The sequence below is a fragment of the Triticum urartu genome, chromosome 4A, assembly GCF_056163025.1.
Source record: "Triticum urartu cultivar PI428250 chromosome 4A, HENAU_Tu73, whole genome shotgun sequence".
NCBI lineage: Eukaryota > Viridiplantae > Streptophyta > Magnoliopsida > Poales > Poaceae > Triticum > Triticum urartu.
The window spans coordinates 597768836-597821855 of record NC_141876.1 but is presented as its reverse complement, the minus strand read 5'-3'; the positions used below and the strand labels follow the sequence as shown (position 1 = coordinate 597821855).

Sequence of the window (53020 nt, the reverse complement as noted above, 5' to 3'; positions counted from 1 at the left end):
CACCACTTCTCCTTCGAGGAGACCACGGCCACCATCCACCTGAGCCTGGAGAACAAGAACGACTTCGACCTCGGGCTCAACCTGCTCCAGTACGAGATGTGGCTCGGCGACGACAGCGTGGTGGAGGCGGAGCTCACCGACTCCACCAGGATCGAGAAGCAGGGGATCACCAAGATGCAGATCCCCTTCACCTTCAGGCCCAAGGACCTGGGATCTGCCGTCTGGGACATGATCAGGGGCAGGGGCACCGGCTACAGCATCAAGGGCAAGATCGATGTCGACACCCCCTTTGGCAACATGAAGCTGCCCATCGACAAAGTCGGCGGAACCACTCGCCTCAAGAAGGACGACGACGATGACGATGTACGTATGTCATTTCATTTCGTAGCATCTGCTGCTCTGTTTTCATTGTTTCCTCTGCATCTTGCTCATCATCAGACCAGCTGGACCAGGCTAGTCCTGTTTTGACTAGGATAATTGACAATGGAAGAAATTGATATGGTGTTGAGCTATTAGTAGGAATGCAATAGCTGAATTACAGCCCTCTCAAATTTTTTTCGATATTTGGTTCGACGCTAAAAATAGCACACAACCCAACAGAAAGAGAAGAATTGCCCTCTGTAATTCAGCATTTGCTGCTCTGTGTTGATTGTTGCCTCTGCATCTTGCTTATTGCTGTGCAACCATCATACTAGCTAGACCAGATTTGTCTTGTTTTGACTAGGATAATTCACAGTGGAAGAAATTGATATGGTGTTGAGCTATTATTAGGAGTGCAATAGCTGAATTATCGACAAAGTCCGATTTTTTGTCTGATATATATTGGTTCGATGCTAAAAATAGTACACAAGAAAAGATTGATGTATATCATATCATTTGCTGTTGATTACTGAATTTACATCTGATTGTGCAACCATCACCTACTAGCAAAGCTAGCTAGAGCAGTTTGATCTTGTTTTGACCAGGATAATTGACAATAGAAGAAACAACTTTGATATGATGTTGAGCTGTAGGCGTGCAAAAGCTGAATTATAGCCCTGTTCTGAATTTTTCTGATGGAGGTTCGACGCTAAAAATAGTGCAGAGTCATTTTTGTTGTTGCATTGCTGCATTGAAGCTCTGTACACTCAGTCATTGCTTCTCAGCTTGTTTTGTTCGCTTTATGCTCTGGTTCAGTCGAAACTCGCTAATAGAAATACTTGTGTTTATTTCTTGTGATGAAATTCTGCGTTGTCAGTGGCAGGATACAGCCCATGATCATGGATACCACCTTTCAAAATCTTGTGACATCTTTTGCTGATTAACTTAGAAATCATAATTTTGCCATATCAGATCTGAGCTAAAAACCACGACACCTGTTTAACATCCGGGCGTTTACTATGTATATCCAACTTATTGGATGTAAAGAAGATAGCTGAATTTTGATAAATTGACCTTGAGCCTTGCTAATATCTTCATTTGAACTAACCTTACAGGAGTGAAGTGCTGTTACTGAACATACAAGATAGTCAAGCAGGGAGCCAGGGAGGATCCAGCTGAACTCTTTACTCTAGCTTATGGTATCTTTGTTGATGGCATCATCCGAACATCGTCAGCGTTTTTATGTTTCGGTGCTCAGTGTTCTTTGCGGGAACTCATCCAGTGTGTATTCTTTCTGTGTTAACTTTGTCAAGTGGAAACAGACCTGAAAATAAATTCCATCGCCCCTTTCTTGTTTGTGGGGTATGATGTTAGCCTTCTTCATCCAAAATATTGTGTCCATGCCTGCTCTTTTTCCGCACCCAGTCAGCGAAGATTAATCTCATACACATCAATGGATACAGATATAGTATTTTCAATCATAAAGACACTAGAGCTGTTCAGCAAATACAAATTATATTTTTGAATATAAACACATATTTTTTTCGTCAGCCCCGCACCAAATTCAGCTACTTTACATTTCTGTACAGCTCCTGGCTCTCTTCACTGTAGGATTATGATCAAACAAACAAAGAGAAAAAATAGTCAGACAGCTAAAGAACCTACATTTTGTGGTTTCCCACTGTACAAACTGCTTGCCTGCGATAAGCAGATTTTCCTTCCCATGACATCAGCCAGCGTGCTTACTCACCACCCCTCTCACGACCATCATCGTAGTCGCACAGTCGGCACCTCTGACCTATGGATCAAACTTCAGTTGACGTGCTCCTCCCATGTACAAAAATATACACTTCTCTTCAACGCCCTTCTCTTGCCAACCGATGTACAGCATCTCAGATGCGATTTGTGTCGATCGGTCGACATTTGGCGGTCACTTCTTTTTCCGTTCTTGTTCTTCGAGCTGATTCCGAAGATTTTTTAAGCCTTGCACTACTTTAGGTTTCAGCTTGTGCTGAAAAATCTTTCCTTGCAATGATGTTGACCTGCCAAATAGGAAGCCCAAAAAGATTGGGTTCAAGTTGCTACTAATTAGCAGCTATTTTGAGTTCTTAACAGAATATGGTACACGGCCGTTTCTAAGTGGTTTCGCCTGGATGCTCAAACTGAATAAGAAAGACTCTGAACCTGATTTCCTTCAGCTCTTCGTCAAGCTCCAGTTCTGATTCTTTTATCTGCAGAACCATATGACAGACAATTTGTTGTCAGGTGATCTGCGCAGGGAAAATGGAACTCCCCTGTTAGATAATTGCATCGGCATAAAAGAAAAAAAATGGAGTAGCATATATTTACAATATCTGTCTTTATACTAGGACAGATGCAATCATGCAAATGCCCCAAGTTTGACCTTTTAATATCATATTTACCTCACATGGATTTAAGAACAAAACATAGCTACCATGGCTATGTCAAGACATTTGGTAGAAGATAAGGATGAAGTGGCAACAGCAAAATGGATATAAGATATCCAAGTCAACATAGTTCTTCGAGCAAGGGATGCCATGGAAGCAAATTAGTAACAACTAACAACTAACCTCTTTAACCAGTCTTTTAGAGCTCCAAATAAGAGCACCCTACAAAACATAAAACAAGAACATGCGTTAGATCATCAAGAGTAATATCTGATGAAAAACTCCAAGCAATATCCTTGTCTACACATAAAGCTTCAACTGCTTCCGAGTACATCTAGTTCAGGTTGATAACACTCCTACAAATGACCACACCTGTTATTTTGTCAATACATCAATTATTCTCAGTTGCACTTTTTTTAGGCGATCTCTTTGGAAGGGAATGATCTGTTTTCCGGAAGAGCTATGCTACCCAGCGAATTTTCTAGTGTTTCCAGTGAAGCAATGCAGCAGAACATAGCAAGAAAGGTACAATATCTAAGTCCACATGCTGGTACATGAATGTTTGATGGAAGAAGTCCCAACAGAACAAGGTAATCATGAGGCAAAAACATACTTCACCATGTGATAATTGTTGCTCCAGTACATCCGACGTTACAACCCAGACCTTTGGACATCCATCTGCCACCAAAGCTTCAACCTAAGTTAGTAGAAAGAATCAGTGTAAGAAACCTCTTTGTAAAACTACACATATAACAAATATTTGGAATGATGGCACTCCATGCCCATTTGATTAAAAGATCACTTATTGGTGCTATGCATGTAAGTTTAGTAGTAGGATCAAAATTTCCAAAAAATGCCCATAACATGAAAATATGGTGGGGGAGAACCTAGAGTGCGGCAATTTCAGATTAGCATAAATCGTACTATAATCATTCTAGTGATTTTCCTATGTTAAATGGAGATTTGAACAGTTGGGCATGAATAAACAGCTAGTAAATATGCCTAGGACATTCCTGCTGGTTGAAACCGACTCAACTATTTTTACGAACAGCTTTAGACTTTTAGTGACACAATCCTCATGGAAAAACATGGATTTTTGCCTATTAAACTTGAATATATGCATGGACTTTTCACTGGCGTGAATTCATGGAACTGATCCACAAAGAACTCTGGGGCATTCTTCCTCAGTTCCATCTAATGGAAAACTTCATAATTTGATTTACCTCCTTCTCAATCCAACAATCAGCAGATAAGTCAGCAGAATATACCACATCAACCCTGTTCAAGCAAAATTAGTTCGTTAAGGTTCCCCTAAAGACCAACTAAAAAGGATGGTTGAAACATTCAACTTACATTTATTCTATGACGGAAATGTCTAGCATAAAGCGTCAATTTAGACATGTGGAAATGGTCTAACACAGCAATACCTTACCCTTTATAAGTTTCAGTGTGTGTTGATTGCCCAGACAATGCAGCATCAAATACCACTACAACTTTTATCTCTGCAAGCATCATAGCGATGAATGATATAAGATAGCTGATGTAAAAGAAAACCATATGGCCCTCGAGAAGAAATTATCCATTGCAGTTACGGTCTTAGAGAGTAACAGTAGATTGCACTCCATACTTGGATAGATACACATAGTTACAAGTCGTAATTAATTTTCTCTAACTACAAACCAGAGAATAAGCAGTACAACAGCCTATCAGTTTCTAACAGCAAAATAGACAGTATAGTTGAGACATGTGACCTTTCTTTTTGTTTGAAGAAGAATCATAGCTGAACCATACATAATGGTTTAATCTTGTAGTACAAACCTCGTACTGCACTGAATGATACCAGCTCATCAATGAGCATCTGCCTCGCAATTCCTTGATTCCCGTTCAAGAAATCACTCTTAAGCTTTCCCCAGTAGCCACATACATTGTAGCCATCCACAAGAATAACCGGGGAGGCGATCTCCAAGTTGCCGTCATTTGTGCTAGATAAAACGAGAGCACAAATTCAGCAGACTCATCGAATCACCTACCTGCTAGACATGAAAGGAAAGACAAGCCTAACCAGGTAAGAGTGGCAGAAGGGTCCTCGTAGAAGTCGGTGTCATCAGGAAGCACCTCCTTCATTATTTTCTTTTTGCGGAACCTGGTGGCAGGCTGAGGCCCGGTTGTTTGCTTCCTTTCGTAATCCTGAAAACCAGGGTAAGATTGTTGTAACAACTGGTGTGCATTTATCCGATGAATGGGCAGGACAGGACGCTGTTACAAGATTCAGACATATCTGAACACAGTGGCACTAGATGCATCCGATGATCCGACCCCATCAGTATCTGTTCCCATGTCTAAACTGGTTGTCAAAATTTGTAACGATGGGACCAGATAGGAGACTATACTGAAATAATGCTGCTGTCCTTTCTTTTCTCTCTCGTCTCGTCTGAACCGAAACTGAATGCAGGAAGGCCTGTGCAGTAACAGTACCTTCCAGAATTTCACGATCCTCAGGTTCTGCTTGACGTTGGATGTAATCCTCGGAGGCCGCCGGTCGACCTGCAAACAATGAACCAAGTGCGTGAGGAGGACACTCCCAGCGGCACATACCCTGATCACTGGCCTTCCAGATTCAAGACAAGAACTCCCCATTTCTAACTAAGAACAGCATCAGAACTTAGTTAGTAATGTCCGTTTTTTCAGTCCCCTTTCAACATTTTTGCTCATCAACGGAAAATAAGAGCAGTGAGAAGATTGATCTATCTTTGATGCTGCGCCGGACTTCAGAAACTGACTCGTCTTCTAGGTGGATTGATTGCAGCGGGAGGGGGTGGGGACTGAGCTGACCTTGTTGGCGCCGGAGGAGGAGGCGGCGCCCCCTTTGGTGGCCTTCCCCCTGCCCTTGTCCTTGGCCATCACCACCACGATGGAGGTCGCCGAGTAGGCGGCCGAGCCCACCATCTCTCCTCCTCCGCCGCCGCCGCCGCCGCTCCTGACGTGTGGTGGAGGCCGCGCCGAGGAGAGGTGGGTCACTGGGAAGGAGAAGAGGGGAACGGGTGGTCGCCTGGTCAGCGTGGCGTCGCTGTGGCTTGCGAGCCATTCATGCCCTCCTGTGCCTCGAGATTCGCGCCATCCTCGTTACAGAAACATATATACTTGCGTTTTGGTCACAATATCTCTCTCTTATTTTTAAGTCTAAATTTGGACGTTGATTAACCAGCAGAGTAATAAGAATAATGTACCGCAAACATATCACAGGATTCACACCCAAAAGTGAAAAACACATTTCTTTTTACAAGACCCGAATCCAGGGCTCGACCCTAAAGACTTCCTACGATGTTTGGCTAGCATTTAACCATACGAAATGTGTTTTAAAATATGAATTGAAAAAAAAAATTGATTGTCAATCTCGTAACACACATCTGACTGAAAACTACTCCCTCCGTCCCAAAATACTTGTCATCAAAATGGACAAAAAAGGATGTATCTAGAACTAAAATACGTCTAGATACATCTCCTTTTATCTATTTTGATGACAAGTATTTCCGGACGGAGGGAGTAGTTTCGTAAGGAAAAAAAAACCCAGTTAAACCTAGCCGCCACCGGCGCTAAGATTTCTTGTGCCTTCCGTCGGCGTCGTTGTCGGTCTGCCTCGTCCTATGTGGCCTTAGGGCCATGGAGGGAGGGCCTCGTTTTCTGATATATATATTTTTAGTTTTTTTAGGGTTTGTGTCCTATTCAGAGAGGCGAGACGACAACGACTCTTTGAAGATGGAATGAGGTTCTCCCCGTCTAACCCTCGTTCCAGCGGTACTTCTAGCATCGTTGGAGGGCGTGTGGAGATTTGTCTCCGGTGGATCTCGTGGGATTCGGTAGGCGTTTGTCTTTGATGGATCCATACGGATCAGGTCTTTGTTCGTTAGTGGTCGTGTGTGTACAAGTTAGATCCTTCTGATCTACGCTTCTCTTCATCGATGACGATTGTTGTATTGGTGCGCGGTCCTCTAGGGCCTTAGCACGACGACTTCCTCAACTGTCTACTAAAACAACGTTTGCCTGGCTCTAGTGAGGGAGGGGCGATGACGGCGGCGCGCCTTCGGCTCTCTTAAGTGCTTGTAGTCATCGCTAAGTGATCTACGAACCTGGATGTAATTTTTACTTCTGTTTTTCTTTGTACTACCTTGACAGTTGATGAATAAATTAGAAGTTTTTTCCGCAAAAAAATTAAAATAATAATCAATAGATATTTTACTGTTGAACAGTCAAGATATACTCTATATTTATGAACATGCTATGTTTCATAGAAAGAGTTTTCCTTATTGCAAACCACACATTAGTAGTTTGACACATCATTATCTTTTTGAGATGGACACTATGCATTCGGTGCGAATAGAAACTCTATTATTTTGTGTGTCATTTTTCGGCGAAAAAGCATGATTGAAAGGTTGCTTTCACACAAACCAGAGTTGTATCTTTTTTGTAAGACTTATTATACTCGTTCCTACTCCCTTCATTCTAAAATAGATGACTCAATTTTGTATTAACTTTAGATGACAAAACCCTTTGATCGGTCCTATGTGCCCCTCTTCAGTTCACACGAATACAAAGAGGAGGAGATAGCAAATATAGGGCATGCCGCACTGAATCCCACTAGAACTGAAAAAAGAAGGCTGTGCAATAGCTAGATTGCGTTTGGTTCCTCCAGTGAACAAGATAAGTGAAAGGTTTAAACGATGAAGGACAACATTATTTACAAAATGCATGATAAAGTAAAGCATCTTTTTTAAAAAAAGAGTTAAAGTATGGTTTCCAATCCTGGTGGCGTGGATTCCTCTTGAACCACGGATGCCCTAAAGTTGATTTCGCACGGCCAGACGACGAATCGTACACGTGTACTTGCACGAAATTCTTATCATCCTATATATGGATTTACAAAAGAAAAAAAGTGATGCGTGTGTGCGTGTGCGTGGACGACGTTGACTTTTCCTGCGTGTGATAGCTCTGCCCAATTCTGTAGGCACATCGGCCGCCACGTAGCCATTTTCATTACACTAATACTTCCTCTGTTTCAAAATAGACAACCCTACTTTATATTGAAGTTAGTACAAAGTTGGGTCATCTTTTTTGAAACGGAGGGAGTAGCATTTTCATTCTTCGTCGGCTGCATACATGCCTACAATCATTTGCATAGTGGGAGTTTAATTTGTTCGAGTCAAACCGTAGTTTATATATAATGTGGCTAACCGTTTATGCCTTTTTATCGGTTGAGGGCGGTCCCGAGATGATCGTCCCAGCTCAGCAAAGCGGGGAGCTGCCGGATTTATCCCCGGATAGCAATGGCTTCAGATTGTGCCTTTGGTTTTGGGAATCTTTTCCTTCTTCTTTTCTTTTGTTAGTGGGATATTGCTAGGCATACCACCATCACACCGAGGTATGTACATGTCCACGTCTCGAGACATTCCCATCCTGGCCGGCCATTTCTCGTCGTGCTGAAAGGTATGCGATGGATTGGTGGAATGTGTATTGTAGATGAAATGTTTCTTGCAGTGTTTTTGTTGGGTAAATGCATGTACAAGAGTGGACCGGTGCGCGGCAAATTTACCTCTCTCTATTTTTCGCCCCCCCCCCCCCCACCCCTCCCTACCCAGTTCCCTTCCTCTCTTTTCATGTTGCCGGAATGCGTATGTTTTCACCCGACTTAGTGATTGGCGCCTCTGCTTGCTCCATCGCCGCCCTTCCCCTGCCGCTAATTCAACGCTTGGCTGGGCAGATCGGGTCGGGCGCATGCGGCGGTGGCCTCCGGTCATGACCTGGCTAGGGTGGTCGCCTCGTTGCATGGCAGCGGATACCGGGGCGGCGGCCCCGGGCGATGGCAGCCGGTGAGGCCCAGGTCGTCCTCGTCTGCACAGCATGGAGCTACCCATGTCGAAGGCGGAGCTGCTCCGGCGGCTTCATTCCCGGTTCCCGTGCGGTACAGAGATGGTGAAGAGCGTGCTTGGGATTCATCCTAACGGCTCTTCCGGCATTTGACGCGGTGGGATGGCAGCCCTCCCTCCATGCTCCAGTGGTGGCTCCCTTCGGCAGTGGCCAGAGCGTCAGGCTACACCGCGGTGGCAGTGTGGCTGTGGATAATCGTCGGATTTGGGCGGCCAGATGCGGGGTTTTGAAGGTGGTCTTGTAGATGCACAATTGTCGGTTGGAGTCTCGTGCGGCAGATCCGGGTGAAGATCTTGTCTTCGGCAGCTGGGAAAAGCCTGTGATGGACGATGCAATGGCGTTGTTTCCTTCTTGAAGGCATCATCGAGGTGAAGCTCCCAGCTCCTCCCGCTACATCTGTGGGAAACCCAAGATCAGTCGATCTGATGACGGCATCACCCTTATGTTGTTCCCTCCTTGGGGCCACCATTCTTGGAGGTGTGCATGGCTTGAGGGACCAGTGGACAGTTTCATCGGTGGAGCGGCTTTTCATGTGACGCATCGACGACGTGAAGTCTCGGTGGCGTGGTGCGGCATGGTCTCGGCGACTGATGTGTGATGATGGACACGCGTAGGGAGGAGGCATTGTCTGGTGCCGTGGAGGCGTCGACGGCAGGCAAGGTCGATGGATCAGTACCTGCTCTGAAGATGGATATGTGGAAGACGTTAGCGGTGATTTCTGAGAGTGCGCCAGACCGGTGTGTGCCCCAGACCTGGTATGAGGCTTGGTTAGGGTCTCCGGCTTTAGATGTTAGGCTTAAGTGAGAGGTTTGGATATTCGGCTCAGATAATCTGCATCCCTTCATCAAGTGTATAAGAGTACTACAACTGTTGTCAAGATGATGACTTGAGACATATTGATCTATTATTTTGTAAGGTCTTTGCGAATAATTAAAAAGAATCGTTGTATGCATCACCCAGATGTAGAGGGGTCATCCTTCTTTTAAAAAAAAAGATCTCAACGAATCATTGGGTCTGTTACTCAGCATGGCAAACCGTTACGAACCAACCTGTAGTTGGATGGTTAGAGGGACAGTGGTATCCCCAGCCCATCAGGGTTCAAGTTCTGGTGCTCGCATTATTTCTGGATTTATTTAAGGATTTTCGGCGATGTATTTTTAGTGGGAGTAGATGTTCGCGTCGGCGACAAAGTGCCAACGGTGACTTCGTAAATTTTAAGATGATATACCGGCTCAATCTTCCGAAGGTGCTCATAGGGTAGGATGTGCGTGTATGCACGTATGTATGAGCGTTTGCGTATGTAATGTGTTCAAAAGAAGAAAAAACATGGCAAACCGTTTGCTCCATAGGCTTCTCGAAAAGTGTGATCGATCGTGTACCTATTTCCTAGATAACTTAGAGATAGTTTTTTTTTTTTGCGAAATGAGAGCTAGTTATTTCTTGGTCAAGATATTCATAGCCCTTGGGCGGAGTTCTGTCCATCCCTTTGTATTTCACGACTCTCTGTCATAAGATGAGTAACAGTTGTTAGCGTGGGTTTTTATAATAGTCATTCTTGAGCCATCTGGGAAAGAGTTACTAGCAAGAAAAGTGGTTTGGTCATCGTTAATGAAAAAGCAGAAGCGCAATTACATGGAGCGCTTCACGGTGAGCACATTGACATGTGACTCACTTGAAATAAATTCGGTGTGGTATATACTCGTAATATGTAACAAGAACAATAATAATTACTGGTCGCAATTCACAAATTGCACTTTTTTCTACTCCCTCTATCACAGTTTAAAGGACGTATCTTCAAAACCAGAATTTTTCATAATTAGAGGGAAATAGGGCGCATGTCATTATTTAGCCTATTAACTGCATCGTTTTGGGAGGAATTAGCTCCTTTCATTTGCCTTCCTGGTGCGCATGCATGGTGCGAACTGAAATTACTCCACCAATGCATGCGATGGTTTCCTTCTTTTATTGGACGGAGAGGTTACTATGTGTTTGTTTGGCGATTAATTAGGCACATATCCTTAACTACCGCAGCTCCAACGTATCGGTTATTCCTATCAATCGCTAGCAACCTTTAGCCCAAAGATGTGAGGTACGCCCTTTAAACTGTGATGGAGGGAGTATCAAGATTGAAGATTGATACGCTAGCTCGTAGGCCACCGGAGAGGAGCCAAGAAGACAAAGTCACATCACGTAGCGCGTGGACGCAGCATTTGTTTCCGTAGCCGCACTCTGTCTGTCCTTCCGGAATAAAAATCAAGTCCCTCCCCCGGCCCTCCTTCCCAGAGCAGACCACCGCGAGCAAGCAGCCAAAGCAGAGCAAGAAGCCGCAGCCAGCCAGCCAGTCTCCTCCTCGGGCGGGAGGGAAGAGAGAGAGGGAGACAGCGACCGGGCGAGAGGCGGCGGAGGCTCCGAGGAGCAAGCGGCCGGCAGCGTTGGCCCGGGAAAGGGACGGGGCCGGAGGAGGTTGGCTGATCGGTTGGAGGGAGGGAGGGGATGGCGGCGCGGGCGCGGCGGGCGGCGGCGTGGGAGCAGGGCGGCGACGAGTACGACTACCTGTTCAAGGTGGTGCTGATCGGCGACTCCGGCGTGGGCAAGTCCAACCTCCTCTCCCGCTTCACCAAGAACACCTTCTCCCTCGACTCCAAGTCCACCATCGGCGTCGAGTTCGCCACCCGCACCACACAGGTCCGGCTCCCCTTCCCCTCATCTATTCTGCTCTCCTCCACCTTGCTTCCTTAAATTCGTCGAATCGTTGGATGCTTTCCATCGATCGATTGATTCCTTGCAGCACTAGTGCAAGTTCTGCTCACGTTGGCCGGTAAAAATTTGGAAGCTATTTGTGCCCTGTTTCTAGCGGTTCAGGCTCTCGTTTGGCTGCAGTTTATCCTATCAGCACAAAAAAGAGTGCATCTAGTTACTATTTGAACAAATTCGGATGATGGAAACATAGAAATTTTCTAAATTTCAGCTTGTTTGGCTCAATTAATCCAAAAGGAATATGAAGTGGATGCGTGTGTTCAACAGAGTATGATGATGCTTTCAAACGGTTGGGTGAGATGCTATGCAGAAGCAGAGCCAAATTCAGTTTCTACCCTGATTCAAATTCGATACCTGAATTTCCTTTCGAATAGGAGTAAGTAACAGGGTGTTCTTTTTTTTGTCAAAGTACTAGTAGTTGACTATCTTATCTCTGTATCATTAGTGCGAGTTTCTTTTTGTCAATGACCATGTCAGTCTTGCTGCCCGCTGCTTCCATATGCCATCCGCACCTTCAGAGTCTATAACTGAATCTGGACAATGGCTGTTTTAAAGTACCATTTCTGTTTCCAGTCACCACCTTCATCATCACCGGGATTTGATTGGTACCAAAATTCATAACATGAGATTAGGACAGGTGGATGTTAGTTAGGCAATGATGTGATTTGATTGCACTTCCTACATTCCTGACCACCCAATCAATGACTTCTCATCCGGTTGACAGTTGCACCTTCCTTCTAAAGATTAGTATGTTGATGTCAGTTAGCCAGCATCAACATTATTATCCGGTTTGCCCAAAAATATTGTCCGATGATCCACACATCTGAAATTAATCACATTGCTGCAACACTTGCGTCGTTCAGGTGGAAGGGAAGACGATAAAGGCGCAGATATGGGACACGGCGGGGCAGGAGCGGTACCGGGCGATCACGAGCGCCTACTACCGGGGCGCCGTGGGGGCGCTGCTGGTCTACGACGTCACCAAGGCCGCCACCTTCGACAACGTCAAGCGGTGGCTCAAGGAGCTCCGCGACCACGCCGACTCCAACATCGTCATCATGCTCATCGGCAACAAGACCGACCTCCGCCACCTCCGCTCCGTCGCCACCGACAAGGCGGCCGGCTTCGCCGAGTGGGAAGCCCTGTCCTTCATCGAGACCTCCGCGCTCGACGCCACCAACGTCGACAAGGCCTTCCAGACCGTCCTCGCCGAGATCTACCGGGTCGTCAGCAAGAAGGCGCTGTCGTCGACGGACGATTCCGGCGCCGGCGCCGTCGGGGAGGGGCAGTCCATCCTGGTGTCCGGCGGAGAACCCGCCAGCGTTTCGTCGAGGTGCTGCTCTTTCTAGCGGGAGTCGCCGATGTCACCGTGTTAAGTTATAATGCCTCTGAAAGTTTGCTGAATTGTTGGGATACTGCTCGTGCTGAAACTGCTGCAGAGTTCATCTCTGAACTACTATTCGATAAGAGTTTCATCTAGTTGTTAGTCTGTCAGCCGTGTGGTGAGGTTCAGGTTTGCCCTGGCCTTGGAAAGAATCCATCGGTATGCTAGTGTTTCTGAAAGTCCTTTGCGTTGAAATGTTGTGTATTGCGTTCTCCTTTCATCTCAGTATTCATCTGTCAGCTCGAGTCAGTCTTCCCATTTCAAAATATACTAGACGGGTTTGGGCGCACTTTACTGTGCCGTTGGTGCTGTTGGTTTTTTTTTTTTTAAATTACTCACTCTGTTTCAAAATATAAGGTGTATTATTTTTAAAAAACTCAAACCTTTTAAGTTTGATCAAATTTATTAAGAAATATATCAAAATACATATGAAATAAATTTCTATATTTTTTTGTTTAATATTGTGGATGTCAATATTTTTTTATTTGAACTTGGTCAAAGTTGTAGAAATTTGACTTTCAAAAAAACTAATACCCCATATATTTTTGAGTTGATGGAATATTTAGTTTGACGGGTGGGGGGATGATAGAGTGTTTTATGTTTATTTATAATGTTGTGATTTAATGGGCCTTTCATGGTGTGGTTCTGTGTGTTATCCGCTAGCCAACATATATTTATGTGGGCTAATTTCTGCGTCAGTGGCTGCATGTACTATATTGGTGCTACAGTATCATATGGTGGCTTTTTTTCTAAGGATGAGAAGGTGCACGGGATTGATATATTTTTATTGGCTGGTTGCTGTTGTTTGATTTGAAAAATGTTGGCCCAATCAAAATCGTAAATCAAATCCAAAATTAAATACCTCAATTGAGTGAAAGAGTTTCAAAATTAGGGAACATAGTGAATTAAAAGAACTGAATGGGAGAGCTCCTTGAGAAATTGTTGGCCTGATCAAAATTGGATGAGCAAAATTTAAATTGAAGACCCCAGTTATTTGAGAGAACTTAAAATTTAGGTGTATAGTATAAAATAATTGAATGAGAGGGCTTTGAGAAAATTGTTGTTCCGGTCAAAATCGGGCGACCCAATTTCAATTGGAGACCTCAATTGAATATTAGCTCTTTAAAACTAGGGAGCATAGTGTTATAGAGAATTGTGTAATCCTTTCTTTGCAATGCAATTTATAAACACAAAGTTCACCGCCACCTTTTGTAGTTTGCACTAGTATGTTTTCCAAATGATATTGTGTGTTGCCTTTCTTGGAGCACTTGGTCAACGCCAATAATTTGGCACGGTAGCTCTCGGCTCTGAACCAAATAGACACTCGGTATTTAAATTGTGTAAACACTTTTTTAAAATTCTAGGCGACGGCAACGAACCCTACAACCATGACGGCCACTTCCTGAAACCGGTAGCCACGGTTGCTGCAACCGGCCATAGCAACAACTACGACGGGAGCTCCAACCGTTGACAAATGCTGGTACCGGCAACACAGCTTGTTGCAACCGGTGGTGAATGCGGCTTTGATCGTAAGCCACAACCATGGCTTAAGGCAGACCAAAGTTACAACCGACATGGACATGTGCTACAACCTGGTGGGGTTGGAAGCGGTAACTGGCACGGGACGGTGCTACAAACTGTTGGGCGGAGAGCTACAACTGATACGAGACAGTGCCACAACCGATGCCCGACGAGCTGCAACGAATAGGGGGGCGATGCTACAACCGGTGGCCGGTGAACTCGAATTTCCCTACCATTTTCTTTTTTTTTTACTTTAGCCAATATGAGTTTACCCGGCACTAGCAGCTTTATCGGGGAATTTCTAATCTTAGTAGGAGCTTTCCAAAGAAATAGCTTAGTAGCCACATTAGCTGCACAACCAGAGACGGGCGAGCTACAACCGACATAGTTGCGAGCTGCAACCGGTGGCCGCAGGTGCTACATTTGCTATTAATGGTGCAGCGAGCGAGGGTGGCGTGCGTCCACACACTACCAACGTATACGGGCAGGGCCGGTCCTGGGATTTTAAGGGCCCGGGGCGAGAGTAGAGCTCGGTGCCCTTTAGGGCGTGCCCTCGGGACTGACTTCCTAGCTGTCTTTGCTGCTTCCTATTTGATACCAAGGGTCAATCTTGCGTCCCAACACCCGACGAATTAAGGAACAAACAACGGTGCACGTAAGTGGACTTGAATGGAAGACTAATTCAAAAACTTGTGATGATGGAACTTAAGCGCAGTGCACGTGAGGGCAAGGCAAAAACAAAAGAGGGCTCCAGGGACTCTGCAGGGGCCGTGCCAAATGTGGCGGTGCCAATCTTCCCTGTATCTTTCCAATATTATCGGATGTTCCCGAAGGACCGATGCGGGCTGCCGCGCTGAGGGGAATGGGAATAAACCGGTTCGCCTCTCCCTAGCGGGCCGATGTGGGACTAAATAAAACAGCGCCCGTTCGTCGCTGGGCCGTAGTGCTGGACCGCGTGCATGTCAGTTTGTTGCTCGCTGGGCTGTTCCGTGGACTGTTTTGGGGAGCTCCTACTCGCCGCTTATATTGCGCCAAAGAAACGCTTCTCACCAAGGCCGGCCCATTTTTCTGTTCGCGAGGTGAAAAAATGCTAAAAAAAACTAAGCGAGCTGAGGTTTCCAACCGCTGACTACGTAGTCAGCTGCAGGAGCTGTGCTAGCCGCTGCGCCAGGCTATCTCCTGTATTACTTTTGCAGCGCAATCATTAAAGAAACCAACGATAGTAGCAAAAACTGAACATACGCAAAAATTCCCAAAAACTAAAGTGTCGGTGAAGGATCGAACCAAGTACCTCCTGCAAGTCAACAAGGTCGCTTCCCAACCATAAAGGAAACTGAACAAATATTTGGAATATTTCTTGTACGTATAAGAAGCGAACAAATATTTGAAGTTCTAAACTTTTTTTTGGATTTTTGAACATTGCAGAAAAGGAAAAAAGAAACTGAAATAAAATAAAAATGAAAAAAAATAAAAGAAAACAGAAAAAGAATCAGAAAATAAAATGAAAAAAGAAAAATGAAAAAGGAGGCTAAAGAAAACTGAAACGGAAAAAAAACAAACAGAAAAATAAAAATAAAAATCCAGTCCAGAAACCTGCTAGAAGGTTCCCAAAACCGGAAAAACCGGCTGGAACCTTCCAGAATGTTCCTAAAATCGGGATCGTTGTAACGCATGTGGCGTTTTTAACTGGATGGGCCCGTCATGGTTGATGCATGTGCGGCGCCCCGACAACTTGACGCAAAATGCATCAAATAGGGAAATCCCTGCTTTGGTGCGTCTATCAACGCTCAATCTCCGCTGGCCGATTCAACCATGTGTACTCGTCCGTAACATGCATTCAAAGGGTAACAAGCAAAATCGACGGTGACAGGGGCAGGCTAGGAGCCTCGGTGGCTAGCGCAGTGGTCGACGACGAACTGGGCTAGCGGATGGCAGGCAACGACAGCCAAGGGCGGAGCTAAGATTTCAACATAGGGGGCCCAAGAGGACAATGCACGTGCAAGAAATGCAGGACCAAAGTATATCGATTCTTAAATATAGCATCGACATCAAACAAACAATGTCAATTTTTGTTCTTGCAATTACATTGAAATAGCTACATTTTTCATTTGCTTAGATGTATATTTAGTTATTTACGCACAACAGGTCCATCAAACCATTAAACATCAAGCTTTGTAGTGATTTCACTCCTAAATTATATACATGTCTCTTTGCATTCTCATCAGTAGACCGGGTGGTTAAAACAAATGACTTCAATTGTTATTCTTGGTGGTCTCTTCTTCCTCATGCTTTATGCAATTCTAGACTTATAGTTAGTAAAAGAACAAGTATACCATTTGTAATTGAATCTAACTAGTACAACCTTCCTCTCAAATTATTTGTCTTAAATTTATCTAAATACAGATGTATTTACAAAAGGAGGAAGATGTTTGTAGTATATCTTAGGTTGAGATTAGACAGACCCACAAGCCGTGCTGTGAGAGCCGAGAGGCGGAGATGTTTGCCCATTAGTAGATCAGCATGTGGTGGACTCATATCGGCACGCGGAATCCGCACCTTCGTCAGTCGGGTCGTCACTGATGTCGTGTAACACCCCATCCATGGACTGTCACCCTATTCTTCGTAACCGGGCCTGGGCTACGAGATGGCCCGTCCCATTGGAGGTTTGTGCCCACACGGCAAAGGCTATATATGCAACCGGGAGAGCACATGGAAGGACAGTGAATGAATGATTCGTCTTCAACCTTCTCGTCCTCTAATCTCGTTCCTCTTCCTCTGCTGCTACTGTATCTCACCTCCTCTTTGCTAATTTCTCACCCCAAATTCCCCTGTATCCTCTGAATTTATATCGAATATTGGTGTTGAATTATCTATCTGTTTGATCTCTGTACTTGGGTCATGGCAATTTGGTAACCAGAGCCAGTTGATCCAACCAAAATTTTCGCTGCCCCGTGATTTGTTCGTCCGCTCGATCGGTAACATCCATCACGTTCAGTGCGACTTCGAGGCCGCCTGAAATCCATTGCGGGGTTCGATCCTTAACAGTCGCGATGGCTCCATCCCAACCACTCTCTCACACTCGTCACCTCCTACCCGCCATGGAAGAGAGCACGGGAAGCCTCACCAAGCTCATGGAATAGTTGCTGAACCGCTTCTACGACCAGCAGGCCGTCGCGGACAAGCTATTCGAAGCGCAGCTTGCGTTCAACAAGTAGGTGTCGCAGGATCCCAGGAGTTTGGGAAACCAGATCGGGCTCACCCAGGCCGATCTGGCCGACGTGCTCTGAGCTGCCTCACCGGGCGCGACCTCTGCTGTGGAGCCACAGAGTGCGACTGCCACGGGCTTGGCCGCTTCTATCACCATCGAGGTGCGGCCAACTCAAGACCAGCAAGTTCTCCCGCCTTTGCCGCCACCAGTCAGGCCATCACCGCCGGCGACCATGCCCACCCCGTGTTCGCGGGCTGGTCCCCGCTGTCTACCCACGGATGCGGGAGGGTTTCTAAGGGTTGCCGTTGGAGATGGCCTAACATTCAATTAACTCCATGGGGCTTAGCGGTGTGTCACCTCTTCCATGCTAGAGAAGCTAAAGCGTTCATGGATTTAATCATTTTTGTGGTTTAGGTTTGTAATGTTGCATAATTAGATAAATGCCACTCCAATTATAGCGATTCATAAAAATGTCACTGCAATTTTTGCAAACTTTTAAAAAATGGCACTGCAGACTTCGAAAAATGCCACTAAAAATGGCATGAAATGATATTTTTTAAAGTTTGGAAATTGCAGTGGTATTTCTCGGAATCGTCAAATTTGGAGTGGCATTTATCAAATTAATCCTTTTTTTAAAGTTAAATCATGGAACTGTAGTATGCAGAATGATTGCATAAACACTACTATATGATGGATCACTCATGAGTCATAACTTGATTTTGCATTAACTGCCAATATGTAGGACGATATTCAGTACTGATTCCAGTGACAATGTCATATATCTTCTTGGAAACCAACGTTGCTATGACTCTGGTCGGTCTAGCTAGACGGCAGTTTCTTCCTGCTTTGCGTCCCCTGCTGGCCGGGAACCAATAGCGCGAGATGGTTGAAGGACGGAGGTCGGGATTGCAGGCGTCGCGGCTCGCTGCTGCTGCCCACGTCGATGCCGATGAGGTGGCATCCTCTTTCGGACTTCTAATCGGCCAGCGGCAGCAGGAAGTAGAGGACGCCGGCGTCCTGCTCCCTCAGGAACGGCGACCATGGAACCCGCCTCCACGAAGCCCTCCATCACCCGTAGGGCGCCCTGCTCAAGCACTCAACCGTCGTCCAGTCCGTCTCTTCGTAGTAGCCAGCACTGTCATTCAGGAGCGGTCAGGAAGGCGGCGCCGGCACGGCCAAGGGTGGGCAGATCGATCGGGCCGGGTGTTAAGGCCGGGTTGTTTCGTCCGAATCCGGGGATCATGGTGATCCGATCCTCATCCTATATATGTCTGCTCGGTAGATAGATTAGATACCGCCTGATCTATTGAGCCGCGCGCAAGGAAGTCACGGCTGATTGATTCCATATATATACGCGATGCGCGCGTCTGCATTCCGATTTTAGTCCCACACTGCTTGGTTATGCATGGAAGGCCCGGTTGAAATAGAGGAGCAGCGCATCTGCTCATCGGCGGGGGCATCAAAGGTGGAGGGATAACCGGGGCTTGCGGCGTACTGTAGAGGCCGTGTTCCATGACGTGCGACATGTGTGGTGGGTAGCGCCCTTCGCCGGTGCTCACGCGCCAGACTCGGTAGGCCCCTGCACGCGCTCCTGAAGCGGTGGGTGTCACAAGCTTGCCGGCATGCCGAAGCAGCAACGGCACCCGCTTCCCGATTCCACCTCCGGACCTCCCGATGGGTGGAATCGGCTTGGTCCTTTCGCCTCACCCCCGGCCAAACCATCAATCTTCTATAAATTTATTTAAACTAGGCAAATGCCCATGCGTTGCTATGCAGCAATAAAATATGGAGTGACTTATCAAATGCAATGTTTTACCCAACAAAAAATACAGTATCCAGTCATCCAAACTGAGGAGACTAATATTAGGCATGCAAGTCTTTAATATGTATTTTTCAGTGCAACATCAAGGTTCACCGGGCTTTCTTAAATATGTGAAGCACACAAAGTTTATGAAATCACCGTCGAAATCAAATTTTAGAAAAGACTGCAGGACAGTGCGTAACCTGACGATTATTTTAGTTCAAGAATCCACCATTAAACCGGACATCTAGTGTGGCATCATGCTTTATGACGATGCAACAGAACATTGATATCATTCAAACAAGCAGGACTACTCTAGGCATGTAAGCTAATACTTAGGTGCACTCCTATGAGAAAAAACCCAGGCAAACCAAATCCTAACATATATAGTACACTCACTAACATTTCTCTATAGTCTGTACTACAAAAGTCCAGATGAATAGCTAATCCGGCAAGACATTTTTTTGGTTAGGATCAGGTATATTTGCAAACAGCATCGGAAACAGTAAAAAACATGCGCCTGAATAAGAATTTGACACTTACCCGTGAAAATTGCCCACCATGGATTAGTGCATAAGCACCGGACCTCACATGCAGTGGCGGCGCCAGGAAATGAAGGCTGGGTATTCATTCAAATTTTTTTGGGCTCCAAATGTAGTATATGAACCAAACAACACAACACTAGCAATATATGAACAAAACAACACTAGCATAACGGCAATAGCAATATTTCAATGTATCAGACGATAACAACATGAATACATAAGTACCTTTTGATTAATAAAGTGATGATATCCTTCTTACAATATATTAAATCCCTTCTTCACAAAAGCATCTCCACCGGGACATCTTGTTTTATCCTTGAACAAATAGCAAATGAAGCAGAAAGCGGCTTCTTTGTCCACACTATACTCAAGCCACTTGTAATCCTTAAACCAAGAAGGAGAAAAGCGATGCTGTAATCCACTTATATCTCTATACTCAAAATTATGATTCTTTGGTTGACATGCCCCCAACTCGATGTATCTCCTTCTAACTTTATCCTGGTCATTGACATTGTACCTAGAGACGGGGATCTGTTTCCCAGGATCAGACTCAAGTGCTTTCAAATCTACTTCAAATTGAACTTCATCATTTGCTTCATCATCTTCTACAATTGGGGTTGGGGAGCCAGCTGCACTCTCAGGTTCTGGGTGGCCATCATCAGGTTCATGTGCTTGCACAAGTGCCAGTTGTAGATTGCTCTCAATAGTAGGAGGAATGATAGTACTGTTCTCAACTTCAACATCAGGAGGATTTGGTGTAGATGTCGAAGTTCTTTTATTTGCATTGGAAGCTCTTTCCCACAATGCAACAATACTAACACCCTTCTTCTTCATTTGTGATACAAGATCACAAAAAAAATACATCAGCAATCTAGTAATCTACTAAGTTGGTCATGTAGCAAACTAGTGTTCGGATCGTTCTAAACAAATGAATATGAATGCATTTTACAGCACAAGCAATTTGTCCTGACATAAAAAAATCATTCTACAACATCATGAATAGCAGAGGAGTTGTACCGAATTATTCAACCAATAATATGTTCGCGCACTCAGTAGGCAGTAGCAGAGTGATGTGCATACTTGACAGCAACACAAGCAGCAATTTGTCCCCAAAACTTTAACCCGGAATACCCACCTTAGGCAGTAGCTCGTTGCATTCAAATCCAGCACTAGCAGCAATTTGTCCAATTTGACTGCACTACCAATCCACCTATAGATAATAGAACTAGGAATTAGGAATGGGGAGCATGTGATTTGACTAGGAACTGGGAATTAGGAATTGGGAACTAGGACAAATCCAGCACTAGCTCGCTCTGTGATGCTCCAGGCGCTGCTACAATTTGACCAGACGCTGCCGCATAAGCCCATAGGAATTAGAACTAGGAGAAAAGGAGAATAGAACCTGGTCCGCTGCTGGCCTGCCGCTGGTCGCCCGTTCAGCGGCTCCGCTTGCCGCTGCTTGCAATCAGTACTGGTCGTCGCCGCTGGCCGCTACTCGCCGCCGCCACCGCCGCTGGCCGCAGTCGCTAGGTTAGGTTGGGGACTTGGGGAACGGCCGAGTGGGGGTTGGATCGAGTGAACGTGACGAGTGTAGCCGGTATCCTGTGTGGGCTATGGGCTGTGGGCCGTTAAATAAGACATGTATTAATTTTTTGGGGCCAAATCTTGGGTATTCATATGAATACACGTGAATACCCCTGGCGCCGCCGATGCTCACATGTACACATCAGCCACATAAGAAGCTATGACATCAAACAATTTATGCTTATTATCTGTCAAAAAATATAACCGTCCTCGTGGCGACGGTTTTCTTGCACAAGGAGCCTGGAAAGACCCATAAAAAAAGTAACACTACCAGCAAGGATAAGCAAATACGTACCAACCAGTCACCTACACCTATAAACACTCAAAGGTTCTGTGGTCTCGACGTAGGCGAAGGTCCGGGGGCGGATGTGGTGAGTTGGTATAACAGCAACCTCAGCGCCGCGGTCCCTCTCGCCGATTTCTACCACGCCATGCCGTGCCTGCTTCTTTACCTCATTGCTTGGCTTGTGCTTGTACAAGACATAACAATTATGAGAACGTCCTCCTTCTAGGTACGAGTCCCATCTCATCGTCAGGATGTACTCACTATCATCAGTAGTAAAGCTTGGTAGTGTGAGCTGATGCTGGTGCGCGAGTTGATCTACTGGCTTCTCCATTATTATGTTGTACCAGCGGCTCCACGTACGCCGTCGTCCTGCCATCGCATGCTCCATGACCCACACCTCCGTTTTGTCCGCCGTCCACCACCCGCGGCTAAACGCCACGCCCAGCCTCCCGCGCGCCTCCACAAGGTGCCAGCTACCGTGTCTAGACAACACTTTTGGCATCGGCCTGACGGATGCGACGTGCTCGCTGTCGAGGTCAAAGGACACGACCTTAGCCTCCCCGCCCTTCACCGCCCAGTATACCGTGCCATCGATGCTGATCATGCCCTTGCTGAGGTCGTATATCTCCGTTGGGCTGCCCGTGGCAACGTCTCGCCAGAGCGCCTCCCCGAGCGTGAACATCCAGACCCTGTCGAAGCTGTACGGGACGTGCAGGACCTTATACCGCCCCGTCGTGGGGTGGTACGTGAAGGCGAACGTCAGACGTGAGTCCGAAGTGGCCTTCGTGTGCCTCATCGGGGGTGGTGGCGGTATGGCCAGCATCTCGCCGGTCACCGGATTTGCAAGGATGATGGGCCCGTCAGGGTCTTGGCTGTCGTACATGCAGACGAGGCCGTTGCAGGTGCCGACAAGGCTCATGCCATCATAGTCGTAGTCGGCGCCGGTCCATCGCGATGATGGTAGGTCGTCCTCCTCGACAAGGTGTATTGCATCGACGGTGGCGACGAGCATCTTGGGGCGGCTCTGCATCTCGGTGGTGTGTGTGTCGATGATGTCACGCCAGAGACGACAGGCTAGACGGAACCGCCGTCGGGAGCTCGTCGGGAGGCGCAGCAAGACCTCGATGAGGACGTCCGTTGGGAGTAACTCCCCGATGTTGTTATCACCGTCGGCCATCGATCTCTGCTGATCTTTGCTGCTCTTTGGCCTTTATTTTCTTGTTTATTAATAAACGAGGTCAAGCTACCTAGGAGGTGTCCGCGTCGGACTAGATGACCTAAACGGAATTGAGATGCACGAGCATCGACAAGAAGGGAAACCTTATGTTTCCAACTAAGCCACAAGTTGGATTAGTATTATTGATATCGCAGTAAGGCAGCAACCAACATGCACGTACGTACGTGTGATTTTCTTCCTTTGACTAGAGAACTTAAGCATTATTTTTCTTTTTTTGAACACAGAACTTAGACATTCTCACGCATCAGGATTTCACTGCCGGGTATCATGCTTTATATATACGTATTAATTTATAGAAATATCTGGTTTGCTTATGCTTATCTAAATGAAAATTAACAAAGCCTCATCTAACTCCTACACTATTTAATCGGTGGAAGAAGACCGCCGCGAGGCACTTTTTTTTGTAAGGGGTGTCGGGTAAAACGGGATCAGGAACCTACAGCTCGCAGCGAAGGAACCTCGCTACAGTGGTCGGCACGGGCGACATATAGCCCGGGCGATTTTGGTCGTCTCTCGTGGAAGGAGGAGGGAACCGCCGTTGCCGGCGCCGGCGCGGCCAAGGCTCCTCCCCCCATTATCCCTTCCTAGTGTACATTCAAGCTCCTCGATTCTGTTTGGATCCAGCCTATAAATCGATTCCGGAATCCCCTCCCAGACCCAGTTGGAGTCGGATCAGAGTCAGACGCCCCTCCTCCTCCCCCTAATAGGGTTCAGGGTGTCAGCAACCTGAGGCTCGAAATCCCCATTGGATTCCATTGTTTATATTGAGTTCAATACTGACAACACGCGCCGCCAAGTAAGTTTATGCCTTGGCGCTGTTGGAAAATTTCTTCATTCGATCTCCTTCCTATTACTACTACTAGTAGAGTCTTGAACACATACTACTAGTAGATATACTAAGAGACATAAGAGTGTGCCATTCTTCTCTTCTCTGTTTGTCCATTGCCAGGTTGTAGATCGCAGTCATGGATCGGTTTCAGCAGTCCAAGAACGAAGATAGGCTCACCACGCTGACCGACGATGTTTTGCTCAATATCTTGGGGAGAGTCGGCCTATGTACGGCGGCAAGGACGAGCGCGCTGTGGACGCGGTGGAGGCAGCTGCCTTGGCTGCTGCCTGAGCTCAGCATTGATGTCAAGGATTTCCTACGTGCTCCACACGCAGACCCAGTCGAGGAAGATGACATGCTCAGAGCGATGGCGTCTCTGACCCAAGCAGTAAGGTGTTTGTTTACTAGACCTCGGAGGCGATCCACCGTCATAAAGCTGCAGCTTAATCTCTACTTGATCGACTGTTTCTCGAGCGATATTGGCCCACTACTATCTGAAGCTATTGACGCCGGTCTACTCAAAGATCTGGACCTTACCGTTCTTGATGAGACAGATTACCAATGTTATCAGTATATGCGAAGCCTTGCCAAACGCATGCATGAGTTTTTCAGTGCCTACCCTAGTGTGCCCCATTGCCTCACAAGACTCTCTCTATGCAACATGTGCTTTGACCAATTGGACATGCACCATATCCTCTTTGACTGCTGCAAACAACTCAAGCATCTAACCATGTCTAACTGTGATGCTGGTTGTTGGTCCCTGTTGAAGATAGACGCACCCAACTCAAACCTGAAAGTCTTGGAGCTAGACGACATGTGTTGTTTTGAGAGAATTGAGGTTGTCTGCCTTCCCAAGCTGGAGAAGCTCCATTGGGATACTTGGATATCTGAATATGCCCCCTTGTCTTTTGGTTTTGCTCCGTCCCTCGTGGAATTACACCTCTCAAATGCCTTCAAGATTAAACAGCATGAACTTAAATTAAGCCAGCTTCTACATGGAGCCGGAGGCATTCATACTCTCACATTGGATTTCCGAGGAGAAAACGTAAGCTCTCTAACTCATTTTTTCTGTATTCATTATGCTGTCAAATTTATCCTAGTTATATCTTGGATGTGCCTCCGTATGACAGGCATACATTCATTAATGTTTTCAACAAACTGTTGTGAAACTACTCATTTATAGAAGTTTACGGAAAACCACACATAAAATGTTAATTAGGGCCATAAAAATAAGTTTGAATCAAAGCCCGTTGTGTTTAATGGCAAGCAAGTATGATGTCAACCTGCATCAAGAAAGGATTTTCTTAATTTTTATCTTTTGCAATTTAAGTGTATTTTCCCTATTCTGACTTTTTCCTGTACCATGTATAATGTTTTAAATAGCCGGCCATTGCTCCGCTATAGCCTCTGAGAGCTCTCCCGCTAAAGCTATGCACTTTTAACGCTAAACTGAAAATGACCTAATAGCCCGCTATTTCCCGCTATAGCACTAAATTTGGAGTTATTTAGCCCGCTAAGCCGCTATACAAAACCATCCTACTGCATTATTTTTTGTTCTTGTTTATGATAATATACGATGCATTGATGCGAAGCTTGGTTATTGAATTGGGACTCCTGATTGGTGCCCGGGTTTTGATGTGCGAACATGTGAATATGTTAAGTTTACGCAATATATCATATATGATGTCTATACTTGTCTTTTCAATTTGTCGTGATTTAAGGAAAACGCTAAATGGGGCTTAGCTTCACTATAGCTTTTCATGGCTTCTCGTCGAGCCGCCGCTAAATGGCATGGCCCACTATTTAAAACACTGCCGTGTATACATCGACACATTGTGCCGTCAATCTATATGCTTATCTTTAAAATCTTCCACACAAAATTATCTTGTTTGTTCCTAGTTGTATGAAACTTATTGTTATCATTTATCTTGTGACTAGATCTGGCTGCAACCTGAAATAAAAGAACTGTCCTCCACATTGAGCAAGCTAAGGAAGCTATTCATACTAGAGGTCTTTTTTGAATTTGACCTTCTATGGATCACAGCATTTCTTGAGGCGGCTCCTTCTGTTGAAATACTGCATATTGGGGTAAGTATTCTTTGCGTCTCATTGCTACTTGTCAGCTTGAGTCTGTTTTTACATTTCAAATTAGTATCATGTGAGGCTGTAACGCCTTTCTTTCTTGTGCATTTTTCCATTTCAAATTAATGTTGGTTGTCAACTTCTTAGGCATTGGTTATGAAGAACTCTGTTTCCTTTATTTCAATTTCTGGATTCAGGTAACGGAATTGCTGTTCAATCTGAACCAACTAAATCTTTGACGGCTGCATATGCAATTGTAGGTACATGAACATGTATGCGAATTTGGTATTCAGAGCGGACCTGAGAGTTTTCCTGAAACAACAAATCCTCAGTGGGAGATGGACTTCGGCGGCTCGACGAACTTGCTACTGAAAGAGCTCCAAATTGTTGGGTTTAGACCGCTAGAGCAGCAGCTGACTTTTATAAGAGCGATACTGGAACGAGCCCCCAATCTGCGGACGGTGGTTCTGAAGGATGTCGAGCATTGTGACGATTGTAATGCCCTCGCCCTCAGTGCGCAGCCCGGTGCGTTGCCATGGCCTGTGTTTCCCAAGAACAAGGATGAGCGAGACACGGTGGTCAGGCGAGTCATGGATGGCACGTCCTTCTCAGGACGGATAATTTTTATGTGATTGGCAAGCCGTAGGTTTAGATAGAGTAATTATCATCTCTAAACAGAGTAGAAAACTAGAAATGCAACAAAACAGAAAAGATGTAGTTGCTTCTATCATTAAATGGCCTTTCTGCAGGGCAACACTCACGCTTTATTAAGTTCCGGCCTTGCGGGTGCAGGCAACGTCTACGCTGACATGATAAAATTCAAAAGACAACAGAATGCTAGTCTTTCGCACAAAGTACCACTAGTCAAGGAGTAAAATTATAATCAAGACCCAAACTCTTTCGAGTTTGACACCAATGCATGTCACCTGCCTTCGGCGCCACAATAGTAGCCACCAAAGAAAAATATGAAAAATACGATGGATCACCTCTTCACCCGAGGTCGACATGGTTCCATTGCTGATATGCTACTTTTCAGACCTCCAAAGTAACTTACCAGAGGCGAAGTCATTGCTGTTTAAAGAATTTGACCGGGGCAGCACCCCGGACATTCCATCAAACTTCAGATTTGGCACCTCCGCTCGACTAAAACGTCAAAAGAAACCATACTACCAACCACGAACCCGGCACACAATTTACCGTTTTACGGTTGTCATCAACGCATATCATAATCTGCATCCGCTCCTGGACTACCTCCCAAGCTCCACGCCAGCACAACGGAGCCCGAGGACACAAGTCCACCACAAAGATGTCACCGCCACCAGAAGATACCAGCTTGAACAAACAAATTTCAAAATCTGTCAATGACAGCAAGACACCTCATTGAAGAAAGATTTGATACTTCCTTATTTTGTGCCGTCGACGCCGTCGCCAAAGCCAAGATATCGAACGACCAAAAACCTAAAACTAATAGGGCCCTAAACCTATAGCTACACACGCCCGCACGTATGGGATCCAGCGACCCCCCTCACCACCGGCGACAAAAGAGGTCGTCAATGGAGGGGAGACGCCGAAATTCTACCGCCTGCCCTTTCGACCCACCTCTTCCCCTCAGACCCGTCCCACGGAGACGCTCATGGAGGCGCTCTACCTCGCCAGCATTAGCACCATCGACTTCCTGGAAAACCACCACGCTGTGCCACACGGTAATGCGGCGGAGTACCCCACGACGGCGGCGTATGACGAGTACCTGCTGGGCGTCGCGGAGTCCTTGGTGTGTGCGCAAGGCCAACCTAAACGGGATGCCGCCCAAGGGTTGCCTTCCGATGGAGCACACCTCGGGTGGGGCGTGCATCAAGGAGTACAACACCGGCCTCCACCTCCACTGGCGACGGCGGCCTCCCCTGGCGGCCTGCCGGCGGTCTCTTCCCCGGCCTGCTACTGGCGTGGGAGGTCTCGCCTCGGCTGCGGCTCCTGGTGCATCATCCTGGTCCGCCCAGATTGGATCCGGGGAAGATCCTGGCGCTGTTTGCCTGGCCCTTCTGGCTATGGCCTGGCGCGGGCCAGAGCAGCGTGGTTGTCTTCTTCAACATTGTTCTGCATGGAGGCGTGGTGGCATGCTGGTTTGCTGGTTTAAGGGGTTCATCTTGCTCCAAGATGGCGTTCCGCTAGATGTCGACCCTCTTTGATCTAGCTGTTGACGAGTTTCGGAATGCTCCGCCGGAGACCTTCATTGAGTGCTTGACGCGTGTAGATTCCTGGATCCGATGTGATTCTGTCGTGTGCGCCCTTATTTCAGTATGAGTCACTTCGGGAGGGTGTGACAAGAAGTTTTGTTGTCTGTTGACATTATGGGCCATGTCGGTATTTCAATTTTCATGGTGAAGACACTGGCGGAGAATGTCATGGTGGCTGAGCTTTGAGGCCTAGTAATGGTGGCTCGTGTCTTTGAGGCGATGATGACCTTGCTTGGTGATTTGTGACTCGTAGCAGTGGCATCGGCAAGTGGGACGGCTACATAGGCGGAGTACAGAGTCTTAACTTTCAGGATGAAAACCCAAGGTCTGGCCTTAATTGGTTGTGCTTGATAGTGTCTTTGTCTAAGGCATTTTTTTGAGAGCGAGGATTTTCTCCAGGGTGAAAAGCTAATATATGATCAAGCGATGATGGCGTTTGTGCACTGTTTTCTTCTTTAAGGTGTCGCTTTTGGAAATTTAAACTTCGGGTGTTGTCTCGGTGGTGTTTCGTATGACATCAACTACAAAGAATTGATCACTATAGCGGGATGTTTCATTTTTCCTTCCTCTTCTTTTTGTCTTTTGGATATGTGCATCCGTAATGTCTTTACGACATGTAATTCAGTAATTGGTATCTACGTGATAGATCCTTCAAATTTCAAATACTTGTGAGTGCTATCCAGCAACAAACGAAAAGGGCACGTAAGTTTTATGCATGTCCAAAGTTAAACATAAATAAAAACAAAAAATGGCGGCACCTCGTCGCCGTTGTAGATTGAAAATCGTCAAGTCGGTTTTCATCCAGTGTTTGGTTCGATTGCATAGTAATCCCAAACTTCTAGCTATCGAGTCACATCAGAGTCCTCTCCTCCTCCGGGGTCAGAGGTACGTTGTGGAATAATTTTTCTGCCACTTGATTCAACTTCCTACATCGTGAGTATTGGTTCCCGTGTCAGTCGCCGAGTCCTGACGGAGCCGCATCCCCCTTTGCGACCTCCATCTCCATGGGTGTGGGATTTTCGTCGCTCTTCTCGGTTTTGTTCTTCTACTCTCCTAGTACTCATCAGTGTACAAATAGCCGTCTCCCCTTTATCCTCAACACATGTATAGTTTAATTTGTCAAAGAACGCTAGATAGAGTATATTCTTTTCTTTTAGGGTAGATTAGGGTTCTTTTCATCATTGCAGTATTATGCAACTATTTTCTGTTTGTCCTTCATGACTTTCTTAACGGTTTGTCTTTTCCAGAGTAATAGAGTATAATTCTTGTCATCGTTACAGTACTATGCAAATCGTGTTCTGTTTATCCGTTACAAATATCTGAATTCAGTTATTTGGTAAGTAAAAGTAAATAGATGGATCTCTGCTTTTTTTCATGTAGCAACCGGAGGGGGAAGATCGGATCAGCGCGCTTCCTGATGATGTTTTGCTGTCTATCTTGGGGAGAGTTGACGATCTAAGAACCGCGGTGAGGACATGTGTGTTGTCAACACGGTGGAGGCGGCTGCCTTGGTTGCTGCCTGCGCTCACCATTGACGCCAATGATTTCTTATCTTTACCGCACCCAAAGGAAAAAAGTATTGAGGCTAAGGTCATCCAAGATGCGATGCTCACTCTAACCCAAGCGTCAAGGAGTTTATTTGCTAAACCTCAGAGAGAATACGTTGTTGTAGAGCTGCTACCTGAGCTCTACTTGATCGACACTTTCTTATGCGATATTGGCCCACTGCTTTGTGATGCAATTAACCGTGGTCTGCTGAAACATTTATGCCTTGCGGTTCTCGACGAGGAGGCACCTTGGGAACGCTCTCAGCCCGATGAGATAAAGCGTACCCAGGATATTGATGGATTTTTCCGTGCCTACCCCAGTGTCTTCCATTGCCTCACAAAGCTCTCTCTGCATAGTTTGGTTTTTGATGGATTGGACATTCACCATATCCTTTTTGATTGCTGCAAGCAGCTGAAGCATTTAGCTCTCTCTTTTTGTGATGTTGGTCGTTACCGCGCTCCATGGAAGATAGATGCACCAAACTCAAAACTCTGTGTTCTAGAGGTGGACCGGTGTTGCTTTGAGAGAATTGAGTTGATATCTCTTCCTAAACTGGAGGAGGTCAGTTGGCTTGGTTGGGTATCTAACTCTGCCCCCTTGTCCTCTGGTTTTGTCCCATCCCTTGAGGAATTGGGCCTATCAAGTTTGTTGCTCTATGATCATCATTTACTTAAATTAAGTGAGCTTCTACATGGAGGAGCATGCATACGCACTCTCACATTGGATTTCAAAGGAAACGCAGTAAGTACTGATTCGATTTTGTTTTCAGTATGCATGTTATCAAAGTTATCCTAGTTATATCATGGGCCAGTATGCTTCTGGATGACAGAGAACAAAGAGCTCTAAATTTCATTGAAATGTTGTACTAAAATTATCTTAAAACTAATAGTAGTTTTCACAAAATTGCATAGGTTGGCAGGGCCGTAAAACTAGACTTTAAGTAAGCCCCTTTGTATTCAGTAATATGCTGGTGTGATGTGAGTCCGTGTCCTAGAAGACGTTTGGCTAAAATTGTTTCCTTTTTTTGAAATGAGGTGTAATTTTCTTACTCCCTCCATTTTCGTATACAAGGCAAAATTGATGATGTTTGCCTCGTACTAGCTACTTAGAACATTAATATCCATTGCATGCATGCGGAAGTGAGAAGGTTGGTTTACATGCGCTGCATTAATCAACCAATGAGGAGTGAGAGGGTCGGCTTGTCGTGTGTTGGAGAGAAAAATACACATTAATTGACACGTCAAACGAGAAGGAAAGCTAGCTTTCAACATTGGCTTAAACCGACATTAGTGTTTATCTTGGTACCTATAATATGGATTTGTGACCTTGTATATAAAAATGGAGGAAGTATTAATAATTTCATCTTGTTCTACGTTATCCCACTTTTTCTAGACAAGAGGTCAGTGATACATTGTGTCGTTCTGTATGTTGATATCTGAAATATTCTCCTAAATTTGTTGTTAGCGCAATAAGAGTATATACTTGTATTAAAGTGATTATTCATTTATCTTGTGATCAGATTTGGGTAAGACCTGAAATAGAACAACTCGCCTGCGCATTCAGAAAGCTAAGGAAGCTGGTCATACTAGGTATCTTTTTGTTGAATTTGACCTTCTATGGACTACAACCTTTCTTGAGGCCACTCCCTCTATTGAAATGTTGCATATTGCGGTGAGAACTGTTTATGTTTCGTAGTTATTTGTCAGTTCGAGTAGGTTTATTCCATTTTAAATTAATGTTCTGTAAGCCTTTTTTTTATTATGCAATTCATAAACTGATCATCATCGCTCTTTGTATACTTTTTCCATTACAAATCAATGCTTTCGTAAACATTTCGTATCATGTGCCATTTATAACGTAATTAAGAACAGTTATGTGAAGTGATGTTGGAATTTATTAAACACATCTTTACCACCATTTTTTGTCCATCTTTCCATTATAAAATATTGTTTGCCTTGAACTTTTGTACCTTATGCAACCTATAGCATAGTTTATGAACAATTATGTTTCCTTTTCATTCTCTACATTCAGATAAGGGAAGTGTTGTTCATTCTGAAAAACTAACTAAATCTTTAAGTATTGCTTACACATATATAGGTTTGTGAACATGCATGCGAGTTTGGTGATCTCGATAGCGGGATTGGGAACTTCGGTGAAAGAACTAATCCTCAGTGGGAGCTGGTCATCCGTGGCTCCAAAAACTTGCTACTCAGAGAGGCTCACATCGCCTACTTTAGGCCGCTGGAGCAGCAGCTGACATTTATCAGAGCAGTGCTGGAGCGAGCTCCCAATCTGCAGAGGGTCATGCTGAACAAAGATGGCGAGAGATGCATCAAATGTGATGCAATGACCCTCGATGTGCCGCCAAGTGGGTCAGCTCGGCCAGCGTTTCCAAAGAACAAGGAGGAGCAAGACATGGTGGTCAGGCGGGTCACAGACGGCACCTCTTTCTCTGGCAAAATAATTTTCCAGTGATTTGCAAGGCCGTCGGTGTAGATAGAGTGATCAACTAATCATGTATAAACTTAAAAGAATGACAATGAAGATCTGTTGTACAGTACAATAGCAGTTCGCTTTTAGATGGCATGTACAGTGGTTGGGAAAGAATAGATCATATTTGTTCTTCCTTCAGCTAGAGATGTCAACCCGCGCACCTGGTACATTTGTTAAGAAGGCTGATTTCTCTTATGTTTTGCTGATGAGTGTCCTTGATTTTGATATGGCAAGCATAAGCAAGCTGTATGCATATTTGATGGTGGGTAGTTTGGGGTGGATAACGAACATGCTTATAGCACATTAATGAGCCTTACTCGTGTTTCCTGCAACCCTAGCCTTCAATGTCAGTGTTTTCTGCAATTTAGTCCTTACCCAGAAACTCACACCTGCTGCATCGCAGCAAGTGAGTTGATAAACTCATTCATATCCACCCATCTATTATCATGTGACCGTCAATTTCTTTTGTCGTTCTGTACCTCCTACACATATATCCTGAATTCTGATATTGTTCCCGCAGTCTTAGGCTTATTGGGAAGATGGGGGACAACATTAAAATGAATACGGTTCCAGGTCTTGATACCATGTTGTGACACTTGCACGGCATATGTAATCTCCTCCTACTCAATCCTCGTCCTCCCCCTACTCCTCATGCCTTATTTTTGTTGAAACGGTCACGTGGCACAAATAATAATCTTTGCATCAGTTCATGAATCATCTATTGATGCAAGGAGCTGATCCTCATCTGTGATATCTTTCTTAAGGCCATCGCCTTCAACCAATCCATTCTTAAAAAGGCGAACCCGATCATCCTTGGTTTCCTCTAGGTTGGAAGTAAAGACGCTAACGGTGGTCAATGCCTGGTCAATAGGCAAAGAGTGTGCCGCCTGCTATCCCTTGGCAGCCTCAGTGTTCGCGATCTGCAACGTGCCGGCATTACGCCGAGGACACGTTGGCTATGACTTAAGCACACAGACTCCTCGCGGCCATGGAGCCACCTGCATATCCCCTAGGACCTGGCTATCAACGCCATCTTTCACGCCTCCACTATCTGGGTTCTTGGTGATGGACGTATCTGCAAGTTCTGGAGTGACAACTGGATCAATGGTCGATCCGTGGCTGAGATCGCTCCACTAGCCCTTGCGCTTGTTCCCGACGGCGGTGCAAGAACTGTGCCGTGCTCGAGGGTCTTCACTTATGCTCTTGGGTGCAGGACATCCAGGGCGCCCTAGGCCCGGCCGCCCTGGTACAGTACGTGGAGCTCTGGCGCTGCGTGCGCCACATTACTCTCTCCGACTCACCAAACTCTTTGCACTGGCGCTGGACCCTTTAGGCAACGTACTCTGTGAGCTAATGTTACCAGGCTCTATTCCTGGGTGCCTGCGAGGACCCACACTGGCAGCTCACCTGGAAGCCGTGGGCGCCCCTTCGCATAAAATTCTTCATCCGGCTTGCACTGCAAGACCGTTGCTGGACGGCTGAGCACCTCGCTCGTCATGACTTACCTCACGAGGACTCTTGCGCCTTCTGCAATCAAGAAGAGGAAACGATGCAGCATCTCCTGGCGGGTTTCCCTTTCTCCCGCCAAGTTTGGCATGAGATACTCGGTTGGGTTAGATCAACCGCCGAGTTACCGAGCGACGACACAGACTTCTACACCTGCTGGGCGACATCCTGCGGCCATTCACCATCCCCGACGCGTAAAAGACTGGCCTCCTTAATCATCCTTCCTTACCGCCTAGTGCCTCTGGAAACACCAGAATGCTTGCATCTTGGACGACGAGCAGCCCTCTATCTCCCGTCTATCCGGCATCATCACATAATCATAGACAAAGCACGCCTGTGGGCTAGGGCCGGCGCTACCGGAATACAAAACATCATCGCCGAGAGCTAGTCTTGGAGGTTTTGGGGGGTTGAGAAACTCATGTCTGTCATACTCCTACCTCACTTCCATGCCTACATGGCTTAGTGAGTTGATGTAATCCCATGTTGTACTACCTTCTCCTATCAATGAAAAGATACGCAACCTTTGGGTATTATATAAAAATATATAGAGCCCATGCAACTGCTTGAGTTCCGTTGGCGTCAAATTTTTAGTTTTCGACTCCATGAAAGGGAATTTCGAACCTGCTAAATGTCAGCTAAAAATCTGTGATTATGCAACAAAAGAAAGCAAAATCGAAAATCGTCAAGTAGATGGAAGAACATCACAGATACTAAATGAAAATTAAAGGCTATGAGTATATATGCAAGTATCTAGGTAAACTGGTTCTCAAACAAGAACATAAGAGCATCTACAGCCAGACTTGACAAATTCGACCCCTCAAACGCCCGCGGACGCGCCCGGCCACCCCTCAAAAAACGCATTTCACATCCGGATACCTCAAATCCATATTATTACATGCAATGTAAAACCAAATCTAAGCGGAGCTCGTCCGGTTCCGCTCCCCGCTCCCCCGGCTCCCCCTGGCCATGTTCGGTGGCCGGCTATGCTCCCCAGAATGTTGGTCCAAAGGCCGGCAAGCTAGGGTAGGGCATGGGACACGGGCCGGCTCACAGGACTAAAGGCGCCCCGTCTCCCATGCCCCGCTCTTCCTCGTCGGAGACCGGAACCCGAACGGTGCCGGTGGACATCAGATCGATGACGGATCCGTCCGGGGACGAGCCGCCGAGGTCCACCATGATGCGCTTGCGGCGCCCGGACTCATGCGCCATACAGGGCGCCGAAGAATGCGACTCTGCCTCGCCGACGTCCGCTGCCGCGGGATGCCGCCGCCTCCCACACCCGATGCCTTGCACGGCGGGCACGCCGTGCCATGGCCTCATGGGACGATGGTGCGTGCCGAATATCGGTGCACCACGGGAGGGGTTGCGCGTCCGCCAGCGCGTTCAGACGCCAGACGTACCGCATGGCCTTTGGCGAGGCAGCTACGGCCAGGCTAGCGCCGGATCATGCGCTATTTGGGCAGACGCAATGGATTCCCGACGGATGGAGTTCAACGCAGCCGTGCACGGGCATCCTCCCAGGCGCGGCGGAGCGCAAGCCGAACGGCCATCTCCTCCTCGGGGCCGCGTGGGATGAGCTCGGGGTCGACGGATCTGGAGGTGAAGGACTTGGATCCGCTGCCCGCCATGCCGGAGGCGGCCGGAGATGAGCTTGGGTGGTGGAGGGGAGTGGAAGGAAGGGGAGTGAAGTGACTAGGGTTTGGTCCGACGAGTGGATGGGGAGGATTTTATGTGGGGTCGGGTGGGTCAGCGTGGGCCGGGCCCAACATGACGAGCGTGCACGGACGCGCCCGGGAGTTTGAGAGGCTCGTCTGAGTCAAAAAATCATGACCGGACAGTGACCAGGTGGCCCGCCCGAGCGGATGAGGCGGGTTTGAGGCGCCCGGCAGTAGATGCTTTAAGAGAACCCCGATTGTGCCCCAGGATTCACTCTTAAATACAAGGCACATGTGTCATCTCCAAAAGTTCTCTGGTTGTGTTTTATTGCTCCTGGTTGTAGCTAATCTTTATGAGGGACGGTGTATGAACTAGGTGCAGGAAGTAGCTCACGAAGGGCAGTCCTCACGTCGAACTCAACTTTTCAAAGTTTTAAACATAACTTGCGCAGTTGCGCTTCAATGACATGTGTGTCATCCGGGGACCAAACTTATCGTCTTGGGATTGACCACATTCTGATCAGGTGAATACCGAGGCCACCGTTGGCTAGGATGGAAAAGAGGATAAGCGGTGAAGCAGGTGTGACATCGTGTTGAAATAGAGGACATGGACTTATGGACGCTTTGAGCCATGCTTATTTGGTTGTGAGCGTATGGGATTTTTTGACATGTTTGCTAGTAATAATAACATAAAAAAAATTAGCATAATCCAAAGGAGTGCTGTTCGTCTTCTTCTCTCTCATGGAAGGCCGCCGAGAAGGAGCGACCTCCTCGTCCACGAGACCACGACGCCGCATCTGCCAAGGCAACGTCCTCGTCTCCAGTTACCATCCCCGTTATTCACGGTAGCAGCCGTGGACCCGTGGTAGGTTCGGCCTCAGCAGTGCAAACCAATTCGGTTGTGCTACTCCATCCAGCCTACGATTTGTCTCGGTAGATTTACTTACCCCCATCAGTTCGTTTTTGATCGAGAGTATGATTCGAGTCCGGAGTTAATTATTTCTCCGATAGAAACCAGGCTCTGCCACTTGATTCAACTTCTCATGTCCCGAGGCTGCGGAAGCCCCCATCCCCATCGGGATCTCCATGGGTGTCGGATTCTCGTCGCCCTTCTCAGTTTTGTCCTTCGACTCTCTTACTATTTCAATGAGCAAATAGCTGTCTCCTTGAGCACATGGTTTGTCAGAGAAACACAAAACACTAGATAGACTGTTTGTCTTTCTTATTTAGGGTAGATTAGAGTACGGTTATTTTTCATCATTGAATTATTATGCAACTATTTTCTGTTTGTACCTTCTGAACATTTTTTTTGAAAGAAAAGGTAGATTTTGTTCTACCTTATGCATTCAAAACAGGCCCTAGCTCGATAGACCGGAGTCGTTTTACATGAAGGCGATGCAAGCGCTGCACAGAGTATGCAGCAGGCCATCGCCAAGCCTGAAGAGGAAAGCAAAAAAAGAAGGAGGCAAGACGGAAGAAGAGACAGGGACTAGTGGTGTAAGCTATGTCTATATCTACTGTTGCATCATTACATTAGCCCAAGAGTTTATGACCTCCCTTGCATTTCCTTCTGGTGCTCTCAACCTCCATAGCATAATTAGTTGAGCAATCTCAGTGATAACCTTTGCAGTTGTCCAACAAACGCTATGGAAGACTCTTGCGTTTCTGGCATCCCAAAGCGCCACTGCACTTGCAGCAAAGAGAACATGCCAAAGTGTTCCATATGTTTCCCTTGCTACCTCCGAGGTCATGAAAGCTGCAGTAGTTTCAGCAGATGTGGCCGAATCCAGGAGGCCAGTCCTGACCACCTTCTGAACATGGTTTTTCGGTAGAAAAAATAATCTATAATTTTTTTTAATATAGCAACCAAAGGGGGAAGATCGCCTCAGTGCGCTTCCTGATGATATTTTGCTGTCTATCTTGGAGAGAGTGGACGACCTAAGAACCGTAGCAAGGACAAGTGCGCTATCAACACGGTGGAGGCGGCTGCCTTGTTCCTGCCCGAGCTCATCATTGACGCCGATGATTTCATATCCGGTCCGCACCCAAGGGTAAAGCCTATTGAGGCTAAGGTCATCCATGACGCGATGCTCACTCTAACCGCAGCGACAAGGAGTTTATTTGCTAAACCTCGGAGAGAATCTGCTGTCGCAGAGCTGCAACTTGAGATCTACTTGATCGACACTTTCTTATGCGATATTGGCCCACTGGTATCTGACGCAATTGACCGTGGTCTGCTGAAAGATTTAGACCTTGCCATTCTCGACGAGAAGGGAACTCTTGGACGTTCTCCGTCAGATGAGATAAAGCGTGCTCAGGATATTGATGGATTTTTCCATGCCTACCCTAGTGTCCTCCATTGTCTCACGAGCCTCTCTCTCTATGATGTGAGTTTTCTCCAATTGGACATCCATCATATCCTGTTCGACTGCTGTAACCAGCTGAAGCATTTATATCTCTATTCTTGTGATGTTGGTCCTTTGTGGAAGATAGATGCGCCAAATTCAAAACTTCGTGTTCTGGTCTTGTGTTGCTTCGAGGGAATTGAGTTGATATCCCTTCCAAAACTGGAGAAGCTCGGTGTGCTTGGTTGGGTGTCTCACTCTGCCCACTTGTCTTTTGGTTTTGTCCCATCCCTTGAGGAATTGGACCTAGCACAAATTCTGCTCCATCGTCAGCATTTATATAAATTAAGTGACTTTCTCCATGGAGCCACAGGCATACACACTCTCACATTGGATTCCAAAGGAAGGACGGTCAGTACTACTTCAGTTTTTTACTTTTTTTTATTCATGTTATCGAAGTCATATTAGTATTCAGTTATGATGCAATGACGGATATGGTTCTGTATAGAGAACAAATAACTGCAAATTTCATTAAAATGCTGAGCAAAAACTGTCATCAAATTACCACCTATAATGGTAGTTTGCAGAAAATTACACAGCGGTTTGCTGGGCCATAAACTATACTTTAAGCAAAGCCCCATTGCATTCGGTAACATGCTAGCATGATGTCAGTCCGTGTCCTAGAAGGATATATTTAGCTAAAATTTGTTCTTTTTGCCAACGAGGTGTAGTTCTCTTGTAGCCTTCTTAACAATTTCATCATGTCCCATGCTATCCCACTGTTTTCTAGAGTAGAGTTCAGTGGTACATTATTGTCGGTCTAGCTGTGGATTTCTGCAATCTTCTCCTAAATATGTACTTTGCACAGAGTATGCCAAATTTCATGAAATTTGTAATTTATTTATCTTGTGATCAGATTTGGCTACAACCTGAAATAAAACAACTCACCTCCGCATTCAGAAAGCTAAGGAAGCTGCTCATACTAGGTATTTTTGTTGAATTTGACCTTCTATGGACTACAACTTTTCTTGAGGCTGCTCCTTCCATTGAAATGTTGCATATTGAGGTGAGTATTGTTTCCCTTTCATAGTTATTTGTCAGTTTTGAGTAGTACGTTTTTTTCATTTCAAAATAAGGTTGTGTGATCCAGAAATACATCTTCACCATCACTCTCTGTATATTTTCCATTCCAAGCAATGCTGTGTAAAAAAAATGTATCTTGTTTGTAACATATTTTTTACCTGAGAACAATTATGTTGCCTTTCTTTCATTTTTTTACATTTAGATAATGGGATTTCTCAAAAAGAAGAAAATACTGAAAGTGCTTCACGAACCACCATTGTCTTCAATGTCTTCACACATTTTTAGGGGTCATCTCTGGTAGGTAAACCGAATCAATGAGGGACTACTACCTGTGTTATCCTGCAATTCTCACAAACACATTAGTCCCTCAACCAAGCTTGTCGTCAATACTCCAAAACCAATTAGGGGTGGCACTAGATGCACTTACAAATACGCAAGGGAAGTGATACTGAAATTTATTAACACATTAATATTGTTATATTTATTATATAGTGAAATTTTCTACCTTATGGAATTTATATCATAGCTTATGAATTATTATTCGTCCTTTTCATTCCACATTCTGGTAAGGGAAGTGTTCTTCAATGTGAAAAGAGCAGCTAAATCTTTAACAATTGCTAATGCAAAATATAGGTATGTGAGCATGCATGTGAGTTGGGTGACGAGAACGACGAATCTGGGATATTAGCTGAAAGAACTAATCCTTGGTGGGAGCTAGACTTCCATGCCTCGAAGAACATGCTATTGAGAGAGCTCCACATCGCCCACTTTAGGCCCCTAGAGCAGCAGGTGACATTTATTAGAGCAATCCTGGAGCGAGCTCCCAATCTTCAAACGGTAATGCTAAACAAAGATGGTGAGATATGCAACGAATGTGATGCCATTGCCCTCGATGTGCCACCCAGTGCATTAGCTCGGCATGCATTTCCGAGCACCAAGGAGGAGCAAGACTCGGTGGTCAGGTGGGTCATAGATGGCACCTTCTTCTCAGGTCAGATATATTTTCGGTGATCGACAAGATTGTTACAATGTTGATAGAGTGATCAAGTGATCATGTACTCCCTCTGCATGGGAATATAAGTTTGGCCCGGGAATTTAGGTTGTCAATTTGATTAGCAAAACATATATAATTTACCATGAAAAATATGTTTAAAAACTTCATCCGACGACAGATCTAAAAAATATTCTTATGACATACAACATATTATTCGCTAATCAAACTGAAGACCTAAATAAATTCCTATGCATGACTTCTATTCCCGTCCGGAGGGAGTATAAACTTAGAAGAACAACGAGCAAGATCTATTGTACAGTACAGAAGCAGTTCATGTTTAAATGAAATGTGCACCAGGGATAGCAATTAGTGCATCTAGTACATATGTCAAGAAGACCGATTTCTGTTGTGTTTTGTTATATCCTTGATTCTACAGGCATGAGCGTTCTATATGGCCCTTTTGTAGGGCAACACGTGCGCTTTATTAAGTTGCCGGTGCAGCTGACAAGCCACGATATTATTGGTTCAGTGGTAAGTTCAACAAAAACTATCATTTGAACCATGCTAAGTGTTAAACACGTGTACATGCATTCTGTTGTAAGCCCTTGTGTTCTGTTGTAAGAGCAACTCTAGCAGACCCCGTAAAATCGGTAAACCCACAAAATTCCAGCGAGTATACGGGCTCGGCCCAATTTTCTGGCCAGAACAGAGCCTGTATACTCGCCTGGCCCGTAATTTTTTTTACCGCAGCCCGCAACCCCCCCCCCCCCGAGTAGTATATCTACAGGGTCGCGGTGCTTTTGCGGGTCGAAACCCTATCTCCCCCCCCCACGCCGCGTCTTTCCGCAATTCTCCACTCCCCTCCTCACATTTCTCGCCACCAGTGAGCCCCTTCCGCCTCCAGCCGCCATGTGGAGCTCCGGTCGCGGCAGTGACCCCGAGCGCGAGCGGCGTGTCCGGTCGGACAGCGCGAGGAAGTGGATGAACAGGGGCCTCTCGCCGCCGCCGAGCTTCCGCGTCCGCGAGACGGAGGAATACGACCGTCGGCACGGGCGTACGCCCTCCTCCGTCGAGGGCTCGCCCTCCACCCCGAGGCCCTCTTTCGCCGCGAGCTCTTCCTCTTCCGGCGCGAGCCTTCTCACCGTGAAGAGGGAGTGGTCGGAGGAGCCGAAGGAGATCGAGGTCGTCGCCGTCAAGCAGGAGCCCAAGGAGATCATGCGCCGCGGCATCGTCAGGCCCGAGGACTTCATCGCCGATGTCGACACGGTCACGGCCGCCATTGCCGAACGGAGCTTGCGCGAGGAGGCGGAGCGGCGGCGCCACCACGAGGAGCTCGACGACCTCGTGTTCCAGCAGGTGGTCGCGGCGAACCTTGCCGCCAAGGAGAAGGACGGTGAGTGGTGGCGCATCCGCGAAGAGCAGAAGGCGAAGTACGACCTCGGCAGCTCCGACGAGGAGGATTGAGCTCCTCCACCACGTCGTCCCTGGCCGCGAGCTTGCCGTTGTTAGATCCCCACCCCCTCTAGTACTAGTAGTGAATGTAGTATGTAGTATGAACAAGTGTTTGTAAATGAATTAGTGTTTGATCATGTAGTATATGTAGTATGTGATGAACTACTATGGTTGCAATTTCTCCCGTGAAACTTTTTTTTTCAAATTATGCAGTTCCATATACGGTTTCTATTCGGCTGCGCACGTTTTCGACCCGCAAACGAGATCCGTGTCGAACTGCAAACGCGTTTTGCGGGTCAGGATTTTGCGGGGTCTGCTAGAGTTGCTCTAACTTCCTCCTCCTATTCAGTAGCACTAGTAGAAAACAGGGCTTTCGTTCGGGCCAGATAAGCCATTAGTCCCGGTTCAGTCACGAACCGAGACTAATGTAAGCATTGGTCCCAGTTCGTGCGGCTAACAGTATTAGTCCCGGCTTGAGACACGAACCGGGACTAAAGGGTGCAATGCTGGTCCCATGGGCTGACGACATCTACAATCTTGTGAACATATTTGTTTCGCCTAAAACCAAACATTACACGTGAATTACTACAGAATGTATCATTGGGGTATGTCATTCAGCAGAATATTACCGCTGGTCCCACCAGGATGATCTTAAGCTTCTCCATAGCACTACAAATTTGATTCATCCCTAGGAGATAAAACACGGGTGCTCCATAAGCATGCCCCTTTCTTGTGATATGTAGCTCCAAAACAGAGAAGTTGGCAATCATATGCTTCTCGATCTCATGCGTAAAGGTGCTCGCTTCACTGTTAGGAGAATACCCAACCTGAAAAAGCAATTTGGCAGGATATATATCATTCACAAATTTAGTCTAGTCTGAGCTTGCAGTAAATTGAGCAGGAGAAAGTAGGAACGATTTGAGGATGAATGCACAGGGAGAGTAGGAACTGAGCGATCAATCACACTGTATTTCCATAACTGTTTACACGTACATATAGAAAGCCAGCCCTACATGCAGGGCACGTCCCGGATGGTGGCGTTAGATTAGGTCTATCCCTAAAGACTAGGCCTACCTTGTTCAGACTAGAGTGAAAGTCACGAAAGACTGAAGACGGCAAGCCCTTGGTGAAGACATCGGCATACTGCGACATAGTCGGGACGTGTAACACCTTGACATCGCCGAGCGCCACACGGTCACGGACGAAGTGCAAGTCAATCTCCATGTGCTTGGTGCGCTGATGCTGGACGGGGTTGGTGGACAGGTACACAGCACTCACGTTATCACAGTAGACGAGTGTGGCACGACGAGGGGACGATGAAGCTCGCTGAGGAGTTGCCGAAACCAGCACGACTCGGCCACACAGTTGGCAACTGCACGGTACTCGACCTCGGCGCTGGAGCGGGACACTGTGTGTTGTCGCTTGGATGACCAAGAGACCATGTTGGCGCCGAGAAACACACAGAAGCCCGAGGTAGATCGCCGAGTGTCAGGGCATCCGGCCCAATCAGCATCACTGTACGCGAGGAGATCGTGTGAGGAGGAGCGGTAGAGCTGAAGCCCATAGTGAGTCGTGCCCCGGATGTAGCGTAAGACACGCTTAAGTAGCTGGTAGTGGGTATCCAAAGGAGCATGCATGACGAGACAGAGCTGTTGCACGGCATAAGAGATATCCGGCCTCGTGAGTGTGAGATACTGGAGGGCACCGGCAAGACGGCGGTAGTGTGTGGGATCGGAATAGGGAACCCCATCAGTGCCAGACAACTTACTACAGGTGTCGACGGGGGTGGAGATGGGCTTGCAGTTAAGCATGTTAGCCCTGTCCAATATCTCAAGAGCGTATTGTTCCTGCGACAGGAAAAGACCAGTGGTGGAGCGATGGACATTAATGCCGAGGAAGTGATGGATGTCACCGAGGTCACTCATGGAAAACTCAGCGGAGAGAAAGGTGACAAGCGACTGGAGGAGAGCGGTGGTACTGGCAGTGAGGATGATGTCATCGACGTAGACGAGCAAGTACGCGAGAGAGGTGCCACGACGCAAGATGAAGAGCGACGTGTCACACTTGGATGACACAAATCCAAGTGAATGAAGGAAACGGGTGAACCGAAGGAACCAAGTCCGTGGCGCCTGCTTAAGCCCGTAGAGGGACTTGTTGAGGCGACAAACATGTGTGGGAAATGAGGCATCCGCGAAGCCGGCGGGCTGCTGGCAGTAGACAGTCTCGGCGAGGTCGCCATGAAGAAAGGCGTTCTTGACGTCCATCTGGCGAATAGGCCAAGCGTTGGCCGTCGCGATGCTGAGAACGACCCGTATAGTCGCCGGTTTGACCACGGGGCTAAATGTCTCCCCATAGTCGACGCCCGGCTGCTGTGTGAAGCCGCGCACCACCCATCGAGCTTTGTACCGCGCCAAGGTACCGTCGGGGTGAAGCTTGTGACGAAAGATCCACTTGCCGGTCACCACGTTAACACCTGCAGGACAAGGAACCAAAGACCACGTATCATTCTGAATTAGCGCGTTAAACTCATCAAGCATTGCGGCATGCCAGTTCGGGTCCTTAAGTGCTGCATGGTACGATGACGGAATAGGGGAGGGGGCGTCAGTAACATGAAGGTCAAGAATTTTCTTGGGAATGGCATAACCGGTTTTGCCTTGTGTACGCATCGGATGTGGGTTGGCAGGTGGTGAAATCGGGACTGCACGGGGTGGTAGCTGTGGGCGAGCGGGGGACACAGGCAGACGTGGCGGCGTGGGTGTGGGAGGGAAGTGGGCGCACGCGTCAATCGAGGAAGAGAGGCTGGCCCGCGGGGTGGAGGGGGTCAGGCGCGGAGATCCCGACCGAGCCGCAGTGGGTGGGGTCCGCGGGTGCGATCCCGAGGGTAGGCCGGGAGTGGGAGCGGTGCATGCATGCGGGGCGCTGGCGGTTAGCAGACTGGGCCCTGCGGTGGGATCGGGAGGCCGTGGCGGTAGTGCGTGCGAGGGAGCCGCCGTGACAGTTGGCGGTGCAGGAGTGGCATGCGCGGAATCAGGTGGTGGGCACGGGTGGGATGGGTACGAGGTGCTGATGGGGCGACTGGCAGGTTTGGTAGCGGGAGGATTTTCTGCGGCCTCAGATCCTGTGGTCTTAGAAAAAGGAAAGGAATTTTCGTCAAAGGTAACATGTCGCGAGATGATGACTTTCCTAGTGGCGAGATCGAAGCACCTGTATCCTTTCTGTTCGCGAGGGTAGCCAATAAAAACGCAACGGGTGGAGCGGGGAGAGAGTTTATGTGTGGCTGTGGCAGATGTGTTGGGAAAACAGAGACAGCCGAACGTCCGGAGATGATCATAGGTGGGGTGGACGCCATAGAGAAGAAAGTGAGGCGTGAAGTGGTGTATTGCGCGCGAGGGACGGATGTTGAGCAAGATGGTGACGGTTTGCAGCGCCTCAACCCAAAAGGGAGGAGGCATGCCGGCTTGCAAGAGCAAGGTACGGACAACGTCATTCGTCGTACGGATGTGGCGTTCCGCTTTACCGTTTTGCGGAGAAGTATGGGGACAAGTGAGACGAAAAGAGATGCCGTTTTTAGAGAAGTAGTCACGGAGGGAGGTGGTGAGGAATTCGCCGCTGTTATCACATTGCACACACCTAATAAGCACGCCAAATTGGGTGAAAATAAACTGAAAGAAACGGAGGAGGGTGTCGCATGTTTCAGATTTTGTACGCAACGGGAAAGTCCAAGAAAAATGAGTATAATCATCAACAATAACAAGATAATATTTGTAGCCAGAATAACTCACAACCGGAGATGTCCAAATGTCACAGTGAATTAAATGGAATGGGGTGGTAGTGTAGGAGGTGGATGAGGCAAAGGGCAGGCGTGTATGTTTGCCCATTTGACACGCACTACATAGATGGGAAGCACGGACATCATTATTACATGCGGTAAGAAAATCTAGAGAAAAACGGGAAAAGGTAGAGGAGCCGGGGTGTCCAAGCCACCGATGCCAAAGGTCCTGCATGGAGATGGTGAGGACGGCAGTAGCAACGCCATTATTTCCGGAGAAGGGATACAAGTCCCCATCACTGTTGACCCTCAGCAGTACCTCCTTGGTGGCTAGATCCTTCACGGAAAAGCTAATGGGGTCAAATTCAACGGAACACAAATTGTCACGAGTGAACTTTCGAACGGAAATAATATTCTTGACTATATTAGGGGAAAGAAGAATATGTCGTAGATAAAAGGGCTTGGGTGGGAGATGAGTAGTACCAATAGCGAGCACGGGAAGACGAGAGCCATTGCCAACAATAATATGACGAGTAGAAGGCGCTAAGAGGGGATGATATGAAGTCAAGGTACCTGGATCGCTGGTGACGTGGGATGCAGCGCCGGTGTCCACGATCCACTCGGCGTTGGGGTGGAAGGCGGTGCCGTAGCTGGGGGCGGCGTGGTACATGGCCGCGGCGTCCCAGCTGGTTGGAGGTGCGCCGTAGACAGGGCCTGGAGGGGCCGGAGTGGGCGCGTACAGCAGCGGGTAGGCCTGTGTGGGCGCACCGGGGCGGGGGCCGAGGACGCCGGCGGAGTTCGGCGGAATCCACGGGCTGCGTGGCGGAGGGAAGGGTGCGCCCATCGGCGCGAAGTAGCCTAGCCACGGCTGAGCACCTGCACCACGTCCAGCAGGGGCATCACCACGCCCACAGCCGCGGCCGCGTCCGCGCCCACCGCGTTGGCTGCGGTTTGCGCCGAGCTGGCCACCACGGCCACCACCACCGCCAGCAGGGGCACGATCTCCGCCCCGGTCGCCGCGGTCGCTGCGGTCGCCACCGCGCGCACCACCACGGTCACCGGAGGGGCCGCGGTCATCATGCTGCACCGCGAGGACCTGAGCCCCCTCAGCGCGGACATGTTTGTCCATGGATAGTTCGGCGAGGACGAGACGGGCGCGCGCCTGGTTGAAGGTGGGCAGGGGCACGGTGGACTGGAGGATCGCCGACTGCATCGCGAACTTGGGCCCCAGCCCATCGAGCATCTGCAAGGTGAGGGTGCGATCTGTGACGGGCTCACGGACATCGGCGAGGGCGGCCGCGATGCCTTGCAGCCGGCGGCAGTACTCGTGGACGGTGAGGTCGCCGCGCACACACGCCCGAAACTCCTGGCCTAGATGCATAGCATGTTCAGCTTCGTTGGCGAGGAAGTACTCGTGGAGCCGCGTCCAGATGATGAAGGCGGAGGAGCCGGCGGGGGCGACGATGTCGAGGAGGTCCCCCTCAACCGTGGTGTAGAACCAAAGGAGGACGGTGGTGTCGTCATCACGCCATGCCGGGTTGGCCAGCCGACGAGTCGAGACGGCCCGGACATGATCCTCGGCGTGGTGCCGCGCAAGCAGCAGGGTGATGTAGTTCCTCCAGCGCATGAAGTTGCGGCCATCGAGCGCGAGCTTGAAGTCGATGACGCCGGCGATGCTGGACGGGAAAGGTGGGGAGGATTGGAGGAGGAAGGCAGGGTCGAGGGGGTGGGTGGGATGGCTGCAAGAGGAAGACCACCGGAGCCAGAGGTCTCGTCAGAAACCGGAGCGCGTGGAGGCGCATCGACGGGGTTGCCGGAGGCGGCGGCTGCGGCGGCGGCGGCGGCGGCATCAGCCGTTCGCTCGGGAGAGGAGGAAGGGGAAGCCATAGGTCTGATTACCAAACTGAGCGATCAATCACACTGTATTTCCATAACTGTTTACACGTACATATAGAAAGCCAGCCCTACATGCAAGGCACGTCCCGGATGGTGGCGTTAGATTAGGTCTATCCCTAAAGACTAGGCCTACCTTGTTACAACAGAAAGAAATATACAACAACCCAACATTACAATGTATGTGACAGTTCAACAGTAGGTGTCGAGTAATGCTACATATATAAACGAGTTACAAGCTTTTATAAAGAGGGTTAATTTGATTGGTCAATAGGTAATGAGGCGGTCCACCTCAACCTGAAAATTAGAGGGGACAAGTTTATGATTGGTTAGTATATATAAAAAATCCTAATCAGCGTATAATTGCATGTAACTCTTTATATGTTTAGCATTATTGAGTAGATGTCCTTGTGTGTCTGTCGTCCGTAGCAACACCTCGTCTAGTCGCCAAATACCAAACAAAACAAAGTCTTTGGTATAGCAGCAGCGCCATGAGACCTTGTCGAGCATTGGTGCCAAGACGGAGATGCTGGGCCCTGAGGAGACGAAGGACATGGTCAATCGCTTGAACATGGGGCAACAATGTTGATATGCTCTGCCAATCCCGTCTCGCTGTCTACGACAAGCTCCGGCAGCGACGCAGAGTCAAGGCTCAGGACGCCCTCTTGGAAGAAGAAGAAGCCGCCAAGGTAGAGAAAATCTTGCACCCCATTGAAAAGATTCATGGGATTGCCGAATTGGCAGAGCCTCAACTCTTTTATATTATTGATGTGTATCTAAGGTTCTGAAACTTTTTTTCTGTCATATTTATTATTTCTTTTATATTCGACGAGAAGCCAGTCGTGACCTTCATACTGAGCAGGCATTCAAAAAAGATTTCTTTCTTTTCTTTCGTAAGAGCGTAGCTGGCAGGACATTTATACTGCTTCGGAGGCATGCCGTCTTTTTCGTGCAAACGCTGTAGGTCTTCCCGTGCCTCAGGTGTATCTTTTGTCTTCCCATACACGCCCAAGAAGCCTAGCAGGTTCACGCAAAGGTTCTTCGTCACGTGCATCACGTCGATTGAAGAGCTGACCTCTAGGTCTTTCCAGTAGGGTAGGTCCCAAAATATAGATTTCTTCTTCCACATGGGTGCGTGTCCCTCAGCGTCATTCGGAACAGCTAGTCCGCCGGGACCCTTTCCAAAGATTACGTGTAAATCATTAACCATAGCAAGTACGTGATCACCGGTACGCATGACGGGCTTCTTCCGGTGATCTGCCTCGCCTTTGAAATGCTTGCCTTTCTTTCGACATTGATGGTTGGTCGGAAGAAATCGACGATGACCCAGGTACACATTCTTCCTGCATTTGTTCAGGTATATACTTTCAGTGTCATCTAAACAGTGCGTGCATGCGTGGTATCCTTTGTTTGTCTGTCCTGAAAGGTTACTGAGAGCGGGCCAATCGTTGATGGTCACGAACAACAACGCCTTTAGGTTAAATTCCTCCTGTCTGTGCTCATCCCACGTACGCACACCGTTTTCATTCCACAGCTGTAAAAGTTCTTCAACTAATGGCCTTAGGTACACATCAATGTCGTTGCCGAGTTGCTTAGGGCCTTGGATGAGAACTGACATCATAATGAACTTCCGCTTCATGCACATCCAAGGAGGAAGGTTATACATACATAGAGTCACGGGCCAGGTGTTGTGATTGCTGTTCTGCTCCCCAAAAGGATTAATGCCATCCGTGCTTAAAGCAAACCATACATTTCTTGGATCCTTTGCAAACTCATCCCAGTACTTTCTCTCGATTTTTCTCCACTGCGACCCGTCAGCGGGTGCTCTCAACTTCCCATCTTTCTTTCGGTTCTCACTATGCCATCGCATCAACTTGGCATGCTCTTCATTTCTGAACAGACGTTTCAACCGTGGTATTATAGGAGCATACCACATCACCTTCGCAGGAACCCTCTTCCTGGGGGGCTCGCCGTCAACATCACCAGGGTCATCTCGTCTGATCTTATACCGCAATGCACCGCATACCGGGCATGCGTTCAGATCCTTGTATGCACCGCGGTAAAGGATGCAGTCATTAGGGCATGCATGTATCTTCTCCACCTCCAATCCTAGAGGGCATACGACCTTCTTTGCTGCGTATGTACTGTCGGGCAATTCGTTATCCTTTGGAAGCTTCTTCTTCAATATTTTCAGTAGCTTCTCAAATCCTTTGTCAGCCACAGCATTCTCTGCCTTTCACTGCAGAAATTCCGGTACGGTACCGAGCTTTGTGTTGCCATCTTCGCAATTGGGGTACAACCCTTTTTTGTGATCCTCTAACATGCGATCGAACTTCAGCTTCTCCTTTTGACTTTCGCATTACGTCCTTGCATCGACAATGACCCGGCGGAGATCATCATCATCGGGCACATCGTCTGGTTCCTCTTAATCTTCAGCAGCTTCACCCGTTGCAACATCATTGGGCACATCGTCTGGTTCCTCTTGATCTTCACCAGCTACCCCCGTTGCAGCATCACCGTATTCAGGGGGCACATAGTTGTCATCGTACTCTTCTTCTTCGCCGTCTTCCATCATAACCCCTATTTCTCCGTGCCTCGTCCAAACATTATAGTGTGGCATGAAACCCTTGTAAAGCAGGTGGGAGTGAAGGATTTTCCGGTTAGAGTAAGACCTCGTATTCCCACATTCAGTGCATGGACAACATATAAAACTATTCTGCTTGTTTGCCTCAGCCGCATCGAGAAACTCATGCACGCCCTTAATGTACTCGCAGGTGTGTCTGTCACCGTACATCCATTGCCGGTTCATCTGCATGCATTATATATAATTAAGTGTCCAAATTAATAGAAGTTCATCATCACATTAAAACCAAAGTGCATACATAGTTTTCATCTAACAGCATATAGCTCTCCAGAGCATCTAATTAATTAAACCATACATTGAAACTATGTAAAACATTTCAATGCGAAAACAAATGCGATCATAATCACAACCAAGGTAACAATTGATCCAACGGCATAATGATACCAAGCCTCGGTATGAATGGCATATTTTCTAATCTTTCTAATCTTCAAGCGCATTGCATCCATCTTGATCTTGTGATCATCGACGACATCCGCAACATGCAACTCCAATATCATCTTCTCCTCCTCAAATTTTTTTATTTTTTCCTTCAACAAATTGGTTTCTTCTTCAACTAAATTTAACCTCTCGACAATAGGGTCGGTTGGCATTTCCAATTCACATACATCCTACATAAATAAAATCTATGTCACATTGGTCGGCATAATTTTCATAAACAATAAATGAACCAATAGTTATAAAGATAATATATATACCACATCCGAATCATAGACAGGACGAGGGCCGACGGGGGCGGATACCAAAACCATCGCACTATATAAGATGCAATAATAAAAGTAAGAAAATAATACAAGTATCTATGTAAACATACAAGTAAGAATATTTTTCCTTTCAGAAAGAAGATAAGAACAAGAGGCTCACCATGGTGGTGCCGGCGATGAGCTCGGCGCGGGTGATCGACGGCGGTGAAGACGGGGACGGGGCGTGACGGACCGCTAAACCTAGACAAATATTGTGGAAAATGGAGCTTGGAGGTCGAGCTTGAAGAGGAGAAAGCTTAAGTAGTGTGGCTCGGGCATTCCATCGAACACCTTGTGTGCATAGGAGGTGAGCTAGAGCACCACCAAGCCCTCTCCCCCTCGGCCATAAAAAAACAGAGCAGTGTGCTCTGCTCTTACGTGAGGGGGTATATATAGGCACCTCATTGGTCCCGATTGGTGGCATGAACCGGGACTAAAGGGAAGCCTGTGGTTCCGGTTCAAGCCACCAACCGGGACCAATGGTGGTGGGCCAGGAGCGAGGCCCATTGGTCCCGGTTCGTCCCACCAACCGGGACCAAAAGGTCCAGATGAACCGGGACCAATGGCCCACGTGGCCCGGTCGGCCCCCTGGGCTCACGAACCGGGTCCAATGCCCCCATTGGTCCCGGTTCTAGACTGAACCGGGACTAATGGGCTGACCCGGCCTGGACCAAAGCCCTGTTTTCTACTAGTGTAAAATGAAACGGTACGCGAGATTGGCCCTGATGTTTTGCAGAATTACTTTGAAAGTGCCACTCTAACCTCCCGTATCTCTCTCCTCTCCCCTCACGCGTCAGATTGGATCGAACACAACCAATCGCCGCCGTCGGGAGCTCCCTCTCGCGCCACCAGGCCAATCTCCCTCGTCCACCTCAACCCCTCCTTCTGAGCTCCCTCTTTCTCCACCGGTCTGAGCTCCATCGTCCGCTGTGACCCCGCCGGCGGACGTCCGTGCTCCTTCGCTCGCCGGCACAGCCGCACATGGGCTACTGCAAATGGGGAGGCGCGCCTGTGCCGGCTCGTCGCGACCGTCGCAGCGGCGTCATGTTGCACTGGTGGTGCAGGAGCTCACTTTCGGCTTGCTATGAAAGAATTCAGTCAGTGGTCGTGATTTGAGGAAGTACGTCGCTGATTTCTCATACGGCCTAGCAAACAGCATCTCGCATTGGCCTTCCCCACGGCATGCACACAACCAAACATGCATCTTACCTCTTTTTTGCAGCAGCTTAGCCAGGCTAGACTCAACCAGGATGACGGATGCGATGCAGCGTGAGGCTATGCAAGGAACCAAACACGCCCATAGTTGTCGGGGCGTGCGGTTTGCGGGCCGCGGCAAATTTTTCTACGGGCCGGGCGAGTATGCAGGCTCTGTTCTGGCTGGAAAATTGGGCCGAGCCCACATACTCGCCGGAATTTTGCGGTTTCGCGTCTTTTGCGGTCTGCTAGAGTTGCTCTAACTCCCTCCTCCTATTCAGTAGGCACGTTGCGTGGTGCGGGATGGCATGCACCTGCGTGTGCCACTGCCCTTGCAACCCACTCTCCCTATTCTCTCTACTTATGTAACTGAGCCTGGGTGTGGAATGCGATCAATACCTGCCATTTTCTCACTCTCCCTGTTCAAACCGGGCATGAATGTCTACCATTGGCATTGTCCACCTAGTGCCAAAATATGGGGTCATTTAATGCATGTCCAAAAACGGATATGTTCAGTGGAGTGTGTTCGAGTAAGCCAGAAGGGTGCGCCTAAGAGCATTCTGTGTCTCTAAATCCTTTAAATGGCTTTAAATTTTTTTCATGGACTTTTATGACCAACTAAAGACACCATGCCAAGTTCTCTATGTTTTCGATGAATTTATCATTTTTTTGAAGTTTCTCAGTGAAAAAGGCCGAAAAAAGTCATTGAAACCTGGCGTGGACACCTCATATGTCCGCGTGAGGCCGCTAGAAAAAGTTGGGTCATTTATCCATAGTCCAAAAACCACCGGATGAGATAAGTGTGTTAGACTAGGCTAGACGAATGCATCCATGAGCATGTACTTTTTCCTAATTTGAATTCTTCTGTTATTTGCAATTTCCGTCATTATCAATCAACATGAATATTTTCTTATGTCCTAAAATTTTCTTGAAATTTGTCAAAATATTTGGAATTTCAAATTGTTTATGAAATTTTTACAAACTTGTACACTTTTTCAAAAATTCTTAACAAGTTCCCAACAATTGATGAAAATTTTGAAAATAAATTGCAAATCACCTTTTCAAATTCATAAAATTTTTTAAAACAAAACATTTCTTAAATTTGTGAACAAAAAATTCGAAAATGGGAACATATTTAAAATTGCTGAACATTTTCTTAAAATTGTAGACAATATTTGAAAACCAGAACATTTTCTGGTATTCCAAAAATATTTCATTTTTTAACATGTTTTAAAAATAATAATAAAGTTCAAAAAGAGAAAGGAATTATATTGGAATAAGAGAAGAAACAGGAAAAAAAGAGAAAAGAGAGAAAACATGCCCAACTAGGCGACGGTATAGCTCCCGTCGGGCCCCTGTTAGGCTGGTCCTAACGTTCATTTTCTGTTTCTTTTTCTTTTATCTCTTTTCATTTCCTTTCCTTTTTCCTTTTTCTATTTTCCCTTTTATTTTCTTTAATTTTAGTTTTTTAATTTTTCAAGTTATTTTTATTTCAATAATTGTTTAGAAATTTAAAAAAATGTTCACACCTTTTCAAATTTCTTCA

General features: G+C 47.1%; 5 protein-coding genes and 4 pseudogenes across 7 annotated transcripts in view; 5 read left to right on the top strand and 4 right to left on the bottom strand.

The window, feature by feature from the left end:
• LOC125551380 (uncharacterized) overlaps nucleotides 1-1750 on the top strand; it is a 2662-nt gene extending 912 nt beyond the window's left edge. For both annotated transcript variants that reach the window (XM_048714582.2, XM_087519155.1), the window contains 2 exons: nucleotides 1-363; nucleotides 1476-1750. The exon at nucleotides 1-363 is cut by the window's left edge. In XM_048714582.2, coding sequence (XP_048570539.1) covers nucleotides 1-363; nucleotides 1476-1481 — 369 coding nt within the window. In that variant the 3' untranslated portion in view covers nucleotides 1482-1750. The remainder of the gene's footprint in view (nucleotides 364-1475) is intronic.
• A 106-nt stretch (nucleotides 1751-1856) lies between these two features.
• Nucleotides 1857-5884, bottom strand: LOC125551383 (yacP-like NYN domain protein). 2 transcript variants are annotated; one of them, XR_007302496.2, is made up of 10 exons: nucleotides 5601-5884; nucleotides 5244-5312; nucleotides 4831-4955; nucleotides 4587-4750; nucleotides 4201-4270; nucleotides 3992-4046; nucleotides 3382-3465; nucleotides 2952-2990; nucleotides 2545-2630; nucleotides 1857-2402 (listed from the first exon to the last, which is right to left on the bottom strand). XR_007302496.2 is itself a non-coding variant. In XM_048714584.2 (10 exons), exons 1-10 carry the CDS (start codon nucleotides 5712-5714, stop codon nucleotides 2291-2293), a joined length of 879 nt encoding a protein of 292 aa, XP_048570541.1. In that variant the 5' UTR covers nucleotides 5715-5884; the 3' UTR covers nucleotides 1857-2290. The 2 variants fall into 2 exon arrangements, 1 of the variants encoding a protein (XP_048570541.1); XM_048714584.2 differs by having other exon boundaries at nucleotides 2545-2591.
• Nucleotides 5885-10897: 5013 nt separating this feature from the next.
• Nucleotides 10898-13049, top strand: LOC125551379 (ras-related protein RABA2a). Its single transcript, XM_048714581.2, has 2 exons — nucleotides 10898-11375; nucleotides 12311-13049. The coding sequence occupies exons 1-2, from the start codon at nucleotides 11184-11186 to the stop codon at nucleotides 12794-12796; spliced, it is 678 nt and encodes a 225-aa protein (XP_048570538.1). The 5' UTR covers nucleotides 10898-11183; the 3' UTR covers nucleotides 12797-13049.
• Nucleotides 13050-21792: 8743 nt separating this feature from the next.
• LOC147977065 (putative F-box protein At1g32420) lies at nucleotides 21793-22953 on the bottom strand. The gene has a single exon (XM_087521064.1). It carries the CDS (start codon nucleotides 22951-22953, stop codon nucleotides 21793-21795), a length of 1161 nt encoding a protein of 386 aa, XP_087377190.1.
• Nucleotides 22954-23978: 1025 nt separating this feature from the next.
• On the top strand, nucleotides 23979-26556 carry LOC147977064 (uncharacterized). Its single transcript, XM_087519893.1, has 3 exons — nucleotides 23979-24887; nucleotides 25781-25930; nucleotides 26185-26556. Exons 1-3 carry the CDS (start codon nucleotides 23979-23981, stop codon nucleotides 26554-26556), a joined length of 1431 nt encoding a protein of 476 aa, XP_087376019.1.
• A 1001-nt stretch (nucleotides 26557-27557) lies between these two features.
• Nucleotides 27558-32181, top strand: LOC147977063 (uncharacterized; annotated as a pseudogene).
• Nucleotides 32182-35108: 2927 nt separating this feature from the next.
• Nucleotides 35109-39799, top strand: LOC147977062 (uncharacterized; annotated as a pseudogene).
• A 764-nt stretch (nucleotides 39800-40563) lies between these two features.
• On the bottom strand, nucleotides 40564-42458 carry LOC147977061 (uncharacterized; annotated as a pseudogene).
• Nucleotides 42459-45861: 3403 nt separating this feature from the next.
• On the bottom strand, nucleotides 45862-46890 carry LOC147977060 (uncharacterized; annotated as a pseudogene).
• Between the last annotated feature and the right edge of the window lie 6130 nt (nucleotides 46891-53020).

Bases quoted from the DNA above. Each gene is read 5' to 3' on its own strand.
- LOC125551383 (XM_048714584.2), bottom strand. From the start codon at position 5,714: ATGGTGGGCTCGGCCGCCTACTCGGCGACCTCCATCGTGGTGGTGATG. The intron at 4,751-4,830 runs GTTAGGCTTGTC...CGTTTTATCTAG, and splicing joins CCTTCTGCCACTCTTACCTG to CACAAATGACGGCAACTTGG. The intron at 2,991-3,381 runs GTATGTTTTTGC...TATGTTTTGTAG, and splicing joins AACAATTATCACATGGTGAA to GGTGCTCTTATTTGGAGCTC.
- LOC125551379 (XM_048714581.2), top strand. From the start codon at position 11,184: ATGGCGGCGCGGGCGCGGCGGGCGGCGGCGTGGGAGCAGGGCGGCGAC. The intron at 11,376-12,310 runs GTCCGGCTCCCC...TGCGTCGTTCAG, and splicing joins TCGCCACCCGCACCACACAG to GTGGAAGGGAAGACGATAAA.
- LOC147977065 (XM_087521064.1), bottom strand. From the start codon at position 22,953: ATGGCCGACGGTGATAACAACATCGGGGAGTTACTCCCAACGGACGTC.
- LOC147977064 (XM_087519893.1), top strand. From the start codon at position 23,979: ATGGATCGGTTTCAGCAGTCCAAGAACGAAGATAGGCTCACCACGCTG. The intron at 24,888-25,780 runs GTAAGCTCTCTA...TCTTGTGACTAG, and splicing joins TGGATTTCCGAGGAGAAAAC to ATCTGGCTGCAACCTGAAAT. The intron at 25,931-26,184 runs GTAAGTATTCTT...ATGCAATTGTAG, and splicing joins TTGAAATACTGCATATTGGG to GTACATGAACATGTATGCGA.